The sequence below is a fragment of the Apium graveolens genome, chromosome 1 (assembly GCF_009905375.1).
Source record: "Apium graveolens cultivar Ventura chromosome 1, ASM990537v1, whole genome shotgun sequence".
NCBI classification, from domain to species: Eukaryota; Viridiplantae; Streptophyta; class Magnoliopsida; order Apiales; family Apiaceae; genus Apium; species Apium graveolens.
In genome coordinates this window covers 120,363,218-120,435,306 of record NC_133647.1, presented here as the reverse complement: position 1 = coordinate 120,435,306, position 72,089 = coordinate 120,363,218, and the positions used below count along the sequence as shown (strand labels likewise).

Below are 72,089 nucleotides of genomic sequence, written 5' to 3'. Positions count from 1 at the left end.
TATATGTTGTCAGCAAGCTGACACTTGATATGTTGCCAGCTAGCTATTAGAATATGATTAGCTTGCTATCAGTGTGATCATCAAAATATTAAGGGTATCATTCGCTACTCAAACCCGTCTTTTAAAATATTTGAATTTAGTTCGATAATATCGAGCCAAGATCGACTTCGAACTACGCCAATTCTTTAACCAGCCGAGTTTGAAATTCAAATTACTCAGCTCATAAGGTTCGCGAGCCGCCTTTATTATTTTTAATTTATAATTATAAATATATTTTTGTATAAATATGACTATTTTATATTTTATATATTTAATCAAATTGAACTCGAGCCGAACCGAACATATTTCGAGTTTTTATCAACATTTGGTGAAATCAATTCGAGTTTTCGAGTCTATCAAAATTTTTAAAAGTCGAGTTTCGAGTTTGAAATTAAAATTTTGATCAAATTCGAGTTCGAGCCTAAACTTTTTAATCGAGTTCGAGTCGAACGTGCAATTTTGAAATCAGCTCGACACAACCTCAACTCTATTATACCTATATTTAGAAGTTAGAACCATGGTTAATGTTGTGCGAATTTATTCTTGGACTTTTTCCAAAATTATCATTAAATGCACACAATGTAATGAAACGAAATATAACTGTTTTCAGAAAAATTTGACCATAATAACTTTTTATTGATGTTATGGGCAATAATGGTCAGTGAAATACGCACTTAAAATGAAAATACTAGCATGATAGACTTAATATACTTGTGTAATGAATATTTTTCTTTAATTTACTACAAATTACATGACTTGAGTTAGAGTATTAACTGACATAAAAAAGAACACTATCGATAAAACACATAATACGTGTTTATTGGTTATGTATTATATAGGCTATAATTTGGCCACTGATATGAAAGTAAACATTACGTAGAAAACTTAGTGCTTGTTTGGTTAGTCATGGGTATTAACTTCCCAAGTAAATTTAACTTCCCATGTAAATAGAGTTCCTGAGAAGTGCTATATTTTTGTTTGGTTAACAAAGGTAAGTTAAACTTCCTGAGTATTCATCTCTCATTATTTATTTGGTTAAACTAGTCTATTTCCAATCTAATATATATAATGACTACTATACCCATATGCATATATCGTACTATATCGTTTGCTTTATAATATCCTTTTCTCCTAACATACCATTTTCAAAAGAACTACATATATTTTCAAAGAGAGAGGGAAATCTCGTATTATACTTAACCAAAATTCGCTCTAGATAGCACAAGTTTAATCCCGATAAACAGAGCTTCATTATCTTCATTGAATTATTTTCTATAAGCTCTATCCATAGAGCTTTAGCCTTTAGAAGCATTGGAACTAGCTTGCCTTTGACATCATAACGGCATTAGACAAGCCACTACACTTTAACATTTTGCAACCAACAGAAAACTATATCATACCCTCATGTATGACTCTATTCCTCCTAACATTTCAAAACTTTTCAACCTCACGCTTCTTAACTTGTCTGGTAACTACATAAATGAACTATTTTAAATGAAAATAATTATAATCCGAGCTGATAATTCTGAGATTATGAGAGGGTGACAGAATAATATTATCCTCATAATAAACGTCTAAACACAAACGTCTAAACACATAGAAAATGCGAGTAAAGGTGGATTAAAAAAGAAAGGATTCTTGTAATCGATGAAGCAGGAGACACAACTTCAAATAGTGTTTAATCCAAATACTAGATTCTATCACCAAAAACAGCAGGTCGCAACTTCAAAATGAGCAACTAAAATATTCCTACACCTCATGAAGCTGTAGGATAATTTTTTATCTTCTTCATCCGGGATTAACAAACCTTGCACATAAGTATATTTGTAATCATCCGGAAGACTGAAAAAGAAGTCAACTTCAAGAGGATTTAGAGCAATTTTTTTCAATACCATCAGTACTTGAGGAGCACTTAGCCCTTGAATTTTCATTACTTCAGATGTTACCTACATTCTTCTTTCTGCAGAATTAGACTCATACTAAAAGCAGCTAGCAAGTCGTCTGATATGTTCACTAGCAGTCTCCATAACACCACTCATTTTTTCAAGCTTGCTGGAAACATCTTTCAAGCTTCAATGGTTTCAGTCCTAGTCTTTTTTTCCTAACAGAGGAAGATGTGCTTGAACCGGGAGTCTCCATTTGACGGTATAATTTTTTAGGAGTATGATTATCCTCCGTGAAACCAGGTACTTGTTCATCTTCCACATCCCTTATTTCGTCCTCAAGTTCTTCAAGTGCATCCATTGCATTTGCAGACTCATTTCCTATAGCTCGGTCTTTCCAAAATATTCATCTAAGCTCATCAAATAACGGGAAAGGCTTATTCCTCAGACTTGCAGCATTTGGGTGACTCTATAATGCACAATTGACACACTTTTTACATGTTGTAATATTAAAAATATCAAATAAATATAATGTTGGCCAAATTTATTGTAATGTTCTAATAATTACCTTTACCCAATCATCCCAAACAGATTGTGGACATTTGACAAACTTTCCTTTATCATTCCAGCCAATCATACTAGCACTTGGACCTAACATCTCTGCAATAGCATCATATTATTTTCTTAATAGCTTAATTCTAGATTCGATATGAGACTTGGCTTTTTCGTCACATCCAGGTAATTTTTGTTGCATAATAGCTTCCACTTTAGCCCAAGCACCACTTTTAAATTGACCACTGTCTCCTTTCTGGCCACCCAGTTTTAGTAAATCATTAATTGCATTAACAAGTGCACAACTATCCATCTCGAGCATTTTCGAGTACTATTGCTTTCATTTCCTTGTGAGTTTCTCATGATCACTGAAAATTAAGATGAAAATACATAGATAAAAATACAACGTAAGTTCTAGGGAAGCTAAGCATAAAATACTAACAATGAAAATATGATAACATTAGATTATCAGTTATATCAAAATCACTCATATAACCAATTCATCAGTGAGTACTATTTTTTTCTCACGAAAAATCCACATTTACTATTTAAACTCATATGACATAAAAAAGTATACCAGGGAATGAGGGATGAGAATGATAGTAATAACCTGACTATAAATTGTAGATTTCCGGAGTTACCTTTGCATCACATAAATCCATGTATTGGTAACCAAATTACATAAAATATCACAGACTAAAATATAATTGTACAATACTACTAGTACTCTAAAACTAGAGTTATTAATTAAGAAAATAAAAGCAAAACATCACAGTCAGGCTGGTCAAACTTCTTTCTAATAAATAAATTACAAAGCAAAATATTAAGTCTATACTACAGAGACATTGTATCTTAATCAATCCAACTAGAAATATTGGTATAAATGGTCAATCCAATTTCCTAGTCGAAACAAAGCAGCATAAAACAAAGTTCCTTAAAACTACTAGCTAGTTTTTTTTACGAAAACTAGAACTGTTGGAGATGAGCGTCATACATTTCATATTCTAAATTATTTCTAAAAGTAGACCATGCATTGCTACTCTCCATATGTCCAATAAAGTTTTCATCCAAATCTTCCATGTTATCTCTAAGAAAATGCTCCAAAGGGTCTTATTGACGGAGGAATCTGGTAACAACAAAGATTGAGGTTTCTCGCCTAAATTAAGATCTATGACGGGGGTTATTTTCCAAAAAATCAAGCGGTGTGTGGTGGTTTGTGGTTGTTTTAGGCTGAGATTGATCAGAGTAAGTGGTGCCTCTCTTATCAGCTCTCAACTTCTTACCCTCTCAATATGCCTACGTACCCTTTATATAGGGATCAAGCCTGACGTAGTTCTTGTGGAACAAGAAATCTAATAGGCTTAGACTTCTTATTACTAGGCCCGGTAGAAGCCCATCCAAAGTATGTCTTCCGCTAGCTTTAGGAATGTCCAACTATGAGGCCCAACCGCGAAGGCCCAAGGCTCATCCGTAATCGCAGGACTTCACGGATAGTGCATCTCACTGCGCAAGGATAACACTCCGCTACAGCTATCTCCCTTGATTTACGGACGCAAGTATAGCCACGGTTCACCATAAGTGTCGGACGCATCCCTGTCCCCCGAATGAGGATAACCCACCAGATAACAGGATAGGTGATCCCAAGCTCTTGGGTGCAAAGTGCAGGATGACTCCAAAGTTCTCCAACAAGGACACCCGTTGAATACAAGAACAGGGTTCCCAAAGCACACATCAATGTTAACCTGCATCCCCAACGAGGACACCCGTTGAATACAGAAGGAGGCCTTCAATCATCAGGCATACCTCTGGAGGCCTTCAAGTTTTTCACGGACATCCCCCTCCTAGACCGTCTCAAAGAGAGAATTCTGCAAAGAGTACCTGCAACAAATACGTTAGTAAAAATAATCTCCACTGCTCCTCTCCATGCAAGCTTTGTCCTGAAGTCACCATTGAGAGTATATAGACTAAACACAAGACGCATCCTAAGACACTGGGCACGCCCTAACCTCCATAAAACCTGCATTGATTCCTCAACAACTGCTTCTTACAGCATGCCACGGCGACAAGACGCGTCCTAAGCAGTACGAGCGCGTCCTGCAGCTTCTATTGCCAAAAGTCCATATTTTCCAAATACCTTCACCACTATGGACGCGCCCACAATGCCCGGGCGCGTTCTACCCTAATCATGCACTCCCAAGCTTCCCCATTATCAGACCATCCTCCATAAAACATCTCCTCAAATTTGGGCGCGTCCTCTGTGCCTGGACGCGTCCTCACCTCCTACAATGCAATACCTAGTTTGACCGTACTTGATCCGCATTTGACCCAAGTCAATCCAATGCCAAATTTTGGGTATAACAACTACCCCCCAAATTCCATTTGCAGTTGAAAATAAAATTGGAATTTTACTTACAACCATAAGCAAAATTTGGATTACCCCATTGCAATACATTAGGACGCGTCCTAACACCTAGACGCGCCCAAGGTTTTTATTCACAACTAACCGTTGCGTGACAGCTGGTGCACACGTCATCCACCTACTTTTCTATAAATACCTTAGTCACATCACTTTATTGTCACTTTCCTCTTTTCTCTCTCTCCAAAAACCGCCATTACCGTCGCTGCAAGAAGTTAAGTCCAAGAATCTGACGGTTCCACCGGCCATTACTCGATTTCTCTAGCTTAATCCAACCCCCAACTTATGAGGTACGTGAATCTTCTTTTATTTCTTCATTTGGTCGAGTAAATCGGCTTTAATGAGCAAAAAACCGTTCATATTCCTCATGCTCTCATGAACTGTTCTTCACTTTGGTCATGTATGTATGTGTGTATATATAACAAATCTCCATATTCTGCTCTTTTGATTCTTTAGTTACATGTTTTTAGGGTTTTATTATATTTTCCCCAAATTGCTAATAGTCGGTTAGAATTCCCACATATTTCCCTAATTTAGGACGCGTTATCCTCAAAGGGCGCGTCTCATATTTTTTTGTTTAAGACATGTTTTTAAGTTGTTTTAACCGAAGGTCATATAGAGGCATTGCCTTACTAGGACGCGTCACCGTAGTACGTCTCCTGCGATAGATTCCTAGGATGCGTCCTCATATGTTTCCAAGATCTTCCCTTTTTTCTCTTCTATTCCTAAGACGCGTCCTCAAGTTTTTCTTCCTTCTTTTTGCAGCTGGAGGACGCGTCTTCTTCATCAATTTTCTATTAATTCAAAGTTCTTAACAAACGCCTTGGGATTCACTCCCCACACTTGATCTCTTTCAAACACGAATTCCCTGAATTTCACAGGACGAGTTCTGTGACGGCCTCAACCCCGGGGTCAGGAGTTGACGTCATCAACAATCACCATAACAAACATAATATAATTAATTCCAAGATAGAATATAAATACGACCCCTTTTTCCAAGATCTTTGTCAGGTTTAAGTATGATTTAAGTTACAACAAACATAAACCTACTTATAACAATCATCCTGACGCAGCTAACTTAACACAGCAACTCAACAAACCACCCTTAGTCCAACACAACCATCTCAGAGGATTCTGACACAAAGGGAACTGGAACTCTGCCCTGAATACCACGGAAGAATCTCCTAGGCATTTGCAATACATATATAAAACATTCTGCAAGGGTGAGCAATTGTTTGCTCAGCAGTACCGCTATATGAATAACAAGCAAAACAACTTATGGTAAAACAGTTATCGGAACAGAAATTATAATTTGTTACACATCAAGTAAAAACATACGTAAACTGGATATTCAAAATTAGCATGCTCTGTAAAATAATATCATCAGTAGTGTGCTGTGTATAAATACCAGAATTAAATCTTAGCATGCTATCTTCATTTCCAAATCCACTATATAAACCACTTGTTCCGCTACGGGAACCACAAAACTCAAATCAGATACGTAGTGGATATGTGAAGACAGCTGATCAGGCTATCAACACCGGACGACTCCAACTACCCATCCCATTTACCTGTTCCAGAACTCAGAGACTAGCTAGGTCTCTAACCTGCTGGACTAATCGGTTATACAGTGTGCGCAACCGAATTAGCCTCTTACGCCACCTCAATAGGCCTACTCTGGCCCCAATATATCCCATATCTGATCGTTTTATCCAGTTTTCAAAATCACTTTTACCTATCTCTTTTTTTTCAAAATCAATTCTGTCACAGCACACTATTCAAATCCTCTTTTCATTTTAATCACATTTAGAGATAGGTATTTTCAGAAGTTACTTTTCCCCAAAACATAATTTTAAACATCATTTTCAAATACAGGGGATACGTAACTTAAAACGTTTCTGTTCCATTACGAAAGTAAAACATTTAGCTGTTCATATGCACTGAACCATAAAAGAATGGTTAGGGGTACTTGCCTTGCAGAGCTTTACAACTATTATTGATCGACTCTGAGCTAACTCAGACGCTTAGGCTTTATCTCTTTACTATTTGACTATCCTGAATCCGACCTGAACGCTCAATTCCTTCGCTTGGGAATCTCGCTGCGCTTGTTGACTGATCACTAGGTTATCCTTAGTTCGATATCAACTCTTGAGTCCTTCGACTAGAACCTACAGAGCCGAAATACTCTACGTTAGACGTCTAGGTATGCTTGACATATCCTCGATACCAATTCTACCCAACGATATTCAAACCTGACTCGTAATTACACATATTAAAATAACACACACAACAATTAGGGTTCACGTTCTCATAAAATACAAATACTCGTCATTTTACGAAATTAGGGTTATTGGGTTTTGACAGAACATTCATCTCAACATACAATCAGGTCTCGCACAATATATACATATATATTTATTTATACTCGCTCGACGTACCGATAATTACAGGGCATGTCCCGAATTTTTAAAAAAAAATTCAAAAATTCGGGCAGCACCTCCACTGTTTATCGGCCTACCCGTCGAACAACTCGACGTCAAATCACAACAACAAACAATCCAATAATTCATTTCACCAATACAACCGAAATCCATTTCACTAATCCCAAACACCGATTTAACCAACTAATTATTATTATTACATCTTATATTTATACTCATATTTATTTATTAATTTTATTCGTATTTTTATATTTATTTATTTATTTGTAGGACTCAGAACAACATCATCACCGTCCACCGTCCACCGTCCGCTCGTAATGAGTCATCGCGGTACGGCGGGGAAATTCTTGGGGTACCCGGTAATTCGGATTCCAACCAAAAATTTCATCGATTAATTTGTAACTTTCGGAATATAATCCGAATAATTACGGGAATTTATTCGAAATATTATACCAAATAGTTCGAGTAAATACTTTACGTATCTACTTCGAATTTTCAGAAATTAATCGAATAAATCACCATAATAATCACTCGAATTCATCAATTCACTATATCAGAAAATCAGAAAATAAGAGAGAATCATTTCCCAGCAGTACACGCACTAAACAGCAACAAAACTGCAAAACACACGCGCCAGTAAGGGCAACGCACACACACACACACAGGGCACTTGCCGTAAAAGAACCGGCGACGGGGCAACAAACAGAGCAGGGCCGAAACAATCACACCCCACCACCGCACATACACATCATTCTCCCCCGAACCACCACCACCGCCTCGCCGGAAAAGCCGAGGAAGGGCGGCAACCGGAAGCAATCACCGAGCACTGTCGATTATACACACATATATACTCATATATACGCATATATCTACTAGCAAAACAAAACAATGCTCAACCAGAAAATGGTCGGCGACTATGCTTACCAGAAATCGTAGAACAGCGGCGACCAAGAACGGAAAGGGGAAAAGAAACGGGGAGGGGAGAGAAGACAGAGGGGAAAGAGAGAGAAGATGGAGGAGATTAAATAGAAATTGATGTCTCTGTTAGGAAGAAAAGGGAAAGTAACTGTATTAAACGATTATTTGCCACGTATCAGTCGAGTTTACCACAACCAAACACGTGTCTCCTTTTATTATTTAAGCAGCCTATTTTTATCCCGCTTCTGAAATTTAACGAAAATCGTGCAACGAAAAATAATTTGAAAATTACCAAACAAATTTTAAAATGTTGTAATTATCCCGAAGTTTATAAAAACATGAATTTCGAAATTTTAAAACGATTTCCGAAATGCACTTTATACCCGCTTTTATAAATTAAATGAATCGACGCGCGAGTGAAATTAATCCTAAAAATTCCAAAATAATTTTAAAATTTTCAGAATAATACGAACTTAATAAAATTTAAGTTTCATAATTTTTGAAGATTTCCATAATTAAATATGGATTTTACCATTAAACACACTCAGAAAATCATTTAAAATAAATATTTAATGAAATAATGATTTCTCAATTTTATAAAGTCCTTAAAATAATTATTGAAATTATAAAATTATAAAACCAATTTTAGAGATCATCCAAATATTTATGAAAATAAATCTGCAATTAAATCCACTTTTTAAAGTGGAACAGAACAATACCACTCAATATTTATTACACAAATAATCCCTATACATCCACAGTCACACATAAAAATAGTAACACACAATCCACTGCTGACACTACCAATACACATATTTTATTTATTAATTATTTAACAATTACACATAAAATAATAAAATATACGAGTCATTATATTCTTCCCCCTTAAAAAGATTTTGTCCTCGGAATCTGACTTAACTAAATAAATGAGGATATATTTTTCAAGAATATCTGACTCTAACTCTAAAGTAAACTCTTCGACTCAAGGATTTATTCAAAGCATACTCAATATGGATATAAACTCATTACTAAGGACTCGCTCTTAACGATCTAGGATTTGGATCGATTATTCCGCGCAGAACAAATTTGGATGAGAGCCCATTGGCTCCTAATCAATGACTTGGTTCGAATCAGATACGTATCACCTTAATATTAATACGCATAACACATTATATACATATACTGCAACTGCAGCGGCAATATCAACTCTTGGGCAACTTTACTTATATTTATTTATACCTCTAACAGTTCAATACATTTAGGACTCTACTTGTCCCTCCTTTTTAAACTTAACCAATCTCTTTCAAGGTAAAACTTTCACCTATACCCTGATCCTCATTCTATATATTCATATTCTCTCGAGACAAATCTGTTTTCTCTCTTTGTCTATCCCGAGCTGTTTCAACTCTTTTCTGAGTCAACACCACCACACTCTGGATGTACTGAATTAGTTCAGGACTTAACACTACCAATATTCCCATTTTATCTCAGTAAAGTGAGGACCCACGCTTATGTCTATACACCCTTCGCAAAGTAATATTTTCTTAGTAACATGATAGCTATTAACATATAAAACTCAATTTACAGTAGGTGATTACTTCAGTTTCCTTTGTCAACCCAACACATATAATGTCCACATTTCTTATATTGTCCAAATCATTTTCTCACTTTGACCCTTCATCTTAAGATGATAAGTAATACTCATTTTCAACCTAGTTTCATCATTCAAACACCTCTTACTCATTCTCATCCATCTAGGCTAGAAAGTAATTTCATATATTCACTTTTTATCACCTTTCGGTATTCGAATTCTAACTTTTACTCTTTCCAAATTCCTCAGGAATCTTAATCACGTTCAATTCTTGATTCATAACTTCTTCTAAACACTTCTTGATTCTTCACATTCCTTCTGATTGAAAAGTGATCTCATACACTTACTCTCCATTACTTCCAGGTACTTGAATCTTCAATTCCTAAATTCTTCCATTCTCCCGCTAACTCTTCAATAATCTTAATAATATTCAATTTTCTTTTCTACTTAAGACATTTGTCCCTGAATGGACCCTTCTTGGTGGGTAGTCACTTAAACAACCATGGCTCATAATCAATTTTGATCAAATTCTCATACTTTTGAAGCTTAGTATTCAATTGCTACTTCTCAACCTTTCGCAGACATTTCTTTAAGTGTTCAATTTAGCCTTCCTTAACCCTTAGATGGGCGAGGATGTTATCAATAAATACAATTTGGTTATCCAAGTACTCTTTATACACTATGTTCTTTAAATCCTTATAGACGACTCATACACTTGTCACTCCACATGATATCACCAACCTTGCAACGCTCATAACTCATCATAATCGCAATCTTTGACATGCCCTTAGGATGTAGTATCTTGAATAACTGTTCTACAACTCCTTACAATATGCCCGTTCTCTCCACAATTATGACACGTAACTCCTGGATTTCTTGGTTACATTCCAATTCATAATGACCCTTATGTCTACGCATTGAAATATTGTACATTCTTTTTACACGCACCACTGCGTCTCCTGTCACAGGACTTGCAATATAATGCTTACTTAACTGACTGGGCTGGGGTGGAAACAAGTAAGGTAGTACCAGACCTAGTTCGAGAAAACTCTATCTCCGTAATTTCTTACTCCTACTTCGGCCAAACTGATCTTGCAATTCTTGATTAGATTCTTCTTGATCTACCTTGTTCATAACACCTTTCAATCTCCTTTTCTTATCATTCTCTTTTTTAACAGTCACCTCTGATTACCTTCCATTACTAGGGCGGCCTGAACCATAGAGGAGTATGTCTTGCGTTGCAATACCACCACTCCTCTGCGAACTTCAGGTGTCGACCCTTGTTGGAACCTCCTTACTTTCTAAATCTCCATACTTATATACTCAAGAACTAATCGGGCCAATTCTATAAACTTGGCCTCACATTCCAACACACGGCTTTCACCTTGTTTCAGTTCTAGAAACTCAATTTCTATTTGACTCCGCACACAATCTGGGAATTACTTTTTCCATAAAGAACTCAGTAAACCTAGCCCATGGAACAGGGCCTTCTCCTTTTATCATTCTGGTTGATTCCCACCAATAATTTGCTTCATTCCCTAGGAAGTAGCTTACATAATCAGTCTTAAAATTATCACTTACTTGGACAAGCCTGAAAGCTTTCTCCATCTCTTTTAACCATGCTCCAGCAGTTACTGGATTAGGTTCACTTTTAAACTCAAAGGGGTTAACATTATGAAAAGATTGGAAACAAACACTTGGGTGTACTCCTTTCTGTTATTGCTGCAACAGTAGTTACCGCTGTTGAACTTGTTAGATTAACCGCAACTGTTATCGCTACTGCTGGCGCAACAAATCTAGAATTTCATTTATAGTTGGACCCCCTGCAAAACTACTACTATTTTCTTTAGACTGGGTAGCTTTCTTAGGTGGCATCTTCCTGAGATATATAAATAGGTTTATTCATAAAAAAATATTTAACAAAATATCACCGTTTTTTTAAACAGTGCACCTGAATCAGGAATATGCTGCCCAACAAATTACCCATGTCCTTAATATCAGGGTCCATGTACAAAAGAAATCTAGATTAATAGCACTAGCAATCATAGCAATAATGACAGTAGCAGAATCAATAACGGTTCAGGAAAACTAGAATACTGCTTACCGTAACGTAGATCCTTAATACAACAGCAACTGACCACTTCCCGTCACTACTCTATTATTACATTAACACCAATATGGTATACTACGAGACTTATCTGACCATATCAACCACCCACCTTGAACAAACTATTTAATTAGGTCAATTTAAGGAACGCTGGGCTCTTCTAGGCACCAAAGTCCAAATTTCAACCAATCATTCCTCTAGAGAGGATTTCTTTTCACCCACGAGCGGTTCATCCACCATTGACTTACTTTTCCCGAGGCTATAACTCCATCCTTAGATCCTGAGCTCTCACGGTTACCATTACTCTCCAATAACATCCTGGTATAAAGCTTTCCTTCTTCCTGACAGTTACTCTGACTTGCTTTCAATAACAAGTACCATCCAATCGCAAAAATTCATTATCATAGAATATCGAAGGAAATTTCAACTCAAGGGAATCAAATAAAAAGAAACTGTGAAGAAGATGTAGGTATGACTGAGAGCAATCATACAAGTACATAAGATGACCAGTCTAAGTACCGCACAGTTCACAATACATAACTTGGTGGCGTTCCACCAGACCCTTTTGTCACATAGACAAATGGTCAATTCATATGCATTGTTTGCCCCAATCACCCGATAGAATTTTCGAGAAAAGAAATAATGTTAACAAGAAATTCATAAATAGGAAGGGGTGAATCTGATTTATAATGAGATCAATAGAACCCTAAGTAGCTTACTTCGGGTTCACAACTTCCTCACCGGAAGATAAGCAACTTATGGAATATGAAACAGTTACTCTGGAAACAAAATACATTTCAAGGAAGAAATAGAAGGGCTCAAAAATACCACCTCCCATTCTGATCCACATTCACTATGAAACTTGGACGTCATGGCAGCCAATGACTATTATCATACTATCCGAACTCACCAAGGTCACACAATCGGGCCAATAACATCCCTTGACATAGAAAAGGTAATATTTAGAAATAACGTTGGCGTCTTCTCAACTGACACAACAAGGGTCCGCTCAATGCTGAATCCTTGCAATCAGACTCGTTTTCTCGATGGAAAACTAGAAATCCCTATCTAACGTTACTAATAGTACCTATGCGAAGGAAACGTGATCTAGGTTAGGGAAGTTCCAGTCAATCCTCAACAAACGTCAGGGTTACACCTTAGAAACCCTTGACTAAACTCTTAGACTCACTCCTCTGATTGAGTTGCTGACTCACATCTATCTACGAACCTTTCTTCACTCTTCTGACTCTACCCATAACCTAAATCAGGGACTCAAACCTGTAGCTCTGATACCAACTGTGATGGCCTCAACCCCGGGGTCAGGAGTTTACGTAATCAACAATCACCATAACAAACATAATATAATTAATTCCAACATAGAATATAAATATGACCCCTTTTTCCAAGATCTTTTCCAGGTTTAAGTATGATTTACACAAATCTACTTACAACAATCATCCTGACACAGCTAACTTAACACAGCAACTCAACAGACCACCCTTGCTCCAACACAACCATCTCAGAGGAGTCTGACACAAAAGAAACTGGAACTCTGCCCTGAATACCACGGAAGAATCTCCTAGGCATCTGTAATATATATATATATATAACATTCTGCAAGGGTGAGCAATTGTTTGCTCAGCGGTACCGCTATATGAATAACAAGCAAAACAACTTATGGTAAAATAGTTATCGGAACAGAAATTATAATTTGCTGCACATCAAGTAAAAACATACGTAAACTGGATATTCAAAATTAGTATGCTCTGTAAAACAATATCATCAGTAGTGTGTTGTGTATAAATACCAGAATTAAATCTTAGCATGATATCTTCATTTCCAAATCCACTATATAAACCACTTGTTCCACTACAGGAACCACAAAACTCAAATCAGATACGTAGTGGATATGTGAAGACAACTGATCAGGCTATCAACACTGGACGGCTCCAACTGCCATCCCATTTACCTATTCCGGAACTCAGAGACTAGCTAGGTCTCTTACCTACTGGACTAATCGGTTATACAGTGTGCGCAACCGAATTAGCCTCTTATGCCACCTCATTAGGCCTACTCTGGCCCCAATGTATCCCATATCTGATCGTTTTATCCAGTTTTTAAAATCACTTTTACCTATCTCTTTTTTTTTCAAAATCAATTCTGTCACAACACACTATTCAAATCCTCTTTTCATTTTAATCACATTTAGAGATAGGTATTTTCAGAAGTTACTTTTCCCCAAAACATAATTTTAAACATCATTTTCAAATACAGGGGATACGTAACTTAAAACGTTTCTGTTCCATTACGAAAGTTAAACATTTAGCTATTCATATGCACTGGACCATAAAAGAATGGTCAGGGGTACTTGCCTTGCAGAGCTTTACAACTATTACTGATCGACTCTGAGCCCACTCAGACGCTCAGGCTTTATCGCTTTACTATTTGACTATCATGAATCCGACCTCAACGCTCAGGTCCTTCGCTTAGGAATCTCGCTGCGCTTGTCGACTGATCACTAGGTTATCCTTAGTTCGATATCAACTCTTGAGTCCTTCGACTAGAACCTACAGAGCCGAAATACTCTACGTTAGATGTCTAGGTATGCTTGACATATCCTCGATACCAATTCTACCCACCGATATTCAAACCCGACTCGTAATTACACATGTTATAATAACACACACAACAATTAGAGTTCACGTTCTCAAAATCGGTTTAGTGTTCGTTCTCAGAAAATACGTATACTCGTCATTTTACGAAATTAGGGTTATTGGGTTTTGACAGAACATTCATCTCAACATACAATCAGGTCTCGCACAATATATACATATATATTTATTTATACTCGCTCGACATACCGATAATTACAGGGTATGTCCCGAATTTCAAAAATAATTTTCAAAAATTCGGGTAGCACCTCCACTGTTTATCGGCCTACCTGTCGAACAACTCGACGTCAAATCACAACAACAAACAATCCAACAATTCATGTCACCAATACAACCGAAATCCATTTCACCAATCCCAAACACCAATTTAACCAACTAATTATTATTATTACATCTTATATTTATACTCATATTTATTTATTAATTTTATTCATATTTTTATATTTATTTATTTATTTGTATGACTCAGAACAACGTTATCACCGTCCACCGTCCGCTCGTAATGAGTCATCGCGGTACGACGGCAAAATTCTCGGGGTACCCGGTAATTCGGATTCCAACCAAAAATTTCACCGATTAATTTGTAACTTTCGGAATATAATCTGAATAATTACGGGAATTTATTCGAAATATTATACCAAATAGTTCGAGTAAATACTTAACGTATCTACTTCGAATTTTAAGAAATTAATCGAATAAATCACCATAATAATCACTCGAATTCATCAATTCACTACATCAGAAAATCAGAAAATAAGAGAGAATCATTTCCCAGCAGTACACGCACTAAACAGCAACAAAACTGCAAAACACACGTGCCAGTAAGCGCAACGCACACACACACAGGGCACTTGCCGTAAAAGAACCGGCGACAGGGCAACAAACAGAGCAGGGCGGAAACAATCACACCCCACCACCGCACATACACATCATTTGCCCCCGAGCCACCACCACCGCCTCGTCGGAAAAGCCGAGGAAGGGCAGCGACCGGAAGCAATCACCGAGCACTGTCAATTATACACACATATATACTCATATATACGCATATATCTACTAGCAAAACAAAACCATGCTCAACCAGAAAATGGTCGGCGACTATGCTAACCAGAAATCGTAGAACAGCGGCGACCAAGAACGGAAAGGGGAAAAGAAACGGGGAGGGGAGAGAAGACAGAGGGGAAAGAGAGAGAAGATGGAAGAGATTAAAGAGAAATTGATGTCTCTGTTAGGAAGAGAAGGGGAAAGTAATTGTATTAAACGATTATCTGCCACGTATCAGTCGAGTTTACCACAACTAAACACGTGTCTCCTTTTATTATTTAAGCAGCCTATTTTTATCCCGCTTCTGAAATTTAACGAAAATCGCGCAACGAAAAATAATTCGAAAATTACCAAACAAATTTTAAAATGTTGTAATTATCCCGAAGTTTATAAAAACATGAATTTCAAAATTTTAAAACGATTTTCGAAGTGCACTTTATACCCGCTTTTATAAATTAAACGAATCGACGTGCAGGTGAAATTAATTTTAAAAATTCTAAAATAATTTTAAAATTCTCAAAATAATACGAACTTAATCAAATATAATTTTCATAATTTTTGAAGATTTCCATAATTAAATATGGATTTTACCATTAAACACACTCAGAAAATCATTTAAAAATAAATAATTAATGAAATATTGATTTCTCAATTTTATAAAGTCCTAAATATAATTATTGAAATTATAAAATTATAAAACCAATTTTAGAGATTACCAAATATTTATGAAAATAAATCTGCAATTAAATCCACTTTTTAAAGTGGAACAGAACAATACCACTCAATATTTATTACACAAATAGTCCCTATACATCCACAGTCACACATTAAAAAAGTAATACACAATCCACTGCTGACACTACCAATACACATATTTTATTTATTAATTATTTAACAATTACACATTTAAATAATAAAATATACGAGTCGTTATAAGTTCCTTCCTTGAAGCAGCAAGACGCGTCTTTGAATCTCTCAAATCAAAGATTTCTATAATGTCTGATTCCAGTTCCGAATCTATGGATCACGTCCCCATAAGCTCTAGAATGAAAAAGAAAGGATTCAAACGAAAAAGAACTCCAATTCATAATGTTAGGGCTGCTATCGAAGATTGGACGGATGATAAGATTGTACCCACAACCAGCCAACAACCCCTACGCATGATTGTTTCAGATGAGGACGCGTCCCCTACTCAGGACGCGTCAGCTTCTCAGGACGCGGCTCCTTCACAGGACGTGGCTCTTTCTCAGGACGCGTCCCCTCTCGGCGTAAGTAAGTTCGAAAAGAGGATTCCTGACCCTGAAAAGTATCCTGTGTCTCCTCAAAAATCCGATCCGCCCCCGAACACTGGGAACCCTTAGATGTTGAAGTGGATCGTGACTGGACAAAACTCCATACCTTAACTGAGGCAGAGAAAAATGCTCGAAGGAAAAAGGAAAACAAGCTAGCCTGCGTAGCTCTTGACTCCACTGTAACCGACCTGGAAATCCAGTGGCACATGAAATACTACGACATGAAGGGCATCTAGGCACGTCCTCTCAGGATGATGAGGCCCCATATCTTTAATGTGGAAAACCTGAGAATTCCTCGGATGGTCCTAACCCCAAAACTTATCTCCTTAGGTATGGGCGCGCCCTTGCACCCATACATCAAAAAGATTTTGAAGTGGTATGACGTTGCCCCGGTTCAATTATCTCCAATCTCGTACAAACTAGTATGGGCTTTGTACATCATGTATCACAATCTTGGACTGGGTGCGCCCTCTATGAAGGAATTCAGTTTCTTCTACAGCATCAGAAAATCCATCCCAGGCTATCATTTCTTTGTAGTCAACAAGTGGTTGAAAAACAAAGGATTCAAGGAAGGCAAAATCAGCCACGAGAGGGATTGGAAGGAACCTTTCTTCTACATCTATGATGTTAAGAGAGCCCGAGTTCGCTTCAACTTAGAACCAAGTAAGTGATTTCCAAAACACGTCCTCATAGGCTTGACGCGTCCTCTTATTCTGGACGTGTCCTCTTTTTCCAAGATTTTCATTTCCCTTAACAAGTCCTCATTTTTTTCATCTTTAGATAAAAGAGTTCAAAAGGAATTAACAGGAAAAAGAAAAAAGAGAGCAAAGAAAGTACTCCAGTATGCTGAGAAACACTTCAACCTCAAGGACATGATCACTGAAGACAACCTCAAACTAGTGGGCGCATTGTGCGCCCGGGTTGGTTCTATCTGCAAATTCCGCGAGTTTCATAACGGGAAGCCTGTACTTACAGCCTCGGAAAAGGCTAGGGGCCTCAGTGCCACATAAGTGATTAAGATTGATACCGGTAAGAAATTTGATTTAAAACAAGGTAAGTACATGTGAGAGAGGACGCATCATTTATCTTTGGACGCGTCCAAAGCTACAGATTTAGCTTCTCATTTTAAAAATACCATTTCACCAAATTTCTTAGGACGCGTCATATGTTTGTCCTTCCTCTTGAACGCACAACTTAATTTGATTCATGGACGTTCCCTACACCCTTGTTTTTTGGTTTGGACGCGTCTAAGTTTTATAACACGTCTTGTTTTAACATTTGGAACTTGTGTCATTTGCCTATTGCTTATACTTTTCCCATAATTCACGTTATAGTCAATGTGTCCTTAGGTAGAACGCGTCATAATTTTAGGACGCGCCATCCTTGCTTTATTTGACACATACATGCATTCCTCATATCTCTATATATATTTTCCTTGACATAACTTCATGCTTTTACATGTCTTTATATTGATTATAATTGACATTTAAACATGCATTGACCATCTTTGATTTACGCTTTCGGCGCGTCCTACTATAAGGACGTGTTTTCCTTATTCGACTAACATTTTTCCATGTTTATGTCACAGATATGGCTTCTCTCCCAAAAGGGTTTGCTATTGGAGCTTCCAAGAAGCTGAGAGCCAGGAAATAGGCCCCTACGAAGCCTGATCCAAAGGTTAAGACCCCTACTCCTGCTGTGACTCATTCCCCTCCACCAAAAATCATTGACACTACAGTGTTGGACATCCCGGAGAAGGAGGACGCACCCTCAAAGCTCCAAAAGACACTGCCAGATGATCAATCCTTTGTTCTCCGATATCTGGGCGCATCCTCAGCTGGCTACTTCACTGAAGATGAAGTTCGAGGCTGGACGTTCGGGACCGAGGAACAAACAGAAGAAGCCATGGTGAGGGCTGCAGTCGAGCTTCATTTGCACTCCAGACAAAGTGCCAACATGGCTGCTAGACTCAGGGCACGTCTTGCTGTCACTGACACAGCTAAAAGCCAGGCCGAAGACAATATCAAATCATTAGAAAAGTACATCAACTTGCTTGGCCAAGAGAAAGACGCCGAAATCAAGCGCCTGCGGGAGGACATGACGCGTCTTGAGGGGGAGAAAGCCGTACTGGAGGGTATTATCACTTCTATGGAAAATTTTGTGGAGGATGTAGTCTCTCTGAATTCCACAATGCAGCTAGAGCTTGATACTATGAATGACGACATACTGCATGGATGGAAGGAGGAGAAGAAGCTGGTATATCAGAATGGTTTCGCAGCCGGTTTCGAAGAGTGGTGTTCTGGGTTCATAGAAATGACCAAGAATATACCTTCTCTAAGTTTGATGAAGACACCCAGAAATGGGTAAGTGATTTTAGAATCAGAGCTGCGGATTCCATTAAAAGCAAGAGGGTTTTTCTAGGCTTGGAGGAAGGTGACGCGTCCCCGGCGCCTTCTCCACTTAACGTCCAGCCTCCTCCTCCAGACAACCAAGACAAGCCTCAGGACGCGCCTCCTGCCTAGGACGCGTCCTATCTCTATTTACGAAATTTTATCTGAACTACTTTAAGGGTGTGTGCCCCTTCAAGCCTTGCAACTTGTAATGATTATCTTTGAACTCCTTTTGCTTGCACTTTTTATGATATTTCTCTTTTATTACTTTTATGCATATCATTTTACTTTCTTAATCTTGTTTTATCATAGATAGGGGCACGTCCTATGATGAGGACGCGTCAATATTGGAATTTTGTTGTTATTCCCTCCACTGTCATATGTCAAGTAATTGTTCTTAATGGGCGCGTCCCCTTTAGTTGGGTGCGTCCTTGAATCATCTAAATAGTATATACTTCACGAGCATGATACCATGCTGCACTTGTGTATTTAGATAAGGCACAAAGCAAGAGGGGGCGCGTCTTAATGTCTTGACGCGTCTACGCTTTATTTTAAAGATACACTTAGCCTTTCATACTGGACGCGTTCTTTGTAAGGACATGTCTTTCTTTTTAGTTATGAAATGTCGTAATCAAAGAAACATAAAATTGAAGGAGCATCAACCAAGATAACTTGGGCGCGTCCTTGGAAATAGTACGCGTCTTAGTTCCATTTTTACTTTAATTTTGTTGTTCCCTTTAACAGTTACCGTTTCTATTAACATCTGTATAGAATTACCACTCAAGGCGCGTTCTGTGATTAGGACGCGTCATATAACCAAGTAAATCAATAAATAAACAGCCCTTTGGAGAATTTCAAAGTTTTTATTAATAATGTGCTCTGGTGTCAAAGGTGCACCAGTCCCACGGCTACTATGCTTTGTGGGGAATTTATTCGGAAAAATGATCCTTCGACTAGTTCTAAGGTAAGTACATGCCCTACCCCCTGGGCTATGAGGAATTTTATTACTTCTAGTCTATAATCTGGGCACAACCCTAAGTAGATAAAAAGATATGTAAGGGACCAAAGCCGCGCCTTACTGATAATACTTCCGGAGATGTTCCGCGTTCCAAGCTCGCGAAACTAGTTTCCCTTCCATATCCTCAAGGTGATAGTCCATTTCCACAAGATGGCTTTTATCTTGTATGGTCCTTCCTAATTAGCTCCAAACACTCCATGTTGGGGATCCTTCGTGTTTGGCATCACCTTCCTGAGCACCAAATCCCCTACCTTTACCAGTTGTCCCTTTACCTTCTTGTTATAATACCTTGCGACATGTTGCTGATACGCCGCAAGCCTCAGCTGAGAATTCTCCCTTGTTTCTTCAAAGAGATCCAAATGAAGCCTTTGATTAGCCTCTGCATCCTCCTCTGTGTAACGATCTTTGGGAAGCGATCCCGAACCAACTTCCACGAGGACCATAGCTACATAGACGTAAGTCAACATAAAAGGAGTTTCTCCCGTAGTAGATCGTGGAGTAATGTTGTAGGACCACCTCACTTTTGGGAGTTCTTCAGGCCAATTCCCTTTACGCTCTTCCAGTTTGGTCTTGAGGGTGTGCTTTATTATTTTATTCATGGCTTATGTCCGTCCATTACTTTGAGGATGATAGACTGCTACAAACTCCTTCTTAATCTTCAGATCCTCACATAATTGCCACAACTCCTTGCTATCAGACTGCTTTCCGTTGTCAGAGACAAGTTTTTAAGGAATACCAAACCTGCAAATAATAGAGTTGAAAACGAAATCTCTGATTTTCTTTATCGTGATAGTTGCCAATGGCATAGCCTTTGCCCACTTAGTAAAGTAATCAACCGCGACCACCGCATACTTGACATCCCCTTTAGCCTTGGGCAACTCCCCAATAAGATCTATCCCCCACATGACACATGGCCACGGACTTATCATAGACGTCAAGAGCGTCGCTGGTATAGATGAGTAGTTTACAAAGCGCTGGCAGCGATCGCATGCCCTGACGAAATTGGCAGCATCCTCATTCATTGTAGGCCAATAGTATCCTTGGCGTAAAACTTTCATTGCCAATGAGCTACCCCCGAGTGATTGCCACAGATTCCTTCATGCACTTCTCTTAAGATATAATTTCCTTCCTCTTCATCAACACATCTAAGCAGCGGTTGATTGAAGCCCCTCTTATACATAATTTCATCGTACACCACATATCTTGCAGCCTGGTAGCGGAGTCGCCGAGCCTTGAACTTATCCTCGGGGAGGATTCCCTTGTGAATATAAGAGAGAATGGGTGTCATCCATGTTTCCTTGGGCGCCACATCCACTTACATCATCTCTACTTCCGGGATGCTAGGAATCTCCTGGATCTCTAGGGGTATAGATCCCAATAACACAGCTTCCTGCTACGACCCCATTTTTTCCAGGGCATCCGCGTTGTTATTCTTCTCCCACGGTATACACTCCATCCTAACTTCTCTGAACTTTTCAATCAGGCGTTGCGCGCATCTCAAGTACAATTCTGTCTGCGGTCCTCGAGCTTGAAACCCCCCATTCACCTGATTGACCACTAGCTCCGAGTCACTCCTCGCAATTAGGTTATGTACTCCCATTTCCAAAGCGATCTTTAGGCCATCAATCAATGCTTCATATTATGCATCATTATTTATTGCATAAAATTTGAAGTGAATTGCGCTCATCAGATGATGGCCTTCTGGAGACACGAGTACTATACCCGCACCTGCTCCTCCATTATTAACTGCCCCATCCACATGCAAGATACACCAGGGATGTGGAAATTCCTCCAAAGACTCCTCTGTATGAGAAGGATGTAGCATTACTAAAGCTCTGTCATCAACTGCAGAGTCAAATTCCAATAAGAAATTAGCTAAGGCTTGTCCTTTAATTGATATACGGGGCATACATTCCAAATCAAACTGTCCTAACTCCACAGCCCACTTCAACATTCTCCCCGATGATTCTAGTTTATTGAGGACTTGTCATAGCGGGTATGTCATACTGACTTCAATTCTATGGGCCTGGAAGTATGGCCGTAATTTTCTCGACGCAAGGATCAGGGCATAAACCAGCTTGTCCATGCTGGTGTAGCGAGTCTCGACATCATGCAACCGCTTGCTCACATAATACACCGGTGACTGCTGTCTGTCTTCCTCTCTTACCAGAACAGTGCTGATTAAATACTCAGATACTGCAAGGTACAGTATTAGAGATTCTCCATCTAACGGTTTTGACAACATGGGAGGGTTTCCCAGTTGCTCCTTGATCTTTCTGAAAGCCTCTTCACATTCTGGTGTCCATACGAAGTCTTTCCCTGCCAACTTAATTGCCTTAAAGAATTCCTTGCATCTGTCAGACGATTTGGAAACAAATCGATTTAGCGCGGCGATCCTTCCAGTTATGTTGTACACCTGTTTTACATTGGTGGATGATTTTATTTCCAACAATGCCTTGATCTTTGCGGGGTTAGCTTCAATTCCTCTATGGTTGGCAATGAATCCAAGAAACTTGCCCGACTCCACGCCGAACACACACTTTTGTGGATTCAACTTCATGCGAAACCTCCTTAGAATGTCAAACATTTCCATCAAGTGCTTGATATGGTCATTCGCCTCCTTGGATTTCACCAACATATCATCCACATACACCTCCATGGTTCTCCCAATCTGATTTTTGAACATCATATTCACCAACCGCTGATAGGTTGCGCCATCGTTAATAAATCCAAACGGCATCCCTATGTAGCAATACAACCCCCTGTCGGTGATGAAAGATGTATGCTCTTGATCAGGACCATACATGAAAATCTGATTATAACCAGAGTATGCATCCATGAAACTTAGCAAGGCATGCCCTATCGTCGTGTTAACCAACTGATCAATTCGTGGGAGCGGGAAACTATTCTTTGGACAGGCCTTGTTGAGATATATGAAATCTACACACATCCTCCACTTTTCGTTCGGTTTTTTTATGAGCACCGGATTTGCAAGCCACTCGGGGTAGTAAGATTCTTTGATCAACCCCACTTCCAACAGTCGGTCAACCTCTTTTTTTAACACTATCACCCTTTCCCCGCTCACTGGGCGACGCTTCTGCCGCACGTCCGTGCAATTAGGGAGAATGTTTAAACGATGACACATTACTCTGGGGTCAATTCCCACCATATTCGAATGACTCCATGCGAAGACATCGAGGTTTTTAAACAGAAAATGAATAAGTTTTTCCCTCATTTCATCACTTAGCTGGGATTCTACTTTCAAAACCTTACTTGGGTCGCCCTTGTTGACCGGAACAGATATTGTGTCTTTGGTCGGCCCCATCTTCTCGGTGGGCATAGGGATCCTAGGATCCATATGAAAATCAAAGTCTTGAGGGTCCTCGATGCCCATTCTTGCGTCTGAGGGCGTGTCCCCATGTGTGGGAGCATCTATCTCAAGACAAGACATGTTCTTGTACAATACAGGTGCGGAGGGTGTGTCCTCATTTTGAGGAGCATCAACCTTAATTCCATTTTCACTCTTCAAGGGTGCGTCCTCTTTTTGAGGAACATCCACCTTGAGGCTACTTTCGAGACTTTGTAAAATCTCACTTCTTCCTTCCAACTTTTAGCCGTTAACCTCCTTTTGCATGATCTCTTCTATATGGCTTACCACAACCTCTTCCACGCTACGGATTCTCGAAATATTCCCCAACGTCAAAATAGGGATTTCGGTGGTATGGGTTTTTTCCTCCTCTGGGCCTTCCACAAAATAGTGGGCATGAACCTCTCCACTTAGTTTTGTATGAATGTCTTCTACACCTTCAAATGGAAGACCCTTTCCCTCGTATCTTCTCCTGCGGAATTCATTAACAACCTTGTGATAGTAGTCGCGTGACTCATATTGTGACCCTCTCAGACTGCCTACTCTGTTAGATGTTGGGAACTTTATCATCAAGTGATGTATCGAGGTTATCACCCTGAACGCCCGTAACCAAGGTCTGCCCACCAGCCCGTTGTGCGCAGAGTCTTGATCCAGCACTTTGAAATCTATCATTTGAGTGACCGAAAGAGCTCCTTCCCCAAGTGTGACGGGAAGCCTAACTGAACCCATAACTCTCACTGCTTCTCCAGTAAAGCCATAGACGTGTGCATCTTCAAAATACATGTCGCTATCTGGAAAACCCAGTTTTTTGTATGTGCTGTAATACAGGATGTTCGCAGAGCTCCCGTTGTCCAAAAAGACTCGATGCACGTTCATTGCCCCAATAAGCATAGTTATTACCAGTGCATCATTGTGTGGATGATGTACCCATTTTGACTCTCTCTCTCTCTGAACATAATATCAGCTGATTCCCCTTTGAATATTTTTGGAGGTCTATCTTCCAAATTATGAATGTTGGTAAGTGGCGGGTGTCGTGCTTCTCTTGCATTTCTTTCCAATGCCCGATTACTATCACCCATAAAGGGGTGTCCTCCAAAAATTACCCTGATACTACCAGCTCTTTGGAACTTAACCTCCGCTGTCTTTTCAGTGTCCTCTTCCCGCGGGGGTTGCCTTTCATCTTTCCCTTTATCATCATTCCCCTTGCGTCACTTTACCTTGTCAATCCATTCTCCCAGGTATCCCGCCTTGATCAATTCTTTAATTTCATCTTTCAGGTGATGACATTCATGGGTGTCGTGGCCGGTAGACTCATGGTAATCACAATACTTCTTCTTATCTCTACTCTGCCATGAAGTCAGACGGTCTGGTTTCTTGAAGATTCCTCTATCCTTATTCACCTCGAAGATATGATCAGTGGACGCTGCCAATGGAGTGTAGTTCCTTACTCTCCTTTCATAGTTCGATGGTAGCCTCCATTATCTCTGCGTGTTTATGGTGTTCACCCTATTAGGGCTTCTGGCATTCTGCCGATAATCTGGGCTCAAGGATCGATCTCTTCTCTTGGCTCGCCTATTGGAGTTGTGGGTGTTATCATTCTTTTTTGTTTCTGCAAGCGACTGCTCAATCGCTTTGAATGATTCCGCCTGTGCAAGTACATCAGCTAACGAAACAGGGTCCTTCCCTTGCACGTGCTTCCCGAAATCTGTTCACATACGCAGACCAGCTATAAGAAGTATTTTCAGTGTTTCATCAGTTATGCCCCTCACCAAAGTAGACTCTGCATTGAACCTTTTAAAGTATGAGGTCAAGCTTTCCCCCTCTTTATGTTTCACATTTGCCAGTGTGGTAACTGGCGGTGTATACTTTACCGCAGTTTGAAACTGAGTTAGAAACAAGGTTTTCATCTGTTCCCAAGATGTGATCACCCCTGGACCAAGTTTCTGAAACCACTGTTGAGCGCCCTCTCTAAAAGTGGCCGCCAGGAGACGGCATCGAGCCAAGTCAGGTACTTGATATACGTCCATCTCAATGTTGAAACGCCCCAGAAATTCCACAGGGTCAGAGTTCCCATGAAAACGTAAGTAATTGGTTGTGTTCCTGTATCCTACCGACAATTACGCCTCCCTCACCACAGCAGCAAAAGGAGAAGGAGCTTGTGCAGTCTCCGTTACTCTTCCTCCTTCAAGATGGTTGAGCAACCTTTTAAGATCGTTCACATTAAATGTCCCTACTCCAAGAATGGTTTGAACATTAGGTTGTTGGAGTTGCTCCGCGATTTATTGTTGTTCCCCTTGATTACCCCCCGGGTGTAGCGGTGGATCTCGCCGCCCCTCATCCTGAGCCTGCGTCTGTGGTATGTTACCATCTTGATTTTGAACATTGTCCCGCATGCGAGGTTCAACCTGGCCACGTCACGGTACTTCCTCATTATTCAGCAACCTTTCTTGAGTTTGCACGCCATCTCGGTCATGAGAACGCGTCCTGGAACCATTGCCCGTAGCACTGTAGGAAGCTACAGGAACAACGACAGGTGCTTCTTCAGTAGAGAGCGCGCCATCTCTCCTACCATTGTAGGGTGCCCTTCCATGTTGGTATCCCATTCTTCCTCGCCCATTCCTTTGGTAGCCTCGGTAATAATTCCCGAACCTTCCTCGCGGAGGGGCACGCTCGTGCTCGCGGTGCCGCACCCTATCATCCCTTTGATATGTAGGGGGCACAAGAGTTGTATCACGGGGCCTCGCTTCTCCAGCGTTTCCTTCCTTTTGCCATTCTACTAGCATTCTCAAATCGTCATCTTCCAACCTTATGCCTAGCCTTCTTTTTAAGGCTGAAAATTATCTTCCTTCCCCATCTTGATTCTGAGTATTTTCCGCACGACGACGCTCGTCCATCGTACGCCCAGACCTATTGGGGTATGGTACGACCTGATTGATAAGACGAGGCCTTTCTATACCGTCAGTGTCCTTATCAACAAGCTCCACAATAAGTTCTACATCATCAAAATATTCCAAGCGCCGCAGAGTGATTCACGGGTTTTCTCCGCTGGCCTGAGCATCTCCTTCGACTACGGGCGCCTTCCCCACGGCGTGGCCGTGACGGGGAAGACGACGACCCCTCCTCATCCTGTGATGCTCCACCGTATTCAACCTTGAATGAAAACTGTTAAGAGTATCCCCCATGCGGTACAACTGCTCCAAGATATCAGCGTTGCTGATGAAAACTGGAGGTGTTCCTCCCACATCCGGAGCTCTCGGTGGATCTGCCATGTTTCTAGGCACGTAGGGTTCATGATGAGTGTAGCCTCCCTCGCCTTCTCCTTCAGATCTGCTATCACTTCCATCATAAGAACTTTCATCATGATTGTAAGACATCTTTTCCTCCCAAGATTATGATCTTAATCACCACCCCTCCTTCTAGCGCCAATTTATGGACGGAGGAATCTGGTAACAACAAAGATTGAGGTTTCTCGCCTGAATTAAGATCTATGACGGTGGTTCTTTACCGGAAAATCAAGCGGTGTGTGATGGTTTGTGGTTATTTTAGGATGAGATTGATCAGAGTGAGTGGTGGCTCTCTTATCAACTCTCAACTTCTTACCCTCTCAATGTGCCTACGTACCCTTTATATAGGGATCAAACCTGACGTAGTTCTTGTGGAACAAGAAATCTAATGGGCTTAGACTTCTTATTCCAAGGCCCGTTAGAAGCCCATCCAAAGTCCGTCTTCCTCTAGCTTTAGGAATGTCCAACTATGAGGCCCAACTGCGAAGGCCCAAGGCTCGTCCGTAATCGCCGGACTTCACGGATAGTGCATCTCCCTGCGCAAGGATAACACTCCGCTACAGCTATCTCCCTTGATTTACGGACGCAGGGATAACCACGGTTCACCCCAAGTGTCGGACGCATCCCTATCCCCCGAATGAGGATAACCCACCAGATAACAGGACAGGTGATCCAGAGCTCTTGGGTGCAAAGTATAGGATGACTCTAAAGTTCTCCAACAAGGATACCCGTTGAATACAAGAACAGATTTCCCAAAGCACACACCAATGTTAACCCCGCATCCCCAACGAGGACATCCGTTGAATACAGAAGGAGGCTTTCAATCATCAGGCATACCCCTGGAGGCCTTCAAGCTTTTCACGAACATCCCCCTCCTTGACCGTCTCAAGGAGGGAATTCTTCAAAGGGTATCTGCAACAAATACGTTAGTAAAAATAATCTCCACTGCTCCTCTTCATGCAAGCTCTGTCCTGAAGTCACCATTGAGAGTATATAGACCAAACACAGGACGTGTCCTAAGATACTGGGTGCGCCCTAACCTCCATAAAACCTGCATTGATTCCTCAACAACTGCTTCTTACAGCATGCCATGGCGACAAGACGCGTCCTAAGTAGTGCGAGCGCGTCCTGCAGCTTTCATTGCCAAAAGTCCATATTTTCCAAATATCTTCACCACTGTGGACGCGCCCACAACGCTTGGGCACGTTCTTCCCTAATCATGCACTCTCATGCTTCCCCATTATCAGACCATCATCCATAAAACATCTCCTCAAATTTGGGCGCGTCCTCTGTGCCTGGACGCGTTCTCACCTCCTACAATGCAATATCGAGTTTGACCATACTTGATCCGTATTTGACCCAAGTCAATGCAATGCCAAATTTTGGGTATAACAGGTCTTAATTCATGTATGTTCGAATAAAATTATGCATCAGCGCGCATGCCAAAATAATTCTACCAACAGTCTTCCTAGAGTACCAACTAGTCTTTCTTAAAATCCCCCGCCGCATTTTTAGCAAACCAAAACATCTTTCAATTATATTCCTTACTTGAGAATGCCTCATGTTAAAATATTTTTCCACCAATGTTGGCTGAGAACCATCCTTCCACACACTCAAATGATATCGTTGGCCTCTATACGGGGTCAAAAATCCGTCGCAGTTCATATATCCAGCATCACATAAATAGTAATATCCTTGAATATCAAGTACAAAAATGTTGAACCCTCCCAACCAAGTAAAATATAGGTAAATTGCATGTCACGAGAGCATGTTGCTAAGACATTAGTAGTGAGTTCTCCTATTCTGTTCCTGAATCTAGCTTTGTCTTTATCGCCAACCCGAACTTTTATATGAGTTTTATCCAATGCACCTAAGCAAATCTGCGTACTCGTAAAGAAAACATGTATATAAATTTACAAATTTGCACAAAAATAAAATCAAAACTAAAAGTATATTAAAATTTCATGTACCTGAAACCATACCTATCTCTCATCTTAGCAATATTCTATCATCAGTTGGGGTTTTTTTAGTAAAAGATGATTACATCTAAGAATAGCCCGTAGTACAGAATTAAAATATCCGGATACCGTCTCACCGCTTCTTCTAAAATGCAGTTGAACCCTACAATTTTTTGTAATATGAGCAAGTACATAAAAAAATATTGCAACCACTTCCTCCAAACTCACCTTCTTACTCCCACGCAGTCCTCCAACATCTTTAAGCATCTCACATAACTTATATCCATTCTCAAATTATCTAAGCAAGCTGCATCGCTATCTTGAATTATTGGTCTAAGATTTATATGTCTAGCCAACAATCTCTCTTGAGTGCAATTATCAACACATATGTTATTGGCATGAGAATATTAATATTTAAAACAACAATTAAATGAACCGACTCAGCTATAGTTTCCATGAGCATAACCGTAATATGTTTATAAGTCACAACAAATGCAGTCAGATTTTTTTACGATTACTCAAAGGTGGGCGCACTACTACTGTATAAAAAAAATTCACATAAACAAATAAATTGAGATAAGAGGAAAAAATTATCATAAAATAAACTAAATTCCTATCAATATTATCACATGTCTTTTATTAATCTTGTAATCTAAAAAAATCCATTTCAATCGAACTATTTGTATACAACACATATAAAATACGTGAATTATATGTTAATAAAACTACTTGTAAATCGAGCATGAAGAAGAAAATAATGACATACCAATTTTCTTTGGGCAAATGTGAATGTGGAGCATAGAACTGAGATGGCAATGGAGAAGATATTTGTGTATATATGCATATAAACACACGTATAAACCTTAAAACCCCGCTCTTTTTCTATAAAAGACGCGCTTTTTCTATTTTTAAGGATAATAATGTCTTTTTATCATTTATCTACACCGAAAGTTTGAATATCTGAGGGGTGTGGGTTAGACACTTCCTTAGTTGGTGGGTAATAGAAATTACCAAGTAATTTGAACCTTTACTTTTAACAACCAAACAACTCTATTATTTGCACTTCCAAAGAAATTTTAAATACCTGAATAAGATACTGTTAACCAAACAAACTTTCTTTAGAACCTTTATATTAGAGAATGAATAGATGGGTATGAATAAATTATGACCTTGATGGCTATGATGAAAATATGACCTGGAGTAATCGAGTATGGCTCATAGTGCATCATGTTTATGTATTTTTCAAATATATTTTTATAAATAGAATATATTTAGTTATATTATATATTTTATATTACTTACTTTTTCATGTAATTAAATTTGTTGTATTTATTACTTTTATCATTTTAATTCTGATCTTTTACATTTTTTTTATTAAGTGTCTAGTAAATTTACATAACTTTATGTGTTATATAATTTCACATTTTATATTTTTGTGATCTTTTTGGAAATATTTTGTATTAAGTAATATTTAAACTTTAATTTAAAAAATTTATGTACTGTATTATTTTGCATTACATTTCATGTGTGATGTAATTTTGTTGCGTATTTCGTACTTTCATTTGTGTTTTATAAAAAAATCTCATTTAGCTTAATTTTGTATTTTTTAGGTTATGTAATTTGATGTGCTTTTAAACTTTTTTCATGTTTGTATTTTTTTTTTGTTTTATGTGCAGTAATCATGTGTTCGATATTATATTTTTCAATAACTTTTATTGTTTGCTGAAAATTTGTTATATGTGTTTTTTTAATTTTATGTTATTTAATTTATATATATTTGAATTTTCTTATGTAATGTAATTTCATGTGTGTTTTGTAATTGTAATTGTATTTTTATTCCATGTTCTAGTTTTATGTGTTTTGTAATTTTGATATGCATCGTATGAGTTTAGTAAATTACTAATGTTGTATTTTTCTTTGTGGACATTTTTTAAATAATTTATAATTGTTTACATAAAAGGTTTCCAATTTTTTTGTGTTATGTAATTTATATATATTTAAATTTTTTTATGTTATGTAATTTTATGTGTGTTCATTAATTGTATTTCTATCGTATATTCTTTTATTTTTTTGTGTTCAGTAATTTTGATGTATATCTTATACTACAATTTTTTTTGTATTATGTAATTTATATATAATTTAATTTTCTTATGTTATGTAATTTCATGTATGTAATGTAATTATGTTTCCATATTTTTTTTTGACAATTTTATTCTATGATCTATACTTTTTTTGACAATTATTTTTTAGCAGCTGTGTGTTTTCATTATATCATTATTTTTCATATATTTTATTATTTTTCATTATATGTTGTTTATAATTTTTTTCATGTTATATATTTAAATCAATTATTTTCTTTTTTATAATCACCCTTACCCCCACTTGTCACAAACTTAATCTAACCGATGATGTGAGAGTTCTCCAATTCTCCAATAAAAAGTATTATCATTTGAGTCTCTTCCCTATGTAAGATAGTCTTTGAAAAGAATTAATTTGGTCATTCTTTTTATGAAAATTAACTATTTATATTGGAGATAATTTTATGTATGTGCTTAATATAAGACAAGCTGAATACCCGTCTATAATCTCTATTCTATTCTAGAATATCAATCATCTCCGCGCTATTCAAGAATCATTAATCTTGTCTGGACGGCCAACTGTTCTTACGGTAGCCGCTAAAGGAGATACTTGTTTAATTAAATATTTTAGCTTAAGGGTTCGTTTGGATTGGGGGCTAGTAGGGACTGAGTTAGTAACGGCTGGGTTGGAATTTGACAACCCTTGTTTGGGAAGATGACACATGAGAGGGGCTGGGGTTTGGAAGGGTTGAAGAAGGGTTAGAGGATGGGTTCTCCACAGTCAAAAAAGAATAATATACAACACCCCAACTTAGGATGTCGGAAAAGAACAACCTTTTGCTCTTTACTTGTGCAAGTAATAATTACTTAGTTAATTAATTACATATGGTATACTGAGACCCATCCATTGCTTAATTACCAAGATACTACGACCCATCCATTTCTTAAATACTCGTGAATATAAAAAATACTCGTTTAGTGTATAGGTCATGTTCCCTGACAATTGTATGGCATGGAACATTTATCTAACATATCACTTCCTAATCGTTGGATCATTGATCCAACGACCAGGATTTTTAAAAAAAATTCTCCTTTCCGCGCATAATATCCGTGAAAATGAGAGCTTCCGCGTATATTATACGCGGAATGGCTGTCCACTCAACGGATATTAAGTGCGGAAGGACTGTACTTGCAGTTTAAAACTCTAAAACGATCGCACTTTTATTTTTGTGCCACTTTTGTCAAATTGGAGAGCAAATTTGGGGGATTTAATGATTTGTTCATCCGTACTCACTAATTTCCATTTGGTAAGCTAAATTTCTTGATTTTTTTCTTGTTTTCATTATGGATAAGATGTTTGCTAGGTTTGAAGGTAGAAAAGTTTTGAAAAGAAGTAATTCGTAATATTTTAAATAATGAAGTTGTTGATGTTAGTGGTAGTTGCTTGTGTAATGATAACGTAGATTATGTGAATCTTGTTCATCATTGTGATGAAGATGTTTTTGTTAGTGAACATAGGTTTGAAAATAAAGATTTGCATGAAAATAGCGAGTTTATGCATGATAGTAGTGAGACAAGGTATAGGAGTGTTGTTGGAGAAGAAGATATTGTAATTCCTTTCTTGAGCCATAATTTCCCTAATTTAGTAGCCGCGGAGAATATAATTAGGGCTTATGCTTTGAAAAATGATTTTACAATTAAGATCCAAAATACACAAAGGCGTGTGGACATATCAATATATGCTCGTACATATATTTGCAATTTAGCGGGAGAAATCCGTGATAAAGAATCCCTAGAGGATGAAGAAATTTTGATAGAAAGTGTCGGTAGTACGAAGAAGAAAAGGCGTAGAGATAAACTTCCTAGAAGTGGATGTAAATTTAGGATTTATGTGATTAATAGGCAAAATACAAGGCATTGGGAGATAACGTCCTTGGAGTTAAATCACAATCACGATGTTGTGTTGCCATCTAAGATGAGTTTGATTAAAAGGGAGCGACATGTAACAGCCGCCCAAAAGAATTTAGTTAATAGTTTCCATGTTTCGGGTATCACACCTAGGCAACAAATGAATATATTTAGAAAAATGCACGGAGGAGAGAAGCAAGTAGGGTTTCATGCCCAATATTTGAGAAATATCGTGCGTGATTTTAGAAAGGATAATTTGGGTGTGAATGATGCTCAAGCGGGATTGGATTTGTTACATCGGTTAGAAGATGAAAGTGGAGGAAATTAATTTATTCGAACTCTAATTGATGAAGAAGGAAGATTAAGTGCCTTTTATGGGTTGACCCTCGGTCGTTGTTGGCCTACAAAAATTTTGGTGATGTGGTTGCGTTCGATATAACATATCAAACAAATAGGTATGATATGTCGTTTGTGCCTTTCACCGGGGTGAATCATCACTATCAATCGGTTCTCTTTAGATTTGCACTAATGCGTGATGAATTGAAGACTACATTTTAGTGGGTTTTGGGTACTTGGTTAGAGGCCGTTGAAGGAAAAGCACCATTGGCTATTATCACCGATCAAGATCAAGCCATGGCGGGGGAAATTCAATGTCAACTACCGAACATGACATATTTGTTGTGTTTGTGGCACATAAGTAACAAATTTCCGGAGAAGCTCTCAACCTACTATGCAAATGAACAATTTAAAGGCAGTTTAACAATTGCATATATCACTCGTTGACCGAAAATTTTTTTGAGGATAGGTGGAAAGCATTGATCTTGAAATACAAGTTGGAAGATAATACATGGTTGCAAGGCTTGTATAATTTGAAACATAAGTGGTGTTAGGTCACACACACACTGTAGAGGGGGTGAATACAGTGTATAGTACAATCAAATCGAACTTTAATAACTCAAGTAACAGAAAACAAACTTTATTGAAACAATAAATTTTGTTACAGTATGAAACTGTTACCTCTCAGTGATGAACAAATATCACGAGAGCTGCTAGGGTTACAATGAATAATCTTCTCGAATATGATAAACCTTATAGTGTAAACCCTATGTCTGTGTTTATATACTACACAGTTACAAGAAAATCGCTAATTGATATGGAATATAATTCTGCTTCCTAAAATATATCAATCAGATATCTTTTCTTCCAAGTATTCTATTCTTCATAGAATTCCTTCTTCATGCATATATCTTCTTATGTTTGTTTCGATCTTCTTTCCTTTAATCAGCTGCTATCCTTATCTGATCGTCCTTCAGTACTTAAGTTCTGATATCCATCTTCTGATGAGTATCTCCTGATATAAGTACTGATATCCTTAAGTCCTGAATTCCAGTAAATACTGATTTATCCTGTTTAAGTAAGATCTGAAAACTAAACATAAATCATATTAGCCATGACATTATCAAATATATCTAACAATCTCCCCCAACTTGTAAATTAGCATAATATACAAGTTTAACAGATATTTGATGATGTCAAAAACATTAAGTAAAAATGCATGAGAACTAGACTAGATAACTACAACTTACAGTCCTTAAAGCTTTACCAGTCTTTAACTTCTGATAACAACTTCAGTCTGTATTCATATCAGAATTTAAGCAATTGTAGATCTTGACTTGGCTTCATCTTCTGATCTATCTGATATCAGGAGTTGTTCTGAGATAGTTCTTCAACAAACATGTCTCAGCATATCTGAGTTCATCAATCATCCTCCTTATAGCATCTTTAAGTTCTGCAGTATCTTCACCAATTTGAAAGATTGCAGCCCTGAGATCATTAATTCTAGCTTTTCTTATATCCTGATCCAGTCTGATCAAATATGCCTTATCAGACTCAAGATTGAATTCCACATCCCTATAACCCAGAAAGGTAGTTATAATCTTAGCAGTGTTGGGCTTCATTTCAACTATATCACCCTTGTGATCTCTGTACTTTGGAAGATATGTGCTGTCATACTTAACAGAATAAAGCCTTTTCTGTCTCTGAATCTGACTCTTCAAATAGTTTGCAGCACTTTCTGTTATTTTGTCATTCACTTGAAGTAAGAATAATGCATGCTCCAGTTCTTCAAAATACTTCAATGGAATGGCATTTTCCCTTATATGATAAACCCTACCATCTGTCATGAAGTACAACAAGATGTGTTCTTTCAAGTAGGTATGGTAAACCATTTGTACAGATTCCAGTTGATTCAATCACTCAAGAGTTGCTCCAATACCTGGTTCACTCAAGGAAGTTGGATCATTGGTAGTGTTCTGTATTCTTCTTTCATCAGCACTTCCCAATCCAGTTTTATCTCTTGCTTCCTTTCCAGTAACCACTCTTGCTTCAAAACCATTTGCAGCAGTCTTCAAAGGTTGAGTCTGTTTTGCTTTAGTGAATCCTGGTAGGAGTGTCTTTGATTTATCTTCTGATATCAAGTTAACTTGAGCTATGTCAGAGGTTACTTGCTTCTTTGAAATATCGGAACTTACTATCTCTTGACTTTGAACAACTTGAGCCATGTCAGAGGTTGTCTTAAAAACTTTTCTTGAAGTCAGAGAAAGATCATCATCTTCATCAGTAATTTCTTCATTCATAGGAGGCACATAAACCTTGATAGGTTCACCAACTTTCTCTTTGCCCTTGGACCTTGGATCTATCTGCAGTTGTGATTTAGCCATGGTTGCTTCAGGATTTATCCTTTCTTTTATCACAATGCCTTTAAGTTTTGGAAGTGTCTTTTTACCAGAAGCTTCAAATTTTGACTTGACTTTTTCTGATTTAAGTCTGGCTTCTTCTTCCATTAAACTCTCCAAGTCCATTCCTGGATTTTCTTGAAAAAATAACTGTCTTGACATTTCTTCATTAAGATCTAAAAGTTCATCAGAACTTATCCTTTTACCAGTAGCAGAAGTGATTCTTTTTCCAGTATCAGAACTTGTCCTGTGACTTGTGATTTCAGCTTTTCTTGATGAGAAACCTCTATCTTGACTATGACCTCTACCCATTTCAGAGTTTCCATGGTCATCTTTTTCATCATCCTTCCCCTTTAGTGTCTTATCAGTTTTGCATTTGGACTTAATTACTTTCTCCCCCTTTTTGGCATCAGCAGGTAAGAGAAGAGAGACAAGCAATTCCACTGAGGCTTGAATTTCATTAAGTTGAGATTGCTGAGAAGCTTGATTTTTCATAATATCATCAATCTAAGCTTGTTGTTTCTCTTGAGTCTTCTCAATATAAGCAACTCTGTCAAAGGTAGGTTGGAAGAATTTTTTCTTATCAATCTTCTGAATTTGTTCTTGCTTCATTAATTCTTCCTGAATCTTATGTATCTCTGCATGAGTAGTTGAATGAAGTCCTTGTAGATTTTTAGTACTCAATGCAGTGACTCTAAGCTGTGTTTTGAAATCATCAGTGATTAACATCTCATCAGCTTTTGTCAAGTGCTCAGCAAGATTCTTTGCAGATGGAACACAGGTAACTGAGTTCCATTCCTTAGTCCACTCATGTCCTGTAGGAGTTTCATTCCAAGGCACTGGTGCTTCTCTGATGACAAACTTCTTAACTAGTTCAGATTTAAGAACAGTTTGATGAGGTGCATGTCCTGAAGGACCTGCTTCATCAGCATCTGCATTTGGAGCAGCATCACCAGTATCTCCAGCATTTGCAGCATCAGAACTTTCAAAATCAACATCTTCTGATAAAACAATAGTATGAGAAGCAATTGAGGCTTCAGCATCATCCTCTAAGTGCTGATCTGGATCCAAGTTCTGATCAACAGCCATATCCTGATCTCACCTTTATTCTGATCATCATCATCTAGATGCAGAGAAGGTGTAGTAGATAATTTTGGAGGTTGAGCAGCATCAGTAACAGGTGTTGTTGATGGATTAGTTATTGTTGGAGCTTCTAAGTAAAGCACTTCAGGCACAACCAAGTTCTGGATATCAATTTCAGCACTTGTGCTTGGATCAACAGGAGATACAGTCTTGTGAACAGGAGACACAGATGGTGTGTTATCCATTTCAGTAGCTGCTTCATTAGTTGGAGTTAATGGAGAAGTAGGGGCTTGAGCAAATTGCTTTTCTTGTGAGATCAGAGATTTCTGATCTCCTTCCTTAGGTGTTGCTTCCTCATCATCTGAAACTGGCCTTTTTGCTCTCTATTTCTTGTATCTCTTTGAAGATGGGGATTCCTTGGGAGGTTCAGCATAAGTCATTCTTCTAAGCCTTTTGAAAAGCTTAGATCCCCCAATTCCAGAATCCTTCTAAGAAGGAACTTTCTCAGCTTCTTTAACAACAGGTTCTGAAGTAGAAACATGTTCCTCACTATCAGACTCATATCTCAAAACAATCCTCCTTCTCTTCTGAGGTGTTTGAGGAACAGTCTTTGTCCTCTTAGGCTTGGAAGATGAAGGCTTCACAGTAGGTGCTGAGGATGAAGGTTGAGCTGTCTGTGAAGTGGAGAGATATGATTTGAGATATGTTCTGAGGGATGGTTGAGTAGTATGAGTGGTATGTTCTGATGGTTGTTGTGGTGTTTGGGATGTGGTGGTAGGTTGGACATCAGAATAAACAGATCTATAGGTTTCGGGATCAGCATTTACCAAGATCTGTTTTACAGACTGAGGAATCTGTAAAGGTCTAACCACCCTTTTCTTAAGATCAGCATTTACCAAGTCATTAAAGGATCATTTTGGAATTTTAAATGGTGGAGTTAAGGTACTAGCGGGTTGGGGTTCATCAGTACAACAAAAAGTATATATAAGCTGACAGAATCAAGCAAAGTAGACAACATTCCTATCCCCAATAAAACCTATCACAGCAGTTATAAAATCAAAATGAGTTTGGTTAATGATAGCATACCCACTCATTATAGGGATGACATCAAAGTTTAAACACTTATTCCCAAAAGCTTTAGTGATGCAGTCAAAGAAGAAGCTCCATTCCTTTCTGATATGAGCCCGTTTTAACTGCCCAAGCTTAGCCAAACTCTGTTCATACCCCAAACTGGCCATTAACTCCTGAAGAGCTGATTCCTCTGGGGTTGAAAAAGTACATCCTTCTGGTAAATGTAGGGCCTTGCAAATTGTACCAGGAATTACCACATGTGTAGAATCATCCACTTCGAAAACAATACTGGGAGTACCATGTGTACCACCATTATCAAAGTGCCCAGTCCGCCAAAACGTCAGAACTTGTTGGCTCGAAAAGGTTGAAGGTTGGGTCAATGCATACCCAATTTCACTGTGTGCAAGAAGATCTTGCACAAAATGCAACTCAGACAGAGCTTCAGCATGATCAAGAATTGCAGCATAGTTATTTGGAACAAATTTAGCTCCATCAATGATCAAATCCTTAGGTGCCATGAGAATAATTGAGATTTAAGAGTGCCTATTAGGTGTTTGATAAAATGTCTGTATAAAAAACCAACGTCAGGAGATGAAAGAGAGTAAAAGCAAATAGAGAGATAAAGTGTAAAAGTGGATAAAAGATTAGAAAATCCTCTTTCTGTCTTACTTATACTTTTAAAAAAATATAACCGTTGGACACCTGTCAGACATGCAGTAATAATGAATAGTTAATGGGCACAGGAAAACAGTAATCATTACTTACCCACTTGCAGCTTTTCAAGGAAAAACCGTTCCACTTACCCAGTAATTCTATTAATCGAGGCAAATCAGTTTTAATTCAAAATTTAAACTGTTCCCACTTATTCAACTATTTTTCACTGCAACACCAATATTCTGAAAAAAAAATCGAGTGAAAATGACCAAAATAAATCAAGTAAACAAGTACTGAAATGGTCATCAGAATATGGATATATCAGGATTTATCAGTGCATTTAAATTACAAACATCTCAGAGACAAAAACTTGCAAAAAGTAGAAATTCCATTAATATATTAAGAGAATACATTCATGAAATTTAAATTACATCAGAGCTTTACAAGATTGTCCTAAGCTTCTAAACCTAACATCAACAGCCTTTATCCTAGCTCAAGAAGCAGGGCAAGGCTGACGATGAAGAAAAACAGGAAGAAGAAAATAAGTTATTTCTTCTTCCTACTCTCGACGAACAGAATAGCGAGTCTGATGATTTGCTCTTGCTGGCGGAGAGCTTCCAGCCTTTCCTCCTCCAATCGCTCCAGATGGCGATGGTAGTCCATATAGAAGAACAAGAGGTGGGTGAGTACCTCCTGGGGAATGGAGTCCCATATCTCATCAGGAATGGCAGTGACGTGCCATTCCTGCTTCCAGGCTTCACAGCTTAACTCCATGTTGAAGGTCTCATAGTTTAAAAACATATTGTAGTTAACCATGATGTTGTGTATATGAGGGAAAAGAGAGTAAGTGTTTGAGGAAAGAATTGATGTATAGGCTGATGTGAAGTGTTCGTTTATATAGGCAAGAGAATGCCAGGAGACGCAAAGAAATTTAATGCTGACAGGTAGAATTAATTCTACCTCGTCTCCCTAGACTGGGAAGACGAAAAACAGTCATTGGAAGTGTAAGTCAGGGTTTAATGCGCACAAGTAACAAGTAAAAAATTACTGTACATGTACATGTACATGTTTTACTAACCCTAATTAGACTGACTGTTAATATTCTACCCAAACATATTCTAATTTAAAATGAGACTGTTTTTAGATTTTATCCATAAATAAGTCAAGTAAAGGATCAGAGTTTAATATCAGAACTTAGACTTATATCAGAACTTAACAGTCATCAGAACATAATTTCTTAACTCGAAAAATGAATGCCTATCTTTGTAATTCCTCACACAAATTCTGATATAGATTCTACAGAACTTAATCATCAGAACATTCAATCAGAACTTGTCCTCGGAATATATGCAATTTGATACATAAACTGTTCATCTAAAATAACATAGATCACCACAGGAATTTTCATCATTTATATGGAGTGTTTATTGTGTGCATTAAGCTAAATATCAGACAAAGAGTAAAGTCTGATTCACTTCAGTACATCTTAGAAATAAGGCATAACTAAAACTTTACTAAAAACCTGTCATTATTCTGAGGCCTACTATTGAATGAGTTCATACTTGAGTTCACCTCAACTGTTTTGTGCTAATTTTGTGCATCTTTTTAAATTCCATTGTATAGTGGCTTCTCAGTGTAAGTGAGTCACGACTGCTTATCAGAATTTATGCTATTATCAGAGTATTTCTCCAGTAATCATAGAGTGTGAAAAGTCACCAAGAAAATATTTTACTTTTTTGATGCATATTTACTTAATACCAGTAATGCACTTGGGTCGTCCCTTCCACATTTTTACTCTAGATCTCAAAGGAGTACTTGATCTTAATCCTTGATTCCTTTTCTTTTTCTTTTGATAAGTGAGGTTTATCAGTACTTAGTACATTTAACAGATTTACTAGCATCAGAACTTAACAGATGAGAAGCATTATTTTAGTTTGTGACTTAGTAATAAGATAGACAAAGTAAACTCAACTAAGCTCAATATCAGAATTTGTTTGTGTTAATAGATTTCCACAGAAATAATTACTTCTAACATGGGATCTTTAGTATATTGAAGATTACTAGGTCAGCATCTAGCACATGTATCCTCATAGGATTGAATAGTTACACAAACAGACATATCACTGTCAGAGTTCAGAAGGTCACATCAGACAACATTCAGTACTTAAGCAATTTTCAATTAAGCACAGAATACACAAAGAGAGTAATTTATGTAAATACTGATCATAAAGTTTGATGCATCAGAACAAAACTAAGCAGATTTAGAAAAAGAACCTGAAACCATTCCAAGTTCATTTACCAATCTTGTAAAAGTAGCTTCACACAGTGGTTTTGTGAAGATATCTGCTAGTTGTTGATCTGTTGGAACAAAGTGCAATTCCACTGTACCTTCATCCACATGTTCCCTTATGAAGTGGTACCTGATGCTGATGTGCTTTGTCATTTAGTGTTGAACTGGATTACCTGTCATAGCAATAGCACTTTGATTATCACAGCAAATAGGGATTTTGAAATATATTAACCCATAATCCAGTAACTGATTCTTCATCCAAAGAATCTGTGCACAACAGCTTCCTGCAGCAATGTACTCTGCTTCTGCAGTTGATGTGGAAATTGACTTTTGTTTCTTGATAAACCAAGAAACCAATCTGCCTCCAAGAAATTGGTAGCTTCCACTTGTGCTTTTCCTGTCAATTTTGCAACCTGCAAAATCTGCATCTGAGTAACCTATTAGTTTAAAATCTGATTCTCTGGGATACCACAATCCCAGATCAGCTGTTCCTTTAAGATACTTGAATATTCTTTTCACAGCTGTTAAGTGAGGTTCTCTTGGATCTGCTTGAAATCTTGCACAAAGACAGGTAGCATACATGATATCAGGTCTACTAGCAGTTAGATAGAGTAGTGAGCCAATTATACCTCTGTAATCAGTAATATCTACTGATTTACCAGTATCCTTGTCCAGTTTTGTTGCAGTGGCCATGGGAGTGAATGCACTTGAACAATCTTGCATTCCAAATTTCTTCAGTAAGTTTCTGGTGTACTTAGTTTGACAAATAAAAGTGCCTTCTTCATTCTGCTTGACTTGAAGGCCCAGAAAATAGCTAAGTTCCCCCATCATACTCATTTGATATCTTGACTGTATCAGTTTGGCAAACTTCTTGCAAAGTCTGTCATTTGTAGAACCAAAAATGATATCATCAACATAAATCTGGACCAGAAGTAAGTCCTTTCCATGGTTGAGGTAGAACAGTGTTTTGTCTATAGTTCCTCTGTTAAATCCACTTTCCAGAAGAAACTGAGCTAAAGTCTCATACCATTCTCTTGGAGCTTGCTTAAGTCCATAAAGTGCTTTGTCAGGCCTGTAGACATAATCCGGATATTTGGAATCTACAAAGCCTGGAGGTTGTTCAACATATACTTCTTCCTCCAATTCTCCATTGAGAAAAGCACTTTTTACATCCATTTAAAAGACAGTAAACTTTTTGTGAGCAGCATAAGCCAAAAATATCCTTATGGCTTCCAATCTAGCAACTGGTGCAAATGTTTCATCATAATCAATTCCCTCCGGTTGAGAATATCCTTTTGCAACCAGCCTTGCCTTATTCTTTGTAATTATGCCATCACTATCAGTTTTGTTTCTGAATACCCATTTTGTACCAACAACAGATCTGTTCTTTGGTCTTGGTACTAGGGTCCAGACTTTGTTTCTTTCAAATTCATTTAACTCTTCCTGCATTGCTTGTACCCAATCAGCATCTTGAAGAGCTTCTTCCACTTTCTTTGGCTCAGTTTGAGAAAGAAACGAATTGTAAAGACATTCACTTGAAGTAGCTGTTCTAGTTCTGACACCTGCATCAGGATTTCCAATTATCAAATCAGGTGTATGTGATTTAGTCCACTTCTTTGTAGATGGAAGGTTTTCTCTAGAACTGGATGCTTCCCCATGATCCATGTTGTCTTCATTTTCATTTTCTGATGCTCCCCCTGAAACTATGCTCTCTGAGTTGGATTCTTCAGAATTTAGATTTTCAGAACTATCAGAATTTGGCTTATCAGAACTTGACGAATCAGAACTTGACGAATCAGAACTTGATGAACCAGAACTTGAAGAGCAAGATGTATGTTCGGATGCTTCTTGAGATGTGGTAAGATCTTGAGTATGTTCCCCCTGCATAGGAGCATCTTCTTTTGGCGTAGTCACCACAGTTTCAATAACATCAGGGTTTAATCCATCAGAGTTTGCAGTATCAGGACTTAGATTGTCAGGATTATCAGTATCAGAATTTGAGTATTTATTTTCAAATCTCAGCTGATCATGATCAATAAAATCTTCAAGTCCAGTAATCTTCTTGTCATCAAAAGAGATTATAGACTCTGAAGGCTTTTATGGAAAGTGGATATCCAACAAAGATTCCTTCATCAGCTTTTAGATCAAATTTGGATAGCTGTTCAGGATGAGTCTTAAGAACAAAACACTTGCATCCAAATACATGAAAATACTTCAGATTTGGCTTCTTTTTCTTCACCATCTCATATGATGTCTTTCCTTGCTTGTTGATGAGTGTTGCATTCTGAGTAAAATAAGCAGTCTGCACAGCTTCATCCCAGAAATAGGTTGGAAGCTTTGCTTCATCAAGCAGTGTACGTGCAGCTTCAATGAGAATTCTATTCTTCCTTTCAACAACTCTATTTTGCTGTGGAGTTCCAGGAGCAGAAAATTCCTGCTTGATTCCATGGTCTTTGCAAAACTCTTCCATTATCAAATTCTTGAACTCAGTACCATTATCACTCCTTATTATCTTTACTGAGTCTTTGACCAATTTATCCAGTTGCCTGACATGATCAATCAAGATAGATGCAGTTTCACTTTTTGTGTACAAGAAATACACCCATGTGTATCTGGTGTACTCATCCACTATGACCAAAGCATATTTCTTCTTTGCAATAGACATGACATTTACTGGACCAAATAGATTAACATGTAATAGGTGATAAGGCTCAAGAATTGATGATTCAGTCTTGCTCTTGAATGAGGATTTTCTTTGTTTAGCCTTCTGACAAGAATCACAAAGGCCATCAGGAGCAAATAATGTCTTTGGCAGTCCTCTCACAAGATCTTTCTTGACCAACTCATTTATATTGTTGAAATTTAAATGAGAGAGTTTCTTGTGCCAATTCCAGCTTTCTTCAATTGATGCTCTACTCATCAGACAGATTGCAGAACCATCAGTACTTGTTGAAAGCTTAGCTTCATTAATGTTACCACGCCTGTATCCTTTCAGAACAACTTTGCCTTTAGATTTACTTACAACTTCACAGTGTTCTTCAAAGAAATCAACATGATAACCTCTGTCACAGATTTGAGTTATACTCAGCAGATTGTGTTTAAGTCCTGAGACCAGAGCTACTTCTTTAATGATGACATTCCCAAGATTGATATTGCCATATCCCAATGTTTTTCCAATGTTGCCATCTCCATAAGAAACACTTGGGCCAGCTTTCTCCACAAAGTCTGATAGCAGGGCTTTATTTCCAGTCATATGTCCTGAACATTCACTGTCCAGAACTAGGATGTTTTTCCTGTTGCCCTGCAATCACAAAGACCACTAATGATTAGTTTTAAGGACCCAGACTTGCTTGGATCCTTTGGCCTTATTAAGTTTGTTAACATTTGTAGCGGATTTAGCATCAGAGTTTATGTTAACATTTTTCTTATCAGAATTTACACTATCATACTTTGAATCAGAACTTACACTAGAAGGAACAATGGAAACTTTCTTTAAAGAAGGTTTTATTTGATAATAATCATAGTACAAACTATGATATTCCTTACAAGTTTAAATGGAATGCCATAAACTACCACAATGAAAACAAGGATTTTGTGGCTTATATCTAACAGACTGACTCTTAACTCCTGACTTTGAAGGTAAGGAGTTTATGTTCTTATTCTTCCTGCAAAAAGAAGCCAGATGGTTAGAATTTCCACAGTTATGACACGTTTTCCTAGGAGCTTCAGGAACAAACTTATAATCATTGCTTTTATTCACACCTTCCTTTCTATTCCTATTTTTCCTAGGTGATTTTGCCTTGTTTGCATTCTTAACATCTTTCAGCTTATGCTTAAGCTCCTCTATAGTCATTAAGCCTATGTTTACTTCAGCTGTCTTTTCCTATTTTAGTTTGTCAGAAGTTAATTCCTTTTTGACTTCTGATTTCTCATTATTAGACCTTACAGCTACAAAATTGACAGGTTTTAACTTTGGCTTTTGTTTAACAACTACAGGCTTAATACCTTCAGTTCCTTTATCATTCTTATCCTCTCCATAACCTAAGCCCTCTTTCCAGTTTTCACTACTTAACAAATTCTGAGTTATTCTGCCAGAGTTAGTCCAAGTCCTGATAACCTCTCTTTCCTTTTCTAACTCAGTTTTTAAAGATTCATTCATTTTTAGCACTTCATCCCTAACATAAAAAGCATCATCTCTATCTTTCTGAGTTTGATGGAACATAACTAACTCCTTTTCTAAGAAATCATTTCTTTTCTTAAAAAACAAGATTTTCAGAAGTTAATCTTTCACATGTTAAAGTTTGATCTCTATAACTAACAAACATGGTTTTAAGATATCTTCTCAACTCATTTATATCATCAGTATGAAAGGCATAAGTAGTTTGAGGTACCTTTGATTCAGCAGCTTCAGAACTGCTTTCAGCACTTGCCTTATCAGCATTTGCCATCAAGGCATAATTCTCCTCACTTTCAGAATCTGAGGTGTCTGTCCAGCTTTTCTTCTTTGTGACAAGAGCCTTGCCTTTGTCACTCTTCACTTTCTTGTAATCAGGAGATATGTGGCCTTTCTCACCACAGTTGTAGCATTTGACATTTGTATAATCTCCTCTGTCAGACTTTCCTCCTCTGCTCTCAGATCTTCGGAAATTCTTCTTCTCAGAACTTGTGCCTTTCCTGGAAAATTTCTTTCCCTTCTTGAACTTCCTATATGCAATCTTTGTGATCCCTTTCACCATAAGAGCACACAGCTTCATCATCTCCTCATCAGCATCCGTCTCAGGCAAGCTTTCAGATTTTGAGTCATCATCACTTTCAGAACTTGATGACTCAGTATCAGAATTTGTGAAGAGAGCTTTACCCTTGTCTTTCCTTGAGGTAGCTGCCTTGGGGGATTCTTCTTCAGCCTTAAGAGCAACTGTCCTTGACTTTCCACCTTTCCTCTTGCTTCTTTGTTCCATCTCAAGTTCATGAGTCTTGAGCATTCCATAAATTTCATCAAGAGTTGTTTCATCAAGATTGTAGTTGTCTCTTATTATTGTTGCCTTCAAATCCCAGCATTCAGGAAGAGCTAACAGGAATTTAAGGTTTGAATCTTCAAGATCATACTCCTTATCAACCAGTGACAGATCATTCAAGAGTTTGACAAATCTATCATATAAATCAGTCAATGACTTATTAGCCTTTGAGTCAAAGTGTTCATACTCTTGAGTGAGTATTGTCTTCCTGTTCTTCTTAATCGTATCAGTTCCCTAACACCTTGTTTCCAGGGCATCCCATATCTCTTTTGCAGTCTTGCAGTTTATTACCCTGTTTGACAATACATTATCAATGGCACTATACAGTAAGTGTCGTACCTTAGCATCCTTAGCAATTGATGCGATATCGTCAGCAGATTAATCACTCTTCTCCTTTGGTACAGTCTTTGCTGCTTCACCTGCAACTGCAACCGCGAGCTTGGTTGGTTTATGAGGCCCTTCCTTGATTCTATCAAGATATTCTGGATCTGTTGCTTCCATAAACATGGTCATCCTCACCTTCCATGTGGGATATTCAGATGGTCTCAATATGGGAACTCTGATGGTCTCATATCGGCTTTGAATTTGTGTCTTAGGAGGCTCTTCAGTTTTGGTGGGCTTAGTTGGAGTTTCTGTTTCAGACATGATTGTGTTTGGTTCTTAAACTGTTTGTGCGTTAACAGATAGGCTCTGATACCACTTGTTAGGTCACACACACACTGTAAAGGGGGTGAATATAGTGTATAGTACAATCAAATCAAACTTTAATAACTTAAGTAACAGAAAACAAACTTTATTGAAACAATAAACTCTGTTACAGTATGGAACTGTTACCTCTCAGTGATGAACAAATATCACGAGAGCTGCTAGGGTTACAATGAATAATCTTCTCGAATATGATAACACTTATAGTGTAAACCCTATGTTTGTGTTTATATACTACACATTTACAAGATAATCGCTAATTGAGATGGAATATAATTCTGCTTCCTAAAATATATCAATCAGATATCTTTTCTTCCAAGTATTCTATTCTTCATAGAATTCCTTCTTCATGCATATCTCTTCTTATGTTTGTTTCGATCTTCTTTCCTTTAATCAGCTGCTGTCCTTATCTGATCGTCCTTCAGTACTTAAGTTCTGATATCCATCTTCTGATGATTATCTCCTGATAATATAAGTATTGATATCCTTAAATCCTGAATTCCAGTAAATACTGATTTATCCTGTTTAAGTAAGATCTGAAAACTAAACATAAATCATATTAGCCATGACATTATCAAATATATCTAACAAGTGGATCGATGCTTATACACGTAACTTCATTAATTGAGTCTGGATGCCCCACCACTACAACATCTGGGTGATGACTAAAACGGGTCCACTCACCAATATCAACAAACCATATACCCCACTAATCATAGGGATTGAACGAAATCATAGGCTTCATATACTCTGTCATGTTAATCGGTGACCGTGGGATACCCTATCTCAACCCAAACTATCTCATCACCCTATCAGAATGCTGATACTCAACAACATCATAATGTAGCACTGGAACCCTGGAAAGACCAAAAAAATGAGCTTCCCAATTCTCGGCCAATACGTCATGATCCCCATCTGAATCCTCCTCCACTCGTGAAAGTGAGCATACGGCATCCACGCTACAATATCAGCTGTAACTCCATCAAACTCGCCTCTATAATGTGGCAAATTATGATGAGGCGCCAATCTAATATCACGTCTACCACTACCCCGTTTCCTCTTAACAACAATCCCAGCCCCAGGAACATCCTCATCCATAGCATCATTAGCCCGCCCCTTACCTTTCCCTCCATTTCCTCTACCCTTACCCCTAACCTCCTTCACCTTCGTCCCCTTCTTCCCCCTAACCTCCTTCTTTTTCACCTGCTTCCCTTTCACCTCCTTCACCTCCTTCCCCTTTTTCTCTTAGGCTCCTCCTCCACCTCCTCCTCCACCTTCTCCTCCTCAGCAACCACCTCATCAACCGGCCTAGCCCATAACTCAGCAACTGGATATGAATCCATGGTAGGATCAGGAAGAGGTCTCCCAATTAAGAACCGCTCGTATGCCCACAAATGCAACAACCATATATAATAAGCAATCCTCTTCTCCCCCTTCTATGCTGCATGCTCCAACCCCTGTATAAATATGAAAGAACTGCAAAACCCCAGGACCATATATGCACACCCCTAAGAAAGAGGAGGTGTCTAATGTACCTCGGGTGCACCACATTCCTACTACTGGTAAGAAACATAAAAGAACCAACAACCATGAGCAACTATGCCTGTGTATGGATAGCAATCCTCCTTAGATCAGGATCTGAATCAGCCCTCCCATATCTCTGATACAACCATGTGTACTGTATTCCAGCTCTGGCCCATGCCACCTTCACCTCGTTTTCATCCAACGGATTAAACCAATGTCTCACAAAGTACCCCAAGACACTCTCAAGACCGTCGCCAACTATCGAAAGTCTAGCAACCGATAAACCCAAAATATAGCCAACATCCTCCAGAGTCACTGTCATTTCCCCCCTGTCTCATGAAGAAGGTTTTAGTCTCAGGACGCCACCTCTCCATAAATGACGTGACAAGCCTCGTATCATTCTGCAAAACCACACCCGGATTCGCAAAAACACCATAACCAATGCTATGCAACAAGTCCTTCTGAGCATTAGAAAAAACCCAACTACGCATGTTCTTGTTTCCATAATAACACTCCAAAGAACCCCGCTCATGTCCCTCCCAAATATCTGAACTCACATGATACTCGTTATCAAAGATAACAGTATGACTAACTGGACCAGCCAATATATTATCCATCTTGAAACAATAAACATGAAAACAATTCAATAAACTAAACATAAACCATATAATCATTCGATTATATATACAAAGAACCACAAAATCAAACAAACTTCATTTGTTCATATCCCCAACAAATCGCAAACAACCTCATAAATTTTAAACATGTTCTCTATTTTATTGTTCAAAATGGTAGAAACCTAGGATTTTGCTACAATATTTTAAGTCAAACAAAATCACTCAAACAATCTTGAAGCCCGATAAAAATAAATGTAATGAATCTATTCATTCTCATAAGACCCGTGTAATTAAACAAACGATTCAACTTGTTGTGCAAGACATGCATGTATTATAATAAGACTAAGTCAAATTGACAGCCCTAAGTAAGTTGTATGATAATCTATGTTTGCATGTTGTATTGTATTATTGAGACTTTAAAAGTGTCAATAGATTAGACTGAAGTATTTTTCTGTAAACAGTCTCAAGCCTAAGAATAAACTCTGGAAGAAGATCATGCCTCAGAGATATTGTGAAGAAGCTTGGAGGTGAATAAATTTGTTCTGGGAAAAACATTTTAAGCCAAGAAATCTACAAGTCATAGATCAAGTAATATAGAGAAGTCATTCGAGAACTCAAGAATGGCTTATCGAGAACTCAAGAACTACTTATCGAGAAGTCTCAGAGATATCGACAAGTCAGATGAGAATGTGAAGATTGGAGATATCGACAAGTCATTCCTGCATTCGAGAACTCAGAGATATCGACAAGACAAAGTAAGGATATGAAGATTGGAGATATCGAAAAGTCAATTCTACATGCAGAGATTTGGAGACCTTGACAAGTCAAGTCCAAACTCGAGAACTCAGAGACCTCGACAAGTCAAAACACTTGTAGAGAACTAAGAGATCTCGATAAGTCTTTACACTTATCGAGATGTTGAGTTCTCTATATAACAAACTGGAGATCTCGATATAAAACTCAAAGTACAAAATGCAGACCAGTTAAATATCCAAGATTATCAATCAACAAATAAATCAATCAATGATTTGAAAAGTCTACAAAAGCAGCTTGAAGAGTACAAGATCAAAGGCCAAGATTAACTGGCAAAGTAAAGTCACAGACATGCACGATTTGCAAAGATACACTAAGCCAGAAATAGAAAGATTTAGTTATCTAAAAGTAGGGTTTATTATATGCTGTGTAAAACCTGTGTTTACTGTTTTATAAAGTATACACTGGATCCTTTGTTTAAGTTGTTACAAAATAGATCTAGAAAATCTTGTAACTCTCAAGAGAGAAGCTGAGTTATTTATTAACAAAGAACCCAGAATTTTATAGCAAGACTTACTTAATTTTAATATAAAATTAAGTGAGTTTTGAAGATAGTGTATTCATGTGCATGTTTTATTATTCCTGTTAAAACATATTATCTCTACAAGTAAGACTACTTTATTCACCACTTCCATAATAGTTGAAAAAGGTTAAAAATAATCTAAAACGCATTCACCCCCCCCCCCGTGTTGTATTCATTACCTAACAAGTGGTATCAGAGCAAAATCTGAAAGCAAACAGATTAAAGATCTTGGAAGAATGAATACAAGGAAACTTAACAGTATTAAAATCCCTACCTTTGACAGATCTAACTACACACTATGGAAAAAGAAAATGATGTTGTTCATCAGGATAGCCAAACTATTATACATTTAAATCTTCAAGAATGGACCTTTCACCCCAATGGTAAGAGTTGAGGAATCTACCGAAGGAGACATGGTCATTCCAGCACATTATGCTCCCAAAGATCCTTCAGAATATACTGAACCTGAAAAAAAAGTCTCTCTAGATAGTGGCTTGTAGTTGATCTTAATAGAGTCATTTGACAATGTAATATACAATAACATTTTCAATTGTGACACAGCCAAACAGATCTGGGAGAAAATAGAGATCCTATGTGAAGGAACAAAGGAAGTTAGGTCAAGCCAAAGGAGGATTCTAGTTTTTCAGTATGAAGGGTTTATGGCTAAAACAAAAGAAGGAATCACTTAAGTTTTTGAAAGGTTCAACAAGTTGATAAATGACTTGCAGCTACATGATAAATATTATGAAGCTGAGGAGGTTAAACTAAAGTTGCTGCTAGCCCTTCCTGACCATCTTGAATAGAAGATATCAGCCATAAGATAAGGAAGAGATCTAAGGAAAATGAATTTGGAAGTTCTATATGGAAACTTGAAACTTATGAACTTCAGATGTTGCAAATAAAGTCATTGAAAGCACATCATGGACATGTTGTTGATGGTTCCAGTGCTTTGATTGTAAATGACAGAGAAGAAAGTGAAGATGAGCAAGACAATCAAGTTTTAGTTATTCAAGCTATAGAACAAAAGAATAAAGGACCTCATAAGCAAGTTGTGTTGGAGCTGGAGGAAGATGAATATTATACCCTAGATGAGCTAGATGAAATGGATCAATCCATGGCTTACTTGGCTAGGAAATTCTCCAACATAAGAGTCAAGAAGCTTAGGTTTTTCAAAAGCAAGGGACAATCTTCCACAACAACAATTGGAAACCAACAGCTCAGTATAATTCAGCTAGAAAAGGTAGCTACATAACAGGATATGTGGACAGATCAAAGATAAGGTGCTTCAACTGTGATGAGTTGGGTTACTTTGCTACTGAATGCAGAAAGCCTAAAAAGGTGAAGAAGGATAAAGCTTACGTGGAACTGGAAGCAAAGTATGAAGATCTCTTGAAGAAACAGTCTGGAAAAGCCTATATTGCAGAAGGAAAGAGTTGGGATGACACTTACAATGATGATGAAGATGAAGAAGTTGGAAATTATGCACTAATGGCTTTTGAGCATGGAGAAACATCCACATCAAAATCAGAGGTATGAACTATAACCACTACTGATTTAAATGCTAGTCAATATAAGGAGACTGTGGAAAAGATGAGTGTAGAGATGTTCCATATACACACTAGCATGGTGGCAGCTAATGAGGAAGTCAGTAGGTTAACTAAAGCTAATGAGAAGCTTGAGAATGAGAAGCAAAAGTTGGATTTTCTGCTTGTAGAGCTTGAGTCAGTCAAGGAATAAAATGATTATCTGGAAAACAAGCTGAAGTGTGCTTTTGAAATTGAAGTTGTGTTGAGGGAAAAGCTGGAAAAGAATGAAATAAGGTTAAAGTCTTTCAGGAATGCATCTGAGTTGGTTGTACAGTATCATGAGAAAAACAAGCCATGTGTTAACATTGCTATTGGTCTTGATTGTGATGCTTTGAACAGCAACAAGAAAGTTGTAGGTGGTAAAGGAAAATCAACTAATAATGAAGATGTCCCACCTATGCTGAGAAAGGTTGATTCACCTATGTTCAAAGCATGTGAAGTAAATTTCAATGAAGAAGAGTTGATCATTAAGCAAGAAATTATTGATGAAGACAATGAAAAGAAAAATACAAAAACAACTCCAACTTTCAAAGCTGAAATTGAAAAGAAGCTCATGATCAACCAGGACTCCAAGACACCTGTCAAAGAAATTAAAACTGGAGATGCAAGAAAGAAACAAAAGAATAGAAATGGGAAAATTGGGATAAACAAAAGCAACAACTTTGTATTTATTGCAGATGCTCCAAGAAAATAATGTCAAATATATGGCTCTTTGAATCATCTAACTCACCTTTGTAAAAAGGTTGTTAGCAAGCCAGTAAAAGGAGTATGCAAGTACAATGAAGCAAATGCAAATGATCCCTACTCATTCTGTGATAAGTTTGACTACATACCTTGCAACTTAAAAGTGATGAAGAGTTGTCATAAGCTGAGAGAAGACCTCAAAGAAGTGAATGTTGGGTCTGCATCAAAAAGGGAAAATGCACAACAGTCCATGAACATTATTCTATCTGAATCCACTTATTCGAATTACGCATATTCTGTAAACAAGAAGAAAGTACCCAACATTGCTTGGGTTGCTAAATATACTTAATCCTTATTGTGTGCAGGGCAAAAAGAAGAAAGTCATATGGATCATAGATAGTGGATGCTCAAGACATATGACAGGTGATATGGCCCTGCTATCACAGTTTGAGGAAAAGGCTGGTCCATTAGTGACTTTTGGAGACAACAGCAAAGGTTTCACAATGGGATATAGCAAATTGATTTCTGGAAATATTGACGTTGAAGATGTAGCACTAGTAGCTGGTCTCGAAGTAAATCTTTTAAGTGTTAGTCAATTTTCAGACAAAGGATTCAAAGTCTCATTTAATAAAGAAGAATGCACTTTTATCAGCAAAAACACTGATGAAGTTGCTCTGAAATGAGCAAGGAAAGGAAGCTTATTTATTGCAGACTAGGAATCAACAAATGAGGATGGAATTTGTTGCTTCTACACCAAGGCATCTGCAGAGCAAAGCAAACCGTGGCATAAGAAACTGTCTCACTTGAATTTCAAGACAATCAACACTCTATACAAAAAGGAGTTAGTGAGAGACATGCATAACCTGGAGTTTGCTCAGAATGAAGTCTGTGAAGCTTTCCAAAAAGGAAAAATTAAGAAATCAAGTCACAAAAGTAAAACTGTGAATTCTATAAGTGCACCTTTGCAACTTATTCATATGGACTTATTTGGACCAGTTAATGTCCTGTCAATTTCAAGAAAGAAGTATGCACTTTTGATGGTGGACGACTACTCAAGATATAGATGGGTAGAATTTATACATTCTAAAGATAAAACTCCACACATTATAATTGAACACATCAAGAAGATTGAGAAGCAGGCGAAGATCAAGAATGTATGAAAAGATTGAGAAGTGATAATGGCACAGAATTCAGGAATGCAACCTTAATTGAATTTTGCAAAGATAAAGGTATTGTTCAAGAATTCTCAGCAGCTAGAACATCTCAACAAAATGGTGATGTTGAAAGGAAAAATAGAACATTAGTAGAGGCTGCTAGAATAATGCTGAAAGATGCCAAGTTGCCAACTAGTTTTGGGAAAGAAGCTGTGAACACTGCATGCTATACTCAAAACAGATATCTCATTTACAAGAATCTTGGTAAATCACCTTACTCAATCTTGTCTAAGAGAAAGCATATTGTGAAGCATCTTCATGTGTTTGGAAGAAAGTGCTATGTTTTGAAGGACAACTCTGAATATATGGGAAAATTTGACACTAAAGTTTTTGAGGCAATTTTTCTGGGATATTCATTGGAAAGAACTGCCTACAAGGTCTATGTGCTTGAACAATAGAATATTATGGAAAACATAGATGTTACTTTTGATGATGACAAGTGTCCAGGCTTGGAATGCCTTGATGAAAATGAAACAGAAGCCCTACAGTTTGAAAATTTGAACATTTGATAGTTGTGAAGAGGATTTTCAGATATTTGAAGGGGACTCCAAACTTGGGATTATGATATCCTAAGGGAACTGGTTTTGAAGATGTTGGATACACATATGCAGATTTTGTTGGATGCATGGTTGACAGAAAGCGCACTAGTGGAAGCTGTCAGTTTCTTGGACAAAGACTTGTATCCTGGTATAGCAAGAAACAACAATTTGTGTCAAGTTCCACAGCTGAGGCTGAATACATAGCTGCTGGAAGTTACTGTACTCAAGTGTTTTGGATTAGAAATCAGCTAATGGACTATGGCCTAGTGTTACACAAAATTCCAATTATATGTGACAATACTAGTGCTATATCTATTGTGGCTAATCCAGTTAATTATTCTAGAACAAAGCACATTGATGTAAGGTACCATTTTATTAGAGAATATACTGTAAACGGTACCATTGAGCTCATTTTTGTTCCAATAGAAAAACAATTAGCTAATATTTTTACTAAACCTTTGGATGAAGCAACTTTCACTAGACTTGTAGGTGAAGTTGGAATGTTGAATTCTTCATCCTAAGGTAAGAACTTAGCTAATATTTTGCAGCAGGTTAATTTCTAGTAAATCAAAATTAATTTGATTTAATTAGAAATTAACCGGAATGTGGATTATAAATATTTCAGAAATCTCTGCATATTTATTTTTCAAAATTCAAAATTTAGCTTAAAAATTTTCAATTCTAAGAAAAATGTCTAAATGCTGATTTGTAGTTTTAATATGCAAAATTAGCATAAGAAAGAATCAAAGTGATCAAAAGTATATAGAGAACTGATTTCTCGATAAGACTAATTGACTTATCGACAAGTTTTTTTAAGACTTCTCGAGTGAGTTCTCGATAAGTCAATTTTCTGACTTCTCGAGGGACTTCCCGATAAGCTTTATTATGACTTATCGATATGTCATTGTAGAGTTCTTTATAAGTGTTAACTCACAGAGTTCTCTACATGTATATTATTGGACTTATAAATAACTGAGAACTGAGATAATTTAATTTAATAAATTATTTTGGTAAAATGCTTTTGACAAAATCTTTCTGATTTTATTTTGATTTATTCAAATGAAAATTTGGGAACAATTCAGTCCTTTTTGGATAAACTGGGTATTTAGTTGACATCTCGACAAGTCATTCTCCAGTTCTTGATAAGAGTTAGGAAAATGACATATCGATATATATTTACTTTTAAAATGACTTCTTGATAAACAAATCCCAAATGTCTATTATTAGTTCTCGACAAGTCATTCACTTTTTACTATAAATACCCAGACTTCTCGACATACACATCCTTACGCCTTCGAGAACTCTAAGTGACCTAATTTTCAAATACAAAATGATTTTACTCTCGTTGCAAGCTCTTTCTCTCTCATTTTTCTTACCCATCCTTTCTTACTAAACAACAATGGCACTCAACAATATTAGAGCTAATATCCTGTTGGGTCCCAATGTGTTTTTGTAGAAGGGGGGGTTGAATACAAACAGCACCGAATAATCGAATTAAATGCGGAATAAAAAATGTGAAACAAGATTCAAGTTAAATAAAAATATTATTAAACTTGAAAGGTGTTACAACAACTGTATCGATTACAAGGTATTAATCTCAAATCAATTATCACAAATCTAGAATAAATTCGACATGAACTTTTTCTATTTTTGCAATAATTAGAATCAAATGCTAAACGCGATTTGAGATTAAGTTCTAGGGATTTTGATCCGCTAGATTGTTACACAGGAACAAGATAAATAATTCTAGTGGTTGAATTTAACATTAACAAACTAGAATTTAATCTTGATGATTTGCAGATGAAGAATAAAATGTTTCAAGGCGGCTGCTTTCTTTTTGTTCTTGGATGTTTTCTGTGTGTTTTGAATGACTTGGTCTTCTGCTTCTTTTATCAAACAGCCGAATGGAAAATTGATCTGGTATGACAATCCTTTGCTCAGTAAGACTTTCGGTGTGACAATCTTTAGAGCTAGCAAGACAATCAAAATGAACTAGCAAGACTTTCGGTATGACTATTGATTGTCATACCGATTGTCATATTAATTCAAATGAATTGTCTTGCTGAATTAATAAGTGATTTTAATCTAAATAATAATTCTATCAAGACACTCAACTGAATTAGCATGACTTTCGGTATGACTATCAATTGTCATACCGATTGTCATACTAGTACAATCAGTTGTCTTTTTAGAATTAAAACAGATTTTAACCAAATAAAAATTCTGAAAACCTTAATATTAATTCTGAATTAATTAATCAATTAATTCAATTAATCAATAAATTAATCTTTACAGATATAATTTATTTTCTTAATTAAATTATATGACTTAATTAATTAATAGAGAATTAATACTAACCCTGAGCAACATCCATTCTTCTGACAATCTTCTGAAAATCACTGAGAATTATGAATCAATTCCACCACTTCAATGTTGACACTCGATGTACTGTCTGGTTCATGAGTGACTAACTTCCGTGACGTTTCTTCATGTCTTGACTTTGACACTTTGATTTTCTTCAGATTAAATCCTTGTAATTAATGATACTCTGACGAGATCTCTGTCACTTGATTAAATCCACGATCTTGATTTATATCACTGAGGCATGATCAACTTCTTGAACTTCTTCTAGTGAATTAACTCCTCAAGTCTGTAGATGAACCTTGTTTCTGAATCCTTTGACAGATATTACTTTGCGAGATCTCTCTGACGGTCGATCCACTATTTACTTATTACATTCTTATTTGAGTTGAGTTGAATCCTCGAATATACAAATAGGTCTATGACATATGACTTACAATCTCCCCCTATTTGTTTGTTAGATAATAACACACAAATACCTAGAGGATAACTCAACTAACAAATAAGAAAAAGATATAAATATACATGCAAAGTAAATAGTAGAAAAGTCTTGGACTAGATTTAACATTTTCCAGATTCCAAGTAGATGTTCCTCTAGACTGAACATATCTTCAAGTAGTTTCATCTTCTTTTGTACAACCACATTTCCTGTTGAGAAGCACATATCTCTCTTGCTTCTCCCCCTATGAGAATCAACTGATTAAAGAAGATCACCTTCGTTTTACCACCTCTCCCGTACAATAGGATCCGCAGATAAAAACCAATGGTACTCCCCTAACAGCTTCTTCCCTTACTAGGAAATCACCTTGTGTTTACCACCTCTCCCGTACAATAGGATCCGTAGTTAGAAACAACAATGGTGTGGTGTAGTGTACATTTTTAGGATTTTTTTCTTCCTCCCTGCTATTTCTCCCCCTTAGTTGAGGAATCCTCCAAACTATTACTTAAGCTTCTATCTCCCCCTTAAAGAAGGAATGTATGCCGTCATCTGAAGGAGTTCTCATATTTCACTTGGTTGGAAAAGAAATAACAAGTAGTTTCTTTTTCTTCCTCACTGTGAGTGTGTGATTGTGTTTTAGTGTACCTCACATGTGTTTCACTCTTCTCTCCACTCGTGTTTACACTCATTCTCACAAGTGTATCACTCTTCTCTCATAGCTCCATAATCCAGCTGTACCTGCAAGGAAAATCACCTTAGCCATCCTTAAGGAGGTCACAGGTGGTGCAATGGGAGTTCACAAATCCCCATCCTTGTTAAACTCGTCAGATGAATCTGAGTCATAATTTACAAGTTGCTAGTTTCCCTTTTAGGGTTCCAGATTTGAATTCTGGGAAGGTAAACAATGATCCAACGAATTTAGCATAAAGATCAAAGTTCCCTTCTAATGTCTGTGAAGACATTTCCTTGTGACTCATTAGGTAATATCTGAATCATTGTCAACAAATTGCCGATCTGCACCTATATCAGATCCACTATCCGCAGATGCATCCAGGGGATTTAAGCCTGGGGAGGTAGACACTGACCACTGACATATGGCTTTTGGATCAGTATCCTCTCCTAACACCTGTAAAGGCAATTGGTCCACTAACGAACCTTGAACAATCGAATCTGACCTTAAAATGGTCGAAACTCTTGTTTCCGTCAACTCATCCTTTGTGTGTGTAACCTCTCCTTGTACATCAAGAATTGTTTATGTTTGAAGTGGTGACACTACATCGGATACCTTGGCCGACAGGCAAAATTCAATAGACGCACCCTGTTGAGAGAATGAATCTAGTAAATGTTTTAGTGCCTTTTCAGCCATTACATCTTTTTGAGAAGATGTATGGGGGCTAGCAGTTGTCTCGGTTTAAATACTACTCATCTATGTAGGAGACAGAGCTACTAGGTTGACTACATAACCTTCCTTATGTGGTGCACTGAGGCACTATCTCCCTCACGCTCATTCATACTACATTTAGTGGTAAGAGAGTGTTGGTTGGTTCTGTTTTTGTGTTTGTCTTTACAGTCTGGGATAGACGTTGTGGGTTTTCAACCTCATGACCGTCAATGAAAGAAAGTCATTGGAGACTGAACCTGTAACACAAAACATATGGTAATAGAGAGAAAATGATTTACAATAGTGATTTCAAAAGATTTTACATGAAATAAGAAATCACTAATTTAGAAAGAAGTTTGATTTTATTTTTCAATATGAATGAGTTTTTGATAAAACATTGATCACTTAGGGTAAAGTCTAAGTAATTCTCATTCATGTCAAAAGCTTACAAAGATCTGCAATATAATGTTAACAAGATATCATTGACCGATACTTGTCAAGTACTTTAGATACTAATTGTTATGTTGCATTATAAAAAATATACCACTGCACATATAAAACAATATGATTGTGCCTAGTGATAAGATAGTTATTAATATGACGACTCTACTTATTCATATAAAACTGTAGCTGCAGTTAGAGTGCCATACCATGTCGTTGACGATTGCTTGAGCAGTATACTAGTTCATACCAACCTGAAGTGAGATTGTGAAGAAGAGATTGCATAGTCCAATAGATCTGCTACTGCAAAGTCCATGAACTGTGGTGCACTGACTTCCTCTTTTAACTCACCAACCAGGAGTACACTTGTACACATCTTACTAGAGTACAATTCCAAGTGTAATGTGCAGCAGGTGCTTGATATGTCGTAATATTCCCAAGTCTCGTCACTGGTGCTATATGTTGGATACTGCTTCCTGATAATAACCTAGCACAATATACAAAATTACAATGATAACATTCCCAGCTTGCAAACAGCCATATCCCTCAGATAAACCTTTGCTGTTATCTCCAAAGGTAACCAGGGGGCCAGCTTTCTCAATCCGCATTTGATAGCAGGGCTCTATCTCCGGTCATATGTCTTGATGATCCACTGTCAAGAATCCACACTACCGGTTACACCTGTTTAATGCCCTGCACTTCAAATGGATTAGACCTTCTTCGGAACCCAAACTTGGTTGGGCCCGGCATACTTGTAGAACTGTCCTTTGTCAGGCAAAACAACATTTTTAATTTTAATTGTCTCAACTTTCTCAATGACTGAACATTTGACCTTGTAAACAGCCTTAACAAATTTCTGTTTAAGCTTAGGCACAAATGTCTCCTTTCTAGCCTTAGAAGGACTAGCAGTCTTAGACCTATCATGCTTCTTGTTATTCACATGCTGACGAGGAGTAGTCTTATCATTAGACACATGCTTACCATTAAAATAAGCATACATCATATTAAAAGCACAAGACATACAATTAGAAACACCACATGCTTTATGAGAGTGATTAACAGCAGGTAATTTATGCATGGTAGACATGGCATTATTGTTATCCAACTCATGTGTGTCTGAGTTAGTCTCAGTTGCTTTCACAACTTTGACTGGAACTTTCGACTCACTTGACTTGGAAACAATCTTCTCATTAGCATGATCCTCAGCACGTATTTCTTCTTGAATAACAGAAGAGGTCGCATCAAATGGTTCAGCAATTGATGCTTTATAGAGGGGTTCATCAACACCCTTAAGCACATGTGGTACTTCCCTCCCTTTAGCATAGACATGAGGAGGGGAGTTTATGCCTAATTCTCCAATAGCAGCATTGTAATCATAACCTATTCCAGATGTTTGATTAACAGCTTGCTTACTGTAGAACTCTTTAGCCTTCGAACAAGAATTGAAGTAGGCTCTAACCTTAGTCTCAAGACCGGTGATCTTGTCTTTGAGAATAGTTTCGAGTTTTCTATAACAGTCAACTCTATTCTCTAGAAAAGATACCTGTTCTTTTAATTTGTCTTGATTAATGTGCACAAGTCTTAATTCATTGACCTCTTTCTCAAGGTCTGTGATCTGTAAACTTAAAAGTTCATTATCACGACGTGCACAATCTAAGTTACCTCTTAGATGATAAACCATTTCAGCATCAGAAAGTTTTACCTCTATTCTTGACGATGAAGCTTTTCCATCAATAGCCATAAGAGCAAGATTTCCTTCTTCTTCATCTTCACTATCAGTATCATCCCAGCTTCTTCCCTTTGCCAGATAAGCCCTTTCAGAGTTCTTTCTTACTTGCTTTGTCTTCTTACATTCTGTGGCAAAGTGTCCCAACTCATTGCAGTTATAGCATCTAATGGTGCTCCGATCAACCATCCCTGTTTTGTATCCACCACTGCTGGTGTTAGAGGATGAAGATCCACCTTTCTGGAATTTGTTGTAGTTGGACTTGTACTTAAGCTTGGGATTCCTCTTGAATCTGACATGGGAGAATCTCTTGACAATTTGGGCCATTGACTCATCTTCCAATTGCTCCAGCTCTTCCAAGGAGTAAAAATCATCACTTGATTGATTTGTAGTAGGAGGATCATATTCTGCTACTAACTCATTTTCCTCACCCTTGGAAAACTGTACCATTCTTTCCAATTGTTGAGATTGCTGTTGTTGTTGACCTTCAGCTACAAGTGCAGTAGATGTGCTGACCATTCTATCCTTCCCGTAGACTTCCTTCTGTTGAATCTGCTCCAACTCATAGGTTTTTAACACTCCATAGAGCCTGTCCAAAGAAATCTCATCTACATCTCTAGTTTCTCTAATGGCAGTGATTCTATGTTCAAGATGAGTTGGCAGTGTTAAAAGGAACTTTTTGTTGACCTCCCTAATTGAATAATACTTTCCATTGATGTTCAGGTTGTTGATCAACGCATTGTACCTCTCAAACACTTCAGTAATTCCTTCTCCTGGATATGATTTGAAATGTTCATATTCAGAGGTTAGGATTTCCAACTTGTTCTCCCTAACTTCCTCTGTGCCTTCATTAATTACCTCAATAGTTTCCCACATGTGTTTAGAATTTTTACAGTTCATCACATGTCTGTTCATCAAGGGATCAAGGGAATCAATTAATATTAATTGAAGGCTGGCATCCAAGGAGGCTTCTTCCTTCTCAGCAGGAGTAAAATCTTCGGGCTCTTTTGGATAGGTTCTAGCTTTAGTAGTCACCACACCATCTATTATTACCTCCGGTTCAATAACCATCGGAGTTTTTATACCCTTCTTTAACAAGTTTGAATATTTGGGATTTGCAACTTGTAAAAATAAGAGCATCTTCTTCTTCCACATGATATAATTCTCTTTATCAAATTGTGGAATTTTAACGGTTCCAACTTTATGTGAAGTCATTATGAATTTTTGGATAAATAAAAATTCAAGGAGTTGAAAAATCATAAAAGTCTAGGATCTTGATTTGTTCGTTAATCAGAAGGCTCTGATACCAATTGTTGGGTCCCAATGTATTTGTAGAAGGGGGGGTTGAATACAAACAGCACCGAATAATCGAATTAAATGCGGAATAAAAAATGTGAAACAAGATTCAAGTTAAATAAAAATATTATTAAACTTGAAAGGTGTTACAACAACTGTATCGATTACAAGGTATTAATCTCAAATCAATTATCACAAATCTAAAATAAATTCGACATGAACTTTTTCTATTTTTGCAATAATTAGAATCAAATGCTAAACGCGATTTGAGATTAAGTTCTAGGGATTTTGATCCGCTAGATTGTTACACAGGAACAAGATAAATAATTCTAGTGGTTGAATTTAACATTAACAAACTAGAATTTAATCTTGATGATTTGCAGATGAAGAATAAAATGTTTCAAGGCGGCTGCTTTCTTTTTGTTCTTGGATGTTTTCTGTGTATTTTGAATGACTTGGTCTTCTGCTTCTTTTATCAAACAGCCGAATGGAAAATTGATCTGGTATGACAATCCTTTGCTCAGTAAGACTTTCGGTGTGACAATCTTTAGAGCTAGCAAGACAATCAAAATGAACTAGCAAGACTTTCGGTATGACTATTGATTGTCATACCGATTGTCATATTAATTCAAATGAATTGTCTTGCTGAATTAATAAGTGATTTTAATCTAAATAATAATTCTATCAAGACACTCAACTGAATTAGCATGACTTTCGGTATGACTATCAATTGTCATACCGATTGTCATACTAGTACAATCAGTTGTCTTTTTAGAATTAAAACAGATTTTAACCAAATAAAAATTCTGAAAACCTTAATATTAATTCTGAATTAATTAATCAATTAATTCAATTAATCAATAAATTAATCTTTGCAGATATAATTTATTTTCTTAATTAAATTATATGACTTAATTAATTAATAGAGAATTAATACTAACCCTGAGCAACATCCATTCTTCTGACAATCTTCTGAAAATCACTGAGAATTATGAATCAATTCCACCACTTCAATGTTGACACTCGATGTACTGTCTGGTTCATGAGTGACTAACTTCCGTGACGTTTCTTCATGTCTTGACTTTGACACTTTGATTTTCTTCAGATTAAATCCTTGTAATTAATGATACTCTGACGAGATCTCTGTCACTTGATTAAATCCACGATCTTGATTTATATCACTGAGGCATGATCAACTTCTTGAACTTCTTCCAGTGAATTAACTCCTCAAGTCTGTAGATGAACCTTGTTTCTGAATCCTTTGACAGATATTACTTTGCGAGATCTCTCTGACGGTCGATCCACTATTTACTTATTACATTCTTATTTGAGTTGAGTTGAATCCTCGAATATACAAATAGGTCTATGACATATGACTTACATATCCCCAATAATGGAACTAACTACCTTGCTTTTACTGATGCTAATCAGGCCCCTGATTCTTTCAAGGGGTTTGTCAAGTTTTTGTCTGAATCGTATCCTGCAGTTGCTCTAACTGCTAACCCAATCCTATACTTAGATGCCCTGCATGAGTTCTGGATAACAGCTGTAGTAAGGACAGTTATGCATGACAGCTTTGTATCTATAGTGGTGACTTGCTCGATTGGAGGCCAACAAATTGAGTTCAATGAGTTAGATTTAAATGCAGGGTTGGGTCTTCCAACTGAAAATCTGGTGGAGGTGCCAACACGGGATGAACTAGCTGAGTTCATGGATTTCATAAACTATGATGGAAGAATCAACCTAGCAAGTCTGAACAGAACAAACCTGAGGAAAGAATGGTTCTTCTTGTTTGATTCTATAGTGAGGTCCTTCACATGCAGAAAGACAGGATAGGACAACATATCAAGTGTGGTGCAGAAGCTGGTGTTCTCCATAGCCCACAACAAACACTTGAATGTTGGTCTATTGATCCTGCAAGAACTTTCCACCAGGCTCACAATGCCCCTAGTTGCAAGAGGTAAGGAAATTTTCTTTCCTAGATTTATCATGTCTACTTTAAATCATAAAGTATCAAACATTTATTTACTAAATGGTATATATAGTACAAAAATAGGCAATTGTAAGCAAGTGTCCAAAATTATATTCGGCTCACTTACTACAAAGAACAAGGTAAATGTAAGTCTCAAAATCACTCCATTCATGATGGAGAGGTTTAAGACTTACCCTTACCCCATGCCTGGCATGAGGTCAAATGCACAATCTAGTACAGCAATGGTCCTTGAACCTGTAGAAGTACAAGCACAGTCACACCAACAGGGACCTTCCCACGCTGAGACCACTTTTTCTGTACCACTAGAAGTTAGGAAACCAACCACTTCATCCTCTCAAAAGGGTGAAGTGAGTAAAAAGAAGAGAAAGCAGGCAAACCTAACAATCATAAGTGAGAGTGGTGAGGAAAATACATAAACTGAGTCACCCTTGGTCAAAAAAACAAAGAAGGCTAAGCAATCTGAGCTGACCACTCAAGCCACCTCTGCATCCTCTCAAAAGGATGTAATTATAAAAAAGGGACATAAACAGACTCTAGATGCATCCTCTCAACAGGGTGTCTCTATTGAAAAGAGCACTCTCCCTAGTGCATCATGTAAAGAGTCTGCACAAACACTTGAAGCAATTCAAGTGTATGGAAGGAGAAATAAGGATGACATACACAAGGAGAGCACATCCTTTGAAGCTCCCTCATTTATTCAGGGGAGCTTCCAACACTCAATAGTGAATTTCAAAATCTTCTATCTAAAATTTCTTATTCCTACAATGAGACACTTGAATCTATTCCTCAAGTATTGCCAAATTCAAGTGACATAGTTCAAGAAACTGTGCTCATCACCCAGAAACTATATCTAGATGGGGAGAGGCTACTAGCTCGGTAGACCTTGATGACACCATCACAAACATGGGGGATTCATCAGTTTTCACTGAAGACCCCATGGTAGTTACAGATGCACCTTTATGTGCAAATCAGCTTTCACAGGATGTAAAGTTTGAGGGTAGTACTTCTGAGGGGGAGCTATCTAAATCCTCTCTAATTCAATTAGAGATTCCTGTTACAGGAACAACTCCCCTCAAAACTCTAGCTGAAATTGCACTAACAATTGAAGCTAGGAGTTTAATTGTCAATGATCCTGCTATAGGGGAGGCAAGTGTAGCACCTTCAAGTGCAAGCTCACTGCAAAATAAGCAAGGGTTTGAGGCTATAGTACATGACAGTAACCTAGCTAACTCCCCTCTAAATTAAATGGAGGTTCCCATATTAACTGAGGAACAACAACCTGTCAAAACCACAGATTAATCTGTGAGTCAAACTGTGACCTTAGTCACAGGTGGTTCTAATCCTTCAGACCAACCTTCAACTTCTCAACCTCAACAACCACACCTCATCTCACAATAGCTACAGACAACTGAAACTCAACCTACAACAGTAGATAATCTCCTTGTTGAGCAAATTTCTGGACTAGCCAACATCTCACAACACCTTCTTACCTCAGATATGAGCAACCAAGACTATCAAGCCATTCTGTTAAGATACAATGAAGAAGTTGAAAAGCAAAAGTAGAAAATAGTCAGTGAAGCTGAGCAAGATGGTAATGTAGATGCTTGGTTATCAAATGAATTTTCTCTGGAAATGGATCAGGTCTTGGCTAGGTTTAGAGATGAATATGTCACCATACTGGGGAGCAATGCCAAGGTCCTGACTCCACAAGATGTCTATGATGCAATCAATGATGTATACAAAGCTCAACTTTAGGCTTTTAACCTATTTGGTAAAGCTCTAGAAGTCAAGATGATTGGTCATGAAGACAAGATAAGGAAGCTGGTGAGAGAGAAGATGAACGAGATTATACCTTCTCAAGTCAAGATCGCTTCTAAATTTTAACATTTTGCTGACTAAATGGCAAGATTTGATCTAACTTCTGCGGAAAAAGATTTCAAAATCTCAGACAGTCTTTCATTGCTTTGCATGAAGTGGTTCAACAACAAATTACAAGTTCAAATGATACAAAGCTCAAGTTGAACCAGCTTCATCAAAGTAGATATGGGCCTTCTGCACTGCTTATGGAAGGAATAAGGGAAGATGTAGAAACAACCTTTGGATCCTCAATATCTTCAAGCTCTCAATAACCCAATTCTACGTCTACAAAACTACAAATTCAAGCTCTTCAAGGACAAATCTCAACTTTGCAGTCCTCCAATGACTCACTCACAGCTCAAGTGCAAGCTCTCACTACTCTAGTGCAGAGTCAACATGTAGACATCCAGACCTTGGTGGACTCCCACGACCATTTACAAATGCAAAATTATGTGGCTTTGGGAGCTATTATGGGCAAGCTTAACATTCTATTGCCTGCACTTCCTGAGACTATGAGGCCAGAATTACCAACTCCCCTACCCATGCATGTTTCCAATACTAAGGGGGAGATAGAAGTTAGGATTCAACAATACAAGGATGCTAGTAAATCAAAGGAGACTGGAAAATTGACATCAACTACTCAGACTGGTCAAAGATCAAAAGCTCAAATCACTAAAGATGTTAGAAAGGAAAGACTTATAAAAGCTGCAGAAGGACCCTGTCAAGATCAAGAATTTAATGAACTTCTAGCAGGCTTGAGAGTGTCACTCCACAACAACTACATCACATACAAGAAAGCTTTGGCCAACAACATCAATTTTGTTAGAGTGGTGATTTTCAAGATTGATAAAATCCTGGAAAAGAGGACTGTAGCTAATGTGAATGATTGTGGATTGGACAGATATCTACAGGTGGCTCTCTTCAATATTCAAAAAATGAGAGCATCTGAGCTGGATGTAGTGATTGACAAGGTACATACAGTCATTCCAGAGGACACACAATTGTTGCATGAACTCAAGAAGGCTCGTATGGATGCTTTTCCTGAGGCTTATCTCTATCCAAGCAAGGGTGTTGCCTACATCTTTCCTCAAACTAAAAGATGCAAACTCTTCAATGTTCCGAAAAATTGTGTAAGAGGAAACATGAATTTTTTTTTGACTCTTCAGTCTGATATGAAATGCAAAAATTTCAAGAAAATTGAAGATGAAGAGATGGTTAGAATCCTGGAAAGATACCTTGTGAATGCTGACACCATGTTGCCAAACTTACAATACAATTTAAAGGATGACAAGGATGATGATGAGCAGAAGAAAGATGATCAACCACCTTCTGGCTCAAATCCAGGTCAATCCTCTAGAGCAACTGGCAGCAAAGAGAAGAATAAGGATGAAAAGAATGGAGATGAGTAGAGGAAGGAAGATGAGAGGAAGAAAGGGGATGAAGGAAGAAAGAAGAAAAATGAAGATTCCTCAGAACCACAAAAATAATCCCTACCAATACAAATCAACCAAACTCAACCCTCAAAGCCAACAAACTGAAATAATAACCCACCTCAAACCTTAAAGCCAAAATTCTTGTACAAACAAACTTCTAACACCCTTCTGAAAATACCAATCACCTCATGCCAAGCATCTCTAAAAAAATCTCAAACCTACCTTCTGTTAAGCCACCAACCAAAATTCATTAAAAATATGTTGGCAGAAAACCAAAGAAACTGCAAGTGACTAAGAGGGCTATCTGGAACTGTTTTAATCAAAGTGATTTTCTACCTCTAAACTGGTGCATCTCAAATGAAGACTACTTTCAACAATTATCTGAAAAAATGATTAGAGTTTGGGTTGTAACACTAAGAAAAGTAAGAATCTACTATCAGGATGGATCCTTCACATTTCTTAGCAGTAACTTAATAAACACATTTTCACCCACAGAGATCAAAAGGGTGATAAGTTTACTGAAGGATAAGGATACTGCAACTAAGGCATGGAGATCTATTTTGGCTAAATGGTTGGTAGATTGGGAAGAAAGAAGAGTAAGAAACAAAGTTGAAAGTGAGGAGAGGAGAATAAAGTATATGGAAGAGATAGACTTGTATATACAAAAATCGGAAGATCTCAAGGCAAAGGGGATGAGCAGAGTTACTAAGGATAGACAATTTCTAAATGTCAAAGCTGGCAGATTCTCAAAGTTTAGGATTGATTTATTGAGTGGTTATCATTTACCTGACAAACTCAAACTTGTAGAAGCTCTAAGAGGGACACCAATAATAGAGGAAATGGAAATACTTGTAAACTTAAAGGACCTCATTATGGAAGAAACAGGAGATGAGACATTTGTCTGATGTATGAATATCTATCAAAATCAAGAAATCAACTATGTATAAATGTTGCATTTCTGTCAATTTTTGTGTAAAGTTTTATTGTTCATTGTAGCTTGGGGTTAGCCTTGTTAACGGACATTAATTTATGATAAGCAATCTTCTCGCAAATTGGGGGAGATTGTTGTGCAAGACATGCATGTACTATAACAAGACTAAGTCAAATTGACAGCCCTAAATAAGTTGTATGATAATCTAAGTTTGCATGTTGTATTGTATTATTTAAGTCTGTAAAAGTGTCAATAGATTAGACTGGAGTATTTTTCTGTAAACAGTCTCAAGCCTAAGAATAAACTCTGGAAGAAGATCATGCCTCAGAGACATTGTGAAGAAGCTTGGAGTTGAATAAATCTGTTTTGGGAAAAACATTCTAAGTCAAGAAATCTACAAGTCACGGATCAAGTAATATAGAGAAGTCATTCGAGAACTCCATAATGGCTTATCGAGAAGTCAAGAACTACTTATCGAGAAGTCTCAGAAATATCGAAAAGCCAGATGAGAATGTGAAGATTGGAGATATCGACAAGTCATTCATGCATTCGAGAACTCAGAGATATCGACAAGCCAAAGTAAAGATATGAAGATTGGAGATATCGACAAGTCAATTCTACATGTAGAGATTTGGAGACCTCGACAAGTCAAGTTCATACTCGAGAATTCAGAGACCTCGACAAGTCAAAACACTTGTTGAGAACTAAGAGATCTCGATAAGTCATTACACTAATAGAGATGTTGAGTTCTCTATATAACAAAATGGAGATCTCGATATAAAAATCCAAGTACAAAATGCAGACCGGTTAAATATTCAAGATTATCAATCAACAAATAAATCAATCAATGATTTGAAAAGTCTACAAAAGCAGCTTGAAGAATACAAGATCAAAGGCCAAGATTAACTGACAAAGTAAAGTCACAGCATGCACGATTTGCAAAGATACACTAAGCCAAAAATAGAAAGATTTAGTTATCTAAAAGTAGTGTTTACTACATGCTATTACATGCTGTGTAAACCTGTGTTTACTGTTCTATAAAGTAAACATTGGATGCTTTGTTTAAGTTGTAACAAAATAGATCTTGAAAATCTTGTAACTCTCAAAAGAGAAGCTGAGTTCTTTATCAACAAAGAACCCAAAAATTTGTAGCAACACATACTTGATTATAATATAAAATTAAGTGAGTTTTGAAGATAGTGTGTTCATGTGCATGTTTTATTATTCTTGTTAAAACATATTATATCTACAAGTTATACTACTTTGTTCACCACTTCCATAATAGTTGAAAAAGGTTACAAATAATCCAAAACACATTCAACCCCCCCCCCCCCGGTGTTGTATTCATTACCTAACACAACTTAAGTACATTGGTATCCTTTGATTTTAACAACTGAACTGTCATTTAAAATCGCAATTCTACACAAAAAAACCACAAATCATAATTATAATCAGATATAATCAACAAGAACAACCAAATTCAAAAACATAATCCAAAAAATTATAATAGTCTAACCAACCAAACCTGGTTTTTTGTGTTAATGAATTCACAAAAAATTCGAAGAGATCATACATATAAAATGAATCCAAAAAAAGAATTATACATATAATCATACATATCTCGAACCGAACATAATCAAACAAATCCAAAAACCGAATTATCTAACCAAATAAAATCGGACATGTAAATATGTACATAAGCAAATTACACAGTTAATTTGGAAAATTACATCTCGGGCCTCAAGAATCGAAAATTAAACCCTTATAATCCAAAAAAATGCAGATTCTTGATTATAAAACGAACCTTAATTTCCGTTAGAGTGGGGAAATCGAAGATAAAGTGATGAGAACAAGAATCGCCAGAAAATCGCACTCAAATCACTCTTATTTGTAATTTTAGGTTTAACATGCTAAACGGGTCGTCTGAACCCATTTAATCATATTCCCAGGACTTCTGCGCTAAATATCCGCGGAAGGTCATTAAGGGTAAAAAGTAATTACGCGTTCCGCGGATATTTTTACGTGAAATGGATGGCTTTATGCATATATTTTTGCACGGAATGGTAAAAAAAATTAAGTCTTGATCATTGGATCCGCGATCCTACGGACAGGATGTGATATGTTGGATAACAGTTCCATAACACACGATTGTCAAGGAACAGGACCCTTAGTGTATACTCCCTCTGTTCGTGTACATGTCGTTTGATTTTTTTGCACACAATTCTAAGTCCTTTGACCACCTAGATAAAATAATATATTTTTAATTTTTTTGTAAATTAAAGTTTTAGTTATTAATTTTTATTCACAAAAAAAAATTAAAATTATTATAGGAACTAAGCGGTCAAAGCACTTAGAAGTTTGTGCACAAAAGTCAAACGTCATATAAAAAATAGAGCAGTAGTATTCAAAATTTACAAATAAAAAAATGTACTGGTAGTTATCAGTAAGACATGTAATTTATATTATTAAAATTATATTTTGATAATTCAAAATTAACATATATTTTATTTTTTAATATTAAAATTCATAAAGCTGTATTAATTTTTTTGCTTGGTGTTTTTTTAAGGTAAAAAGTTAAAAAATATAATGCATAAAGTGTATAAGTTATGTAATAATTGAACTCTCCTTCAACATTTCTTCATAACCCTTACACATCCAAATAAGATAGGGGTTGAGTTTAACCCAACCCAACACAACCTAAACTAACCTAACCTAACCTAACCAAGCTCAACCCATCATCTCCCTCCTCAACCCTCAATCCAAACAAAGCCTAAGTGACTCTTTTTGGTAATTTTACATTATCCAATATTTACCAACAAGAAGTTGACATAGTGTATGAACTCTTTTCCTGCTAGTAAGGTTAACCCCTTGCTCCCGAATTTTAAAAATGAAGGAAAACGAGTGTTAGGTAAGTAAATTAGTTACACTTCCCTCTGTAATCGTGCTCCCGAGTTTTTAAAAGAAGCGAAAGCAAGTGTTAATGAATGCAAATTTGACAATATTTCGTTCCAAAACTTTCACTCCAAAAATGGGATGAAAGTAATTTATCTCCTAATCACTTTCTTCCGTCCCATTAAAAAATTCTGGAGCAAGCCCTAAGAGTTGACGTATTGTTTGAACTATTTTCTCCTAGTAAGGCTAAGAGTTCAACTCATGTGTAAGTATGTGTAATTAATTAACAAATACATTATCCAAGCTCATATTATATCTTTTATATATCTATTACTATTTTATAAAAGATGAAACATTAAAATTTTGGTACGGTGCATGTTTTTTGGTACACGCTGATTTTACCGAATTATCTTTAATTATTTTTTAAAAATACAAATATTAATCCTATTTTTTTTGATTTAGGAACGTCGTCCGTGGGAACCCGTCCGACACTTAATTCAAATATCTATACTATATTATAATAGACGACATTAAAAATTTGGTGGTCAGTTGATCATTATAACTTATTTTTTCTATTTAATTAATTACCTTATGATTTATTTTTACGTATTTTATATTCCCCCAATTATTTTTTAAAGTACGGCATCACAAACACTTACCATGACCAATTTCGTGTAGCCCTTTCACAACGCCACTCTGACACCAAATCACCAATCTGCTGTTGTTGTAGGCGTCAGGGTAACATCTGTACTTCACCTCACTTTTTCTTATTTTGTTTTGGAGGAAAGATGTTCAGAAGAAAACGCATCCCTAATTTATAAACCTAAAACTTCAATCTTAAACTTTCAAACTGAAAAAGTTAAATTAATAAATGTATAGACAACCGATAGAGTTTGAGGCAAGCTAAACGAGTCGAGGCAGAGTTGGCTCACGAGCTCAATGTTTGAAAAAAAAATCTAATTTCAATTGAAATTCAATCTACAAATAATAAAATTAATTTTTTAAATTTTTTTATATGAAAATTTTAAACAAGTTCGAGTTCGAACAGGGCCGAGATTTCAAATTGCCAGCTTTAAACTCTGATGAATTATTGAAAATTTCGTTGATAGTCGGTCATATCTACTTTTGATTATCCTTTAAATTTATAGTTATATTTAACATAAACCACTATGATTAAAATATTAATATTCAGAATATATTAATGTAAATACTAATAAAATTATGATCTATACAAATTATTAAAGAATAAAATAAATTTTAAATTATACTATTGAGCCCTACTAAAATAAAATTTAAAACATAAATAAATATTATTCGTTATATTAAAGACT

At 37.1% G+C, this 72,089-nt stretch overlaps 1 protein-coding gene across 1 annotated transcript; it reads right to left on the bottom strand.

Annotated features, from left to right (window-relative positions):
* Positions 1–20,536: 20,536 nt before the first annotated feature.
* LOC141705870 (uncharacterized) lies at positions 20,537–20,959 on the bottom strand. The gene has a single exon (XM_074508742.1). It carries the CDS (start codon positions 20,957–20,959, stop codon positions 20,537–20,539), a length of 423 nt encoding a protein of 140 aa, XP_074364843.1.
* Between the last annotated feature and the right edge of the window lie 51,130 nt (positions 20,960–72,089).

Bases quoted from the DNA above. Each gene is read 5' to 3' on its own strand.
- LOC141705870 (XM_074508742.1), bottom strand. From the start codon at position 20,959: ATGAATAAAATAATAAAGCACACCCTCAAGACCAAACTGGAAGAGCGT.